The sequence below is a fragment of the Pongo pygmaeus genome, chromosome X, assembly GCF_028885625.2.
Source record: "Pongo pygmaeus isolate AG05252 chromosome X, NHGRI_mPonPyg2-v2.0_pri, whole genome shotgun sequence".
NCBI classification, from domain to species: Eukaryota; Metazoa; Chordata; class Mammalia; order Primates; family Hominidae; genus Pongo; species Pongo pygmaeus.
In genome coordinates this window covers 28,982,940-29,055,028 of record NC_072396.2, presented here as the reverse complement: position 1 = coordinate 29,055,028, position 72,089 = coordinate 28,982,940, and positions in this window count along the sequence as shown.

Here is a 72,089-nt window from a genome sequence, read left to right as displayed (position 1 = left end):
AGGGTGACTGACACACTGAGGATCCAAAGAAGGGGCATAAGGAAGTCTGGACATTAAAAGCAGAAACTGATGCCATACCTAGGCTGAAGGGACAAAGGGAAGGGCAGCATTATTGGAGACCAAGAGCTGATGGTGGAAGCTGGAACTATCATAGGTCAGCTTGGTGAAAAATGGGGCCATGAAGGAAAAGACTGGCTAGAGAGAGGTGGAAGCAAAGGAACTAATCTGCTGATGAAGACAAAGCCCAAAGCAGTGAGTGAGTAGAAAAACCTTAGCTTCTCTTCACCTTCCGCCCTCTAGACTTCCAACATTAGCTCCAATTACCTGAACTTACCATGAAGGAAGAGGGAAAGAGACAGGGAGAAATGTAGTTTCTTGTAGTCCAGAAAAGGGCAGAGAGAGGTTGGGGAGGGATCTGAGAGCAAAAATTCAGCATAGGACTCAGAAATAACTGCTGTTTTGATTTCGGGTCTCTTATATTTATAAAATCAATAAATGTTCACACTAAATGAATGATATATAAACATATATTTGGATTCTACAAGGCTGTTTCATAATTTACACATATTAATACAATTCCTTTATCTATTTCACACATACTATGAGCCTCTTTACATGTCTCCACTTGCAGATCATTTCTTTTTTTTTTGGATAATTTATATTTATTTTTTATGGAATGCCATGTTTATCTTTTTATATATGACATTTTCTGGTCAGTAGTAATACATATCCACTATTAAAATTGGAAAATAAAGAAAAATATTTTATTTACTGGTTAAAAAATTATTATCCTCATTCTTTTTTTTAAAAATTATACTTTAAGTTCTGGGGTACATGTGCAGAACGTGAAGGTTTGCTACATAGGTATACATGTGCCATGGTGGTTTGTTGCACCCATCAACCCATCATCTACATTAGGTATTTCTCCTAATGCTATCCCTCCCCTAGCCCCCCATCCCCATAGAGGCCCTGGTGTGTGATGTTCCCCTCCCTGTGTCCATGTGTTCTCATTGTTCATCTCCCACTTATGAGTGAGAACATGTGATATTTGGTTTTCTGTTCCTGTGTCAGTTTGCTGAGAATGATGGTTTCCAGCCGCATCCATGTCCCTGCAAAGGACATGAACTCATTCTTTTTATGGCTGCATAGTATTCCGTGGTGTATATGTGCCACATTTTCTTTATCCAGTATATCATTGATGGGCATTTGGGTTGGTTCCAAGTCTTTGCTATTGTGAACGGTGCTGCAATAAACATATATGCGCATGTGTCTTTATATTAGAATGATTTATAATACTTTGGGTATATACTCAGTAATGGGATTGCTGGGTCAAATGGTATTTCTGGTTCTAGATCCTTGAGCAGTCGCCACACTGTCTTCCACAATGGTTGAACTACTTTACACTCCCACCAACAGTGTAAAAGTGTTCCTATTGCTCCACATCCTCTCCAGCATCTGTTGTTTCCTGACTTTTTAATGATCGCCATTCTAACCGGCGTGAGATGGTATCTCATTGTGGTTTTGATTTGCATATCTCTAATGACCAGTAATGATACGCTTTTTTTCATATGTTTGTTGGCTGCATAAATGTCTTCTTTTGAGAAGTGTCTGTTCATATCCTTTGCCCACTTTTTGATGGGGTCGTTTGTTTTTGTCTTGTAAATTTGTTTAAGTTCCTTGTAGATTCTGGATATTGGCCCTTTGTCAGACAGATAGATTGCAAAAATTTTCTCCCATTCTGTTGGTTGCCTGTTCACTCTGATGATAGTTCCTTTAAGCTCTTTAGTTTAATTAGATCCCATTTGTCAATTCTGGCTTTTGTTGCCATTGCTTTTGGTGTTTTAGTCATGAAGTCTTTGCCCGTGCGTATGTCCTGAATGGGATTGCCTAGGTTTTCTTCTAGGATTTTTATGGTTTTAGGTCTTACGTTTAAGTCTTTAATCCATCTTGAGCTAATTTTTGTATAAGGTGTAAGGAAGGGGTCCAGTTTCAGTTTTCTGCATATGGCTAGCCAGTTTTCCCAGCACCATTTATTAAATGGGGAATCCTTTCCCCATTGTTTGTTTTGGTCAGGTTTGTCAAAGATCAGATGGTTGTAGATGTGTGGTGTTATTTCTGAGGCCTCTGTTATGTTCCATTGGTCTATATATCTCTTTTGGTACCAGTACCATGCTGTTTTGGTTACTGTAGGCTTGTAGTATAGTTTGAAGTCAGGTAACGTGATGCTTCCAGGTTTGTTCATTTTGCTTAGGATTGTCTTGCCTATACGAGCTCTTTTTTGGTTCCCTATGAAATTTAAAGTAGTTTTTTTCATCCCCATCAAGCTACCAATGACTTTCTTCACAGAATTGGAAAAAACTACTTTAAAGTTCATGTGGAACCAAAAAAGAGTCCACATAGCCAAGTCAATCCTAAGCCAAAAGAACAAAGCTGGAGGCATCACGCTACCTGACTTCAAACTATACTACAAGGCTACAGTAACCAAAACAGCATGGTACTGGTACCAAAACAGAGATATAAACCAGTGGAACAGAACAGAGCCCTCAGAAATAATACCACATATCTACAACCATCTGATCTTTGACAAACCTGACAAAAACAAGAAATGGGGAAAGGATTCCCTATTTAATAAATGGTACTGGGAAAACTGGCTAGCCATATGTAGAAAGCTGAAACTGGATCCCTTCCTTACACCTTATACAAAAATTAATTCAAGATGGATTAAAGACTTGAATGTTAGACCTAAAACCATAAAAACTCTAGAAGAAAACCTAGGCAATACCATTCAGGACATAGGCATGGGCAAGGACTTCATGTCTAAAACATCAAAAGCAATGGCAACAAAAGCCAAAATTGACAAATGGGATCTAATTAAACTAAAGAGCTTCTGCACAGCAAAAGAAACTACCATCAGAGTGAACAGGCAACCTACAGAATGGGAAAAAATTTTTGCAATCTACTCATCTGACAAAGGGCTAATATCCAGAATCTACAAGGAACTCCAACAAATTTACAAGAAAAAAAACAACCCCATCAAAAAGTGGGCGAAGGATATGAACAGATACTTCTCAAAAGAAGACATTTATGCAGCCAAAAAACACATGAAAAAATGCTCATCATCACTGGCCATCAGAGAAATGCAAATCGAAACCACAATGAGATACCATCTCACACCAGTTAGAATGGCAATCATTCAAAAGTCAGGAAACAACAGGTGCTGGAGAGGATGTGGAGAAATAGGATCATTTTTACACTGTTGGTGGAACTGTAAACTAGTTCAACCATTGTGGAAGACAGTGTGGCGATTCCTCAAGGATCTAGAACTAGAAATACCATTTGACCCAGCCATCCCATTACTGGGAATATACCCAAAGGATTATAAAACATGCTGCTATAAAGACACATGCACACGTATGTTTATTGCGGCACTATTCACAATAGCAAAGACTTGGAACCAACCCAAATGTCCATCGATGATAGACTGGATTAAGAAAATGTGGCACATATACACCATGGAATACTATGCAGCCATAAAAAAGGATGAGTTCATGTCCTTTGTAGGGACATGGATGAAGCTGGAAACCATTATTCTCAGCAAACTATCGCAAGGACAAAAAACCAAACACCGCATGTTCTCACTCATAGGTGGGAATTGAAAAATGAGAACACTTGGACACAGGAAGGGGAACATCACACACCGGGGCCTGTCATGGGGTGGGGTGAGGGGGGAGGGATAGCATTAGGAGGTGTACCTAATGTAAATGACGAGTTAATGGGTGCAGCACACCAACATGGCACATGTATACATATGTAACAAACCTGCACATTGTGCACATGTACCCTAGAACTTAAAGTATAATAATAGAAAAAGAAAGTCAATGGTAGCTTGATGGGGAGAGCATTGAATCTATAAATTACTTTGGGTATTATGGCCATTTTCACGATATTGATTCTTCCTATCCATGAGCAGGGAATGTTTTTCCATTTGTTTGTGTCCTCTCTTATTTCCTTGAGCAGTGGTTTGTAGTTCTCCTTGAAGAGGTCCTTCACATCCCTTGTGAGTTGTATTCCTAGGTATTTTATTCTCTTTGTAGCAATTGTGAATGGGAGTTCACTCATGATTTGGCTGGCTCGCTATTATTGGTGTATAGGAATGCTTGTGATTTTCACACATTGATTTTGTATCCTGAGAATTTGCTGAAGTTGCTTAACAGCTTAAGGAGATTTTGGGCTGAGACGAAGGGGTTTTCTAAATATACAATCATGTCATGTGCAAACAGAGACAATATGACTTCCTGTCTTCCTATTTGAATGCCCTTTCTTTCTTTCTCTAGCCTGGTTGCCCTGGCCAGAAATGCCAATACTATGTTGAATAGGAGTCGTGAGAGAAGCCATCCTTGTCTTGTGGCGGTTTTCAAAGAGAATGCTTCCAGCTTTTGCCCCTTCAGTATGATATTGGCTGTGGGTTTGTCATAAATAGCTCTTATTATTTTGAGATACACCCCATCAATATCTAGTTTATTGAGAGTTTTTAGCATGAAGGGGTGTTGAATTTTATCAAAGGCCTTTTCTGCATCTATTGAGATAATCATGTGGTTTTTGTCATTGGTTCTGTTCATGTGATGGGTTACATTTATTGATTTGTGTATGTTGAACCAGCCTTGCATCCCAGGGATGAAGCCGATTTGATCATGGTGGATAAGCTTTTTGATGTGCTGCTGGATTTGGTTTTCCAGTATTTTATTGAGGATTTTCACATCGATGTTCATCAGGGATATTGGCCTGAAATTTTCTTTTTTTGTTGTGTCTCTGCCAGGTTTTGGTATCAGGATGATGCTGGCCTCATAAAATGAGTTAGGGAGGAGTCCCTCTTTTTCTATTGCTTGGAATAGTTTCAGAAGGAATGCTACCAGCTCCTCTTTGTACCTCTGGTAGAATTAGACTGTGAATCTGTCTGGTCCTGGGCTTTTTTTGGTTGGTAGGCTATTAATTACTGCCTCAATTTCAGAACTTGTTATTTGTCTATTCAGGGATTCGACTTCTTCCTGGTTTAGTCTTGGGAGGGTGTATGTGTCAGGAGTTTGTCCATTTCTTCTTGATATTCTAGTTTAATTGGGTATAGGTATTTATAATATTCTCTGATGGTAGTTTGTATTTCTGTGGGACCAGTGGTGATATCCCCTTTGTCATTTTTTATTGTGTCTATTTAATTCTTCTCTCTTTTCTTATTAGTCCGGCTAGCGGTCTATGTATTTTGTTAATCTTTTCCAAAAACTACCTGCTGGATTCACTGATTTTTTGAAGGGTTTTTCGTGTCTATCTCCTTCAGTTCCATTCTGATCTTAGTTATTTCTTGTCTGTTGCTAGCTTTTGAATTTGTTTGCTCTTGCTTCTCTAGTTCTTTTAATTGTGATGTTAGGGTGTCGATTTTAGATCTTTCCCACTTTCTCCTGTGGACATTTAGTGCTATAAATTTCCCTCTAAACACTGCTTTGAATGTGTCCCAGAGATTCTGGTATGTTGTGTCTTTGTTCTCATTGGTTTCAAAGAACTTATTAATTTCTGCCTTAATTTCGTATGTACCCAGTAGTCATTCAGGAGCAGGTTGTTCAGTTTCCATGTAGTTGTGCGGTTTTGAGTGAGTTTCTTAATCCTGAGTCCTAATTTGATTGCACTGTGGTCTGAGAGACTGTTTGTTATGATTTCTGTTCTTTTGCATTTGCTGAGGAGTGTTTTACTTCCAATTATGTGGTCAATTTTAGAATAACTGCGATGTGGTGCTGAGAAGAATGTATATCTGTTGATTTGGGGTGGAGGGTTCTGTACATGTCTATTTGGTCCACTTGGTCCAGAGCTGAGTTCAAGTCCTGAATATCCTTGTTAATTTTCTGTCTCAATCTGTCTAATATTGACAGTGGGGTGTTAAAGTCTCCCACTGTTATTGTGTGGGTGTCTAAGTCTCTTTGTAGGTCTCTAAGAACTTGCTTTATGAATCCAGGTGCTCCTGTATTGGGTGCACATATATTTAAGATAGCTAGCTCTTCTTGTTGCATTGATCCCTTTACCATTATGTAATGCCCTTCTTTGTCTTTTTTTGTCTTTGTTGGTTTAAAGTCTGTTTTATCAGAGACTAGGATTGCAACCCCTGCTTTTTTTTTGCTTTCCATTTGCTTGGTAGATCTTCCTCCATCCCTTTATTTTGAGCCTGTGTGTGTCTTTGCACATGAGATGTGTCTCCAGAATACAGCACACTAATGGGTCTTGACTCGCTATCCAATTTGCCAGTCTGTGTCTTTTAACTGGGGCATTTAGCCCGTTTGCATTTAAGGTTACTATTGTTATGTGTGAATTTGATCCTGTCATTATGATGCTAGCTGGTTATTTTGCCCGTTAGTTGATGCAGTTTTTTCATAGTGTCGATGGTCTTTACAGTTTGGCATGTTTTTGCAGTGGCTGGTACCATTTTTTTTTTCATATGTAGTGCTTCCTTCAGGAGCTCTTGTAAGGCAGACCTGGTGGTGACAAAATCTCTCAGCATTTGCTTGTCTGTAAAAGATTTTATTTCTCCTTCACTTATGAAGCTTAGTTTGGCTGGATATGAAATTCTGGATTGAAAATTCTTTTCTTCAAGAATGTTGAATATTGGTCCCCACTCTCTTCTGGCTTGTAGGGTTTCTGCAGAGAGATCTGCTGTTAGTCTGATGGGCTTCCCTTTGTGGGTAACCTGACCTTTCTCTCTGGCTGCCCTTAACAATTTTTCCCTCCTTTCAACCTTCGTGAATCTGATGATTATGCGTCTTGGGGTTGCTCTTTTTGAGGAGTATCTTTGTGGTGTTCTCTGTGTTTCCTAAATTTGAATGTTGACCTGTCTTGCTAGGTTGGGGAAGTTCTCCTGGGTAATATCCTGAAGAGTGTTTTCCAACTTTGTTCCATTCTCCCCATCACTTTGAGGTACACCAATCAAACGTAGGTTTGGTCTTTTCACATAGTCCCATATTTCTTGGAGGCTTTTTTTGTTCCTTTTCATTCTTTTTTCTCTAATCTTTTCTTCACACTTTATTTCATTAAGTTGACCTTCAACCTCTGATATCCTTTCTTCCACTTGATTGATTCAGCTATTGATACTTGTGTATGCTTCACGAAGTTCTCATGCTGTGTTTTTCAGCTCCATCATGTCATTGATGTTCTTCTCTAAACTGATTATTCTAGTTAGCAGTTCCTCTAACCTTTTTTCAAGGTTCTTAGCTTCCTTGAATTGGGTTAGAACATGCCCCTCAAGCTCGGAGGAGTTTGTTATTACCCACGTTCTGAAGCCTATTTCTGTCAATTCGTCAAACTCATTCTCCATCTAGTTTTGCTCCCTTGCTGGTGAGGAGTTGTGATCCTTTGGAGGAGAAGAGGCATTCTGGTTTTGGGAATTTTCAGCCTTTTTGTGCTGTTTTTTCCTCATCTTCATGGATTTATCTACCTTTGGTCTTTAATGTTGGTGACCTTCAGATGGGGTTTCTGTGTGGACATCCTTTTTGTTGATGTTGTTTCTGTTCCTTTCTGTTTGTTAGTTTTCCTCCTAACAGTCAGGCCCCTCTGCTGCAGGTCTGCTGGAGTTTGCTGGAGGTCCACTCCAGACCCTGTTTGCCTGGGTATCACCAGCGGAGGCTGCAGAACAGCAAAGACTGCTGCCTGTTCCTTTCTCTGGAAATTTCGTCCCAGAGGGGCACCTGCCAGATGCCAGCCAGAGATCTCCTGTATGAGGTGTCTGTCGACCCCTGCTGGGAAGTGTCTCCCCATCAGTAGGCACAGGGGTCGGGGACCCACTTGAGGAGGCAGTCTGTCCCTTAGCAGAGCTTGAGCACTGTGCTGAGAGATCTGCTGCTCTCTTCAGAGCCACCAGGCAGAAACGTTTAAGTCTGCTTAAGCTGTGCCCACAGCCACCCCTTCCCCCAGGTGCTCTGTCCCAGGGAGATGGGAGATTTATCTATAAGTCACTGACTGGAGCTGCTGCCTTTCTTTCAGAGATGCCCTGCCCAGAGAGCCATTTCCTTTTAACAACTGCACAATATTTCATTGTATGGATGCACTTTAATGTATTTAGCCAGTTTCTCTTGAGGGTTGTTTTGGTCATTTTTTAGTTTTTATGATTGGAAATAATGTCAGATTTGAAGATGCTTGTACTTGTAAAAATGCTGACTTTTATTATTATTTTAATATGATTGATTTCTAAAAGTAGATTACTTGATGAAATATATGCACTTTTAAATTTTTGATAGATATTTCCACATGTCCGTTCTAATATTTGTAGTAATTTGTGTTCACATTAAGATTCTATGAAAGAGCTTGTTTACTCACCATTTCCCAAATATTATATATTGTCAATGTTTGTCAACCTGATGAGTACATAGATGTGTATGTGTATTGGTGTCTGTGTCTACTATATGTGTTTGTGTCTATGACAATGTCTATGGTTATAACTATATATCTATGGTTATGTGTATGAATATATCTATATCTATATGTCTATGACTATATCTGTGTCTACATAACTATATTAATACAATTTGTTTTTATTATTCATGGATTCTGTATTTGCAAATTTGCCCAGTTACTAAAATTTATTCGTATTCCCCAAATCAACACTTTTGGCACTGCTGTTTTCATTTGTGGGCATATTCAGAGTGGCAAAAAATTTGAGTCACCCAACATTAATGTTCCCAGCTGACGTTGAAGAAAGCGATGCTGTGCTTTCTTGTTTCAGCTCTCATCTCTCACACTAAGCAAGTGTCCTTTTCAAGGTCTATTAGATGCAATGTTTTTGTTTTTGTTTTTGCATTTTTGTGCTTTTTGTTGGTAATTTTGTTGTTTAAAATGGCCCTCAAGCACAGTTCTGAAGCTTTGCTTAGTATTCCTAAGTGCAAAAATGTTGTGACAAATATTATGGAGAAAATATGTGTGTTAGGTAATCTTCATTCTGGTATGAATGTGTGTTAGGTAATCTTCATTCAGGTATGAGTTATAGTGCTGTTAGTCAGAAGTTCAATGTTAATGAATCAACGATACATATTAAATAAGTTGTCTTTCAATAGAAATACACAGAAAACAAGATTATTGATTAAGCTGATGAAAATGTTTTGACCAGAGGCTTGCAAGAAGCCTGTGTTCTCTTAAAAGTAGTCATTCAGTATTCACTAATTCAATGTTCACAGAGAATTTATAGAGCATAACTGCTATGAGTAACAAGAATCAATTGTATCTACATCTATGGCACTATCTATGTGTCTTTCAATAGTTCTCTGTCTTTGATTCAATAAATATTTTTCAAGAGCCTCCTATGAATTAGACACAGGAAATGTTTTTTTTTAATTTTATTATTATCATACTTTAAGTTTTAGGGTACATGTGCACAACGTGCAGGTTTGTTACATATGTATACGTGTGCCATGTTGGTGTGCTGCACCCATTAACTCGTCATTTAGCATTAGGTATATCTCCTAATGCTATCCCTCCCCCCTCCCCCCACCCCACAACAGTCCCCGGTGTGTAATGTTCCCCTTCCTGAGACACAGGAAATGTTGAGCAGACACTCAAAACACAAAAAACTGAAGAAAAAATATCTAGATTGGACTACATCAACATTTAAAAATTTTGAGTTTTAAAGGACACTATCAACAGAGTGAAAAGGCAATCCACAGATGGCAGAAGATAAAGGATTAGTATCCAGTGTGTGTGTGTGTATGTATGTATATATATATATATATATATATATATATATATATATATGATTAGTATCCAGTATATATACGAAGAACTCCTACATATCAAGAAAAAATAATCAAACAATTCACTCAAAAAATGGGCAAAGGAATTTTGAATAGACACTCCTCCAAAGAGGGAGCCAACCATAATTCCTGAAAGGGAATAGACACTTCTCCAAAGAGGGAGAATTCGCTAGTTCCAAACACTGAATTAGTGATTACCGAATTGTTACTTTTAGGAGAACGCAGGGCTACGTTCTTACAAGCCTGAGGCCATAATCTCAAATGTTGAAATATTGAAGGGTTAAAACCTTTAAAGTCTAAAATCCCCACAATCACAATCCTGAAAGATAAAAATCCTGAAAATAGAATTCTGAAAAAGTAATTTAAGAAATAAATGTTTATTTACATTTTAAAAAGAGGATTTATTTAAGAAACATATAAAAACACGACAACACTTCATAGGCTACTTTACACAATTAATTAGGCAATAATAACATACACATTTTTGCAAACATAAACATATATACTAACAACAGTCACATGGGTATAACAGCTATGGTCAGATGAACCATATTTATAAAGAAATAGACAGGACAAAAGAAAAAAATGTATAAATGCATATCACTATGGTTGGTAACCGTGCACACTCAGCTTTATAATTGTGGTTATGAAATACCATGAGAAACATCCAGTCTTTTGACTAGACAAATGAAAAACCACCATTGGTTACCACCACATATGCAGTCACCCAAAGAGCCAAGATCTTGAGAAATTTTAACTTTGCAAATGCAGATATACAAATAGGACATCTCTTCATTTATTGAGGAAGTTTGGGCGTTTTTACATACATGTGCAATGCTTGCACACAAAGTCAATGTTGTGATAATGCACTTTTGTAGAGTCGAATTTGTAAAAATGCATAATACTTATTAGAACTCTCTAAAAATCTCCACAGGATTTATACCTTCAGTACTGGAAATGATGTGAAGATGAAATACATAGCATAGTGAATTGTAAAAAATAATGTAAAACCTATTTGAAATAGTGAAAAAACTAAAAACATTTTTAAAAACTAAAAAGAAAATTCAACATATGAAAAAACAAATTACAGGGATAGATTTTGGACAATTGTATGAAGGTAGTCCATAAGAACTGGCCAACTTTCATGATCATTAACTATATTGTGAAATCTTTCATCACAATGAATAGCTGCTTTTTTCATTTAGGGCATGGCTGACCTCAGAGAATATGTTCACATCCATTTTCTACATGGCACTGCTATTTTTGAAATTTATCTGTGATTCAATATACATTAAATCTTCCCATCTTCTATGCTGCCATGCTTCTATGTTGTTTTGGATACAGGAAAAGCCATGCTGCATGCACTCATATACAAATCACAAATATGGTGGAAACAATACTGGTGACTGAACAGCAACACCATTGCCTAAATGTCTTCTTATCCTATCATGCACATAATTATTTTAAAACCAGTCAGTAATTTGCTGGCTTCTTCAGCAAATGCAGCTTTAAGTCATTAAAAGCTCTAGGAATTTCATCAGCTGGAAGACATGCCAATTCAGACAAATGACACATTTGTAAACTGAATTTTTCATCATTGCCTTATAGCATGGCCAATCCGCTCTTCTGAATTTTCTGCCCAATGCAAATGAAGACAATAACAAGGTAATAGTTCCACCTTACATGATGCAACTAACACAGTGTAACTATCCTGTGCATAAGCAAAAATGCATTAATTCCTTCCCCAGAATTCAGCTTTCACAATTTCAGCATTTGGGATTTTAATCTTTTGTGATTCTGATTTTCAGGATTTTAGACATTGGGGATTTTAGACTTTCAGGATTTAGACTTCAGAGATTTTGGTCTACTGGGATTTCAACACTTGATTTTGTAGTGTTTGGGATTATTTCTTTTGGTATTATTATCCATACTCCTCCAAAGAAGACAGAGGAATAGCCAATAAGCACATGAAAAGATGCTTAACATCTCAAATGATCATGGAGGTGCAAATCATAACCACAGTGAGATATCATTTCACACCCATTAGGATGGCTATTATCAAAAAAAAAGAGAAAATAACAAGTGTTTGTGAGGATGTGCAGAAATTGGAATATCTGTGCATTGCTAGTGAGAATTTAAAATGGTGCAGCCACTACAAAAAATGGTATGGCAGTTCCTCAAAAAATTAAACACAGAATTAGCAAAGCAGAGGCTGAGGCAAGGTTTTTGCATGTATATTAGATGATCCTAGGGCTTAGATGGAAGGAAATGGAGGAGCAAAACAGGAAAGGATGATAAGGATGAAAAGCCAATGTAAGTGTGTCTTATTTAGGTAACTGCTTTGGGTAACCGGGCTCAATTCTACCAAGATCCACAAAACAAATAGAATGCTACCCCAAGTCGTCCACCAGAAGAGTCAGAGACTAGAGCATTTATCCACCAGCTCTCATCCACATTGCTGGCAGACCAAGTGAACTCCTGCAGCTGGAAATTATGTGCAGTAAAGGAGAAACTGAGTTTGTGAGAAGATGTTCACAGCAGCTGTGGCTGAAATCACTTGTGGGTATAGAAATGTGGCATGGGAAAACAGAGGCATCTGATACCTTTATTAATGACTGATTCATTTTATATCTAGGTCATCTGACTTTAGAGTCCATAACTCTGTGTCCTTGAAGTCTCAGAGTTTCAGATGTTAAGGCGAATATGAAATCCTTAAACCAGTTCTGCAAATGGCAGAAACGTGACTGAGAAAGACCAAGGTAGATATGAATATGGATCTCAAGAAGAATGGTACCAGATTCTTGAGAAGCAAGAGTTCACTCACATTCATATTCACATGCTGATATCTGAACTCCAATGATACTGAATATGTTGGTAGAATAATTTGCATTTTATAGAAAAAACAACATGAGTGCTAGGGAGATAATCAATTACTTTTTAATCAATTGCGACTAGATTCCATTTTCTTGTCTCTTATCTCAGATTATTTTCCCAAGGTTCTACTTCCTCCTGGTACTGCTGATACTGTTTTCCTTCCCTCCATGCCCTAGCTGCATCAAGGTTGTTTTTGTTGCCTTTTACATGATTATTTGACCCAGCCTATTTCACTCATACATTGTTCACTTCTTTGGGCCTCAGGCCACTCATCTTTAAGGAGTGGGACTCTGGTGTTTCTCAGTTTCCGTCAGCTCCAATACTCTATGCTCATTTGTCTGTGTGTGCTATACATGCTTTACATGTCCTGGTAAAGGGAACTTTGATGTGCATTTAAAACAAAAAACTATACATATGTAAGTTGCTTGCTATAGTTAGTACCTCTTCTTCTAGAGGAAAGCATACATTAGAGGGAAATTTTGAGTTGTCAAATCTGGAAATACACATTTGCAGAGTTTAAAAAGACATTTTAGCAACTTTTGAAAGTGAAAAAAAATCTTACTTTTTGGTAAAGCTGATTAATTTTGTCATACCAAGTTTATGTAGTTGAGAAAATACCAACCAGCACTAATAAAAAAAAGTGTGAAGGAATATTTGCTATACCATTTTTAACTTAAAAAACCAAAAGACAGCAGGCATTTGAGAATATGTGTATATATAAGTATATATATGAATTTAATATATAACATAAAATATAGAATATTTATAAATTATATATACTTGCTATTTTTCTATTTATAGTTCAAGAAATGTATTATGAGCACATCTCTATCCAAGCAACTGGAGAGAGAATACACAGATTTTGCCAAGAACACAGATACTGTGAAATTTATATTAAGTCACTTATCTGGTTTACTTGAATAATAATCTCTGAAACAAAATGAGCTATGAAATAATTGCATGCCTCAGTCTCTCAATCTGTAACAATAGAATAGCAATACCTTTTCTTACTCCTCCTCTCTGAGGAGTGTTTTACTGAAAAAAATAATTATCTCTCAAAAGGCTTTAAGCACATTAATAGAAGGAAGTTATTAACATTTAAGGTAGTGTTATTATGTTATTAGATAATGGAGAAAAAATTGGTCAGTTCTTACCACCTGCGGTAGATTCAACACACAAGGGAGTCTGAAGTTTTATGAATAGCAGAGTGAGCAAAACCTTGATTTTTAAAAATAGCTTCTTAAAACTGCCACTCAGGAATGCTTTGCTTCTGGTTGCTTAACTGAAAGGCTATTGTTAAGGCATGTTTTGGGATCTCTTTTACTCAGTGATGTTTTGCCTTTTTGTTTAGGAAGCTACACTTCTATCAATGTATTTTTATTAAATGCCTAAGAGTACTGTGCAGAGGACTATGCTTAGATATTCAAAGATCTATGAAAACTGGTTCCTAAGTGTAGCGAGCTCATGGACTTTTTGGAGGATTCCTTTCCGCTAACTGAAGAAAGAAAAATGTATAACACCAAATAAAAACTGTGATCAACTGTATTATAGATATGCACACATTAAAAACACGTGCTTGGGATCTGTATCAAGTTTCACCAGAAAACCCTTAAATGGGATTTGATGAGTTAGCATGAATCAAATCATGCGGTTTTATCATTGCCAAGTGATTCTAATAAACTGAATTTCTCAAAACGCAAACCAGAGGATCTCACACTGGAGCAGAGAGAGAATGTTCAGAAAATGACAGTCCGTCTAATCAAGATAACATTTTATCGATGGCAATGTAAGGGTAATAGACAATTTCCTTCTTTCCTTGTCCATGATACACAATGATAATCAATCATGAAGACCCACTATAACTTCAGAAACATTCTTAACTCAGTAATCAGGAACAGGGGTCAGCAAAATTTTTATTAAATTGTCAGTAAATATTTTATGCATGTGGATAACATAGTCTCTGTTGCAACTACTGACTCTGCTGTTGGAGCGCAATTTGCAGCAAAAAGCAGAAGCTATATAAACAAATGGGTGTGGCAGTGTTTCAATAAGATATTTACAAAAACAGGCAGCTGGCCTGTGGGCCATAGTTTGATCACCCCTGGTCTAGAGAGCCGTCATGATTCAATCAGCGTTAGCACATAAGAATTAACCTGCTTGCTATTCTTGGTTTTGATGCAGCATTAATACACTTGACCTTTTTCATGTTCAATTTAACCTCAAAACTCAAGCTAAATGGGTCCTCCGCCTTCCATTTCTGGTTCAGTACCTTGCTAATACTGTTTACCTCTGTCAGAGATTTTTTTGTTTTTTAACATTCTGAGCCTCAATTTCTCATCTGGTAAAGGAATATAGTAACAATGCAGGGTTGCTGCAAAAGTCAAATGAGAAAATATAGATGAAAGCATTTGTAAACCACAAGACACTAGAGTATTTGAATAAAACAACAATTGTACTTAATAGGTGAATGTGTTGCATAAAGTTTGGAAAACAGTTTTTTGACCAGATAAAACTCACAACACTTTTTTCATGAAAAACTACTTTTTCGTCTTTTTTGTTTGTTTAAAAGGAATTTTGTTGTAGCTAAAATGTAAGGGACCTAGCTAAAATTGCGTGGACAGCATTTTTGACTGCTTACTTATAGCTTCTTTTTTTAAGATACTCTTTTTTCTTTCCAACTTTTATTTTAGGTTCAGGGGGTACACGTGCAGGTTTGTTACATGGGTATATTGCATGTCACGGAGGTTAGGTGTACAGATTATTTCGTCACCTAGGTAATAAGCATAGTACCAGATAGGTAGTTTTTTTATCCTCACCCTCCTCCCATCTTCCACCCTGAAGTAGGCCCCAGTGTCTATTATTCCCTTCTTTGTGTCATGTGTACTCCACGTTTAGTTCCCATTTACAAGTAAGAACATGCAGTTTTTGGTTTTCTGTTTCTGAGTTAGTTTGCTAAGGATGATGGCCTCCAGCTGCATCCATGTTGCTGCAAAGGACATGTTCTCATTCTTTTTATGACTGCATAGTTAGTATGCCATGGTGTATACGTACATTTTCTTTATCCAGTCTACCATTGATGGGCATTTAGGTTGATTCCACGGCTTTGCTATTGTGAATAGTGCTACGATGAGCATACACATGCGTGTGTCTTTATGGTAGAATGATTTATATTCCTTTGGGTGTATACCCAGTAATGGGATTGCTGGGTTGAATGGTAATTCTATTTTAAGTTCTTTGAGAAACTGCCACACTGCTTTCCACAATGACTGAACTAATTTATATTCCTACCAGCAGTGTATAAACATTCCCTTTTTTCCCAATCTCACCAGTATCTGTTATTTTTTGACTTTTTAGTTATAGCCATTCTGACTGTTGTAAGATGGTATCTCATTGTGGTTTTGATTTGCATTTCTCTAACGATTAATAATGTTGGGCATTTTTTCACATGCTTGTTGGCCGCAGGTATGTCTTCTTTTGAAAAGTGGCTGTTCATGTCCTTTGTGCATTTTTTAATGGGACAGTTTGTTATTTGCTTCTTAATTTGTTTAATTTCTTTACAAATTCTGGATATTAGACCTTTGTTGAGTGCACAGTTTGCAAATATTTTCACCCATTCTGTAGGCTGTTTATTCTGTTAATAATTTCTTTTGCTGTGCAATAACTCCTTAGTTTAATTAGGTCCCACTTGCCAATTTTTGTTTTTGTTGCAATTGCTTTTGGAGAAATCTTTGCCAGGGCCTATGTCCGAAATGGTATTTCCTAGGTTAACTTCCAGGGTTTTTATTGTTTTAGGTTTTACATTTAAGTCTTTAATCTGTCTCGAGTTGATTTTTATCATGGTGTAAGGAAGACATCCAGTTTCGGTCTTCTGCATATAGCTAGCCAGTTATTCCAGCATCACTTATTACATGTACTCACTGGCAGGTGGTGGTATGGTAGGGTTCGTGTATGCACAGTGACTTACAGCTCTTATGGTATTTCCTCCTCTAGGAGTCTTAATCTAATGCCAAAGCATTTGGAAAAAAAAATTATTGTACCAAACTCTCCAGCTAGAAACCATGCATCTGAGTCCTAAGAAAATTAAAGTCAAGCAATAGTGTCCTACCAATAAGCTAAATAGCAATGTTTATTCTAGACTGTAATCTATGTTATCAGAATGGGAATACAAGTGCATACAAAATGTGAAAATGAAATTTCCACAAGAAAGCTGAAAAGTCAATTAAAGGAAATATCTGATATGAGAGGATTAGTGAATATTCACTTCTGATTGTGACACTACTCCCTAATCAATAGTTCCTAATCTTTGATAGATATGAATAATGTCAAAGTAAACAGTTGGCTAAAGATATTTGATATGATTATTAAATGAGATCCTTAACAATGATAATACATTTTTCTGGATGAAGGAAGGATAACCTTTTATATAACATTTTACATTCAAGTGGAAAATGTTTTTAATAAAGATCAACTTTCCATAATGAATATTACTTTGAACACAATTTGAGACTTTCCTGCCTCAGCCTCCTGAGTAGCTGGGACTACAGGTGCCCGCCACCAAACCTGGCTAAATTTTTTGTATTTTTAGTAGAGACGAGGTTTCACCATGTTAGCCAGGATGGTCTCGATCTCCTGACCTCATGATCTGCCCACCTCTGCCTCCCAAAGTGCTGGGATTACAGGCATGAGCCACCGCGCCCGGCCTGGCTTGATTCTTTAGAGACCATAAGAGACATACAGAGACTATACTCTTGAATACCTATCTGATTCACTTACTTTACGGGCAATTTTTCTGTAGAAAAGAGTTGAACCCCTATAGTCTTTGGAGAGTATAATTACATTTTTGAACCAAATTGGAAAATATTTTCCTCCCAAGCTACCTTTTCCTAGTAGAAAAAAGCATAGTTTTGTTTTTATTTTGTCTTTTAATTTTTCAGCAATATTTTGACTATTATCATTACAATAGCAATAATTCTTTGCTTCTTTTTTTTTTAAAAAGAACATATTCTTTTTATTTTTATTTTATGGGTCCATAGTGTATATATATATATATATATATACACACACATATATATATGGGGGTACATATATATATGGGGGTACATGAGATGTTTTGATACAGGCATGAAATACATAATAATCACATCATATAAAATAGAGTATCCATCCCCTCAAGCACTTATCCTTTGTGTTACAGACAATCCAATTATACTCTTTTAGTTATTTTTAAATGTACAATCAAATTATTACTGCCTATAGTCACCCTGTTGTGCTCTTAAATACTAGGTCTTACTCATTCATTCATTCTTTTTTTTTTGTACCCATTAACCATCCCCACCTCCCCCCATCATTCTCCTGCTACCCTTCCCAGCCTCTGATAACCATCCTTCTAGTATCTCCATGTGTTCAATTGTTTTTATTTTTATGTATGTATTTATTTATTTTTTGAAAGGGAGTCTTCCTCTGTTGCCCAGGCTGGAATGCAGTGGCATGATCTTGACTAACCACAACCTCTGCCTCCTGGGTTCAAGTGATTCTCCTGCCTCAGACTCCTAAGTAGCTGAGATGACAGGTGCCTACCACCACGCCTGGCTAACCTCTGCATTTTAGTAGAGATGCGGTTTCACCATGTTGGTCAGGGTGGTCTTGAACTCCTGACCTCAACTAATCTGCCCGCATCAGCCTCCCAAAGTGCTGGCGTGAGCCACTGTGCCCAGCCTGTTTTGATTTTTAGATCCCACAAATAAGTAAGAACATGTAACATTTGTCTTTCTGTGCCTGGCATATTTCACTTGTAATAATGATCTCTAGTTCCATCCATGTTGTTGCAAATGACAGGGTCTCATTCTTTTTAATGGATAAATAATACTCAATTGTGTATATGTACCACAGTTTCTTTATCCATTCATCTGTTGATGGATACTTAGGTTACTTCTAAATTTTGGCTATTGTGACTAGTGCTGCAACAAACATGGGGGTGCAGATATCTCTTTGATAGACTGATTTCTTTTCTTTTGGGCATATACCCAGCAGTAGGATTGCTGGATCATATGGTAGCTCTATTTTGAGTTTTCTGAGGAACCTCTGAACTGTTCAAGGAGAACAGACTCTGACTGCATCTCTGCAAATAATTATATTACCATGAAAATAAGAATACTCAATATGACTTTCCAAATTCTGGAAAGTCTAGGCAGGGATAAAAGGTAAATGTTTCATTCTGTTTACAAAAGCATACTCTATTAATGAGTTACAGATAGCTTCAGAGGAAAGAGAAAGGGGTTCCTTAAATCCAGCAACAATATTTCAAAGAAAAGCCATAACTATTCTTCATCAGTTCATTCCGTTTTATCTATTTAATTCTTGTTCTGCTTGATCTTAGTTGTATTAGTCTGCTCGGGCTGCCATAACAAAATGCCATAGACTGGGCAGTAGAAGCAACAAAACTTCTCACAGTTTGGAGACTGGAAATCCAAGATCGAGGTGCCAACATGATTGGTGTCTGGTGAGGGCTCTCCCCTTGGGTTGCAGATGGCCACTTTCTCACTGTGTGCTCACATGACCTCTTCTCCCAGACAGGGCGGCGGGGCAGAGGCACTCCTCACTTCCCAGACGGGGCGGCGGGGCAGAGGCGCTCCTCACTTCCTCCCAGACGGGGCGGCCGGGCAGAGGCGCTCCTCACCTCCCAGACGGGGCTACTGGGCAGAGGCGCTCCTCACATCCCAGACGGGGCGGCCGGGCAGAGGCACTCCTCACATCCCAGACGATGGGCGGCCGGGCAGAGACGCTCCTCACTTCCTATACGGGATGGCGGCCGGGCAGAGGCTCTCCTCACTTCCCAGACGGGGCGGCCGGGCAGAGGGGCTCCTCACATCCCAGAGTTGGGCGGCCAGGCAGAGACGCTCCTCACTTCCTAGACGGGGTGGCGGCGGGGCAGAGGCTGTAATCTTAGCACTTCAGGAGGCCAAGGCAGGCGGCTGGGAGGTGGAGGTTGTAGAGAGCCGAGATCACGCCACTGCCCTCCAGCCTGAGCAACATTGAGCACTGAGTGAGCGAGACTCCGTCTGCAATCCCAGCACCTCGGGAGCCCAAGGCGGGCAGATCACTCGAGGCCAGGAGCTGGAGCCCAGCCCCGTCAACACCGCGAAACCCCGTCTTCACCAAGAATACAAAGACCAGTCAGGCGTGGCTGCGTGCACCTGCAATCCCAGGCACTCGGCAGGCCGAGGCAGGAGAATCACAGGAGCCCGAGGCAGAGAGGTTGCAGCGAGCCGAGATCACGGCAGCACAGTCCAGCTTTGGCAACAGAGGTAGACCGAAAAAAGAAGGAGAGGGAGACCGAAGAAAGGGGGGAGGGGGAGGGGGAGGGAGAGGGACAGCTCTTTTTTGGTTTTAACTCAACTTGTGTTTTGTATTCTTTCCTTTGGAGAATAAGGATGGAGACTTTTTTTTTTTTTTTTTTTTTTTTTTTTCCGAGACGGAGTTTCGCTCTTGTTGCCCAGGCTGGAGTGTAGTGGCACAATCTCGGCTCCCTGCAACCTCCACCCCCCGGGCTCAAGCTATTCTCCTGCCTCAACCTCCCGAGTAGGTGGGATTACAGATGCCCACCACCACACCCTGCTAATTTTTTGTATTTTTAGTAGAGACGGGGTTTCACCATGTTGACCAGGCTGGTCTTGAACTTCTGACCTCAGGTGATCCACCCGCCTTGGCCTCCCAAAGTGTTGGGATTACAGGCGTGAGCCACCGCACCCAGCCCAAGGATAGAGACTTCTAATTTGCACAGTATCATGTCCTTTTTAAGGGGAAAGATTATCATGAGCAAAACTCAAAAGATACTGCCATGAATAACTGAAAGCAAGTTGTGTTTTTGCAAATAAAGGGAAACAATTAGACTTTGTGTCTTCTACTCTTCTCAGGGCTTGGTCTTCATTTTTCTTCTGATTACATCATGGTTCTGGAGGATGAGAGCTTCTAAACTTTTGAAATTCTGTTGAGCTTAACTTTAGTACTTAGAACAAGTTCTGCAGCAATTTAAATTGTGAAAAGAGCTGAAGACAAGATGAGTTTCTAATTGTAGAGATTTAGGTAGGTTTCTGAATGTCTTAAGGCCTCAATTTCAAAATCTTTCAAGAATAATACTACGATCGTGGTCTACCACACAAAGTCATTATATGCATGAAAAAACTCTGCAAGCTGTGAACACTATATCTTTACAGTATTTTAATTACTAATAAAGTAAAGTTGTGGGCACTGATAAAAATAACTTCCACATAAAGGTATTTTCTAATCTTTAAGAAGAATCTATTTAACACTGATAATGAAGGAGAGAGTTTAGTCAGCATGCAGTATATAGAAGAGAGTTCTTGACCAGAGTAGAGCAAGGAGAGCAGATTCATTTTATGTAGACGACCTACTTTGCCATTAATCCCTATGCATTTCAAAGTATTCCTCTGTGGTTCAGTTTTGTAGAGAATGCATGGCATCTTCAGGAATAGGGGACCAAGAAGAGGCAAAAGCACAATGGGATGAGTTAGGAAAAAAGGCGGAGCCCGGGAGAAAACTTTGAGGAAAGCCCAGCCTATTAAAACCCATCAGGTAAATCTTTGCAGTATATGAATCTATTTTAGTACTACAATGGAGCGGTCAGCAAACTGTGGTCTCTCGCTTATTTTATACATATGGTTCTGTTGGAACACAGCCCCACTCATTTGTTTCTATACAGTCTATGACTGCTTTTGTGCTGCAAGGGCAGAGTAGAGTAGTTACAACAGAAGCTGTATGATCCATAAAGTCTAAAAATATTTACATCTGGACCCTTTACAGAAAAGTTTGTTGAGCCCTGCTGTAAGATAAAAATATCTGTATGTGATGGGCTGAACATATAGGAAGCAATCTGCATCATTATTGAATGAATAAATGTTTTAACCTAAATTTTAAACATTTTTCTAAGAACCACTTTCTTCTCGTGTGTGTGTGTGTGTGTGTGTGTGTGTGTCAGAGAGAGAGGGCAGGAAGAGAGGAAGAGAGAGAAAGTATTTAAGATAGGTGATTGGTGGTTAGAAATGTTACACAGGCCAATGCCTCTTTATGAAAAGAGAATATAGTAAGCTCAAGATTCTAATATCAATTTGAGGTTTTGGTTGGAGTGAGCCTACTCTTAGCTATAGAACAAGCTCTATATACATACATTTATATACATACAGTAACATTTGTTCTGAGACTTACTTTCACCATTATATCTCATGGTATAGAAGTAGTAGGGGAGGGAACACATAGCTACTGAAGTTTAGTAGAGCACCCTGATGTTTCCTGAATGATCAAATTGATTTTGGTCTTTTAAAATGGGATATATCTGAGAAAGAGGTGAAAATGATGAGCAACTCTCCAATCATTAAGACTCTATATGCAGGAAAAAAATGCATATGAAAGTGAGGGTCATGAGTTTAGAGGACTAGCTTTCAGAGTTGCAGGAAAGACAGGTTAATTATAATTCAAGAAAATTACCATAATAGGCATACTACAATAACACCAGCACTGTTTCTCTCTGGTGGAAGAAAGGAGTAGTACAGCTTTCTTGTTACCTGCTCACAGAGACTTTGGAGAACGTTTCATTCAATATTTTTCTCCAGGTTCAAGCAATCTATTCTACCTATATATAATCTATAGGATAGCACTGATTTGAAAGAAGGACTCTATTCTCAGAGGATCTTAAGGTTGGAAAAGGAGAAATACATTTATTAATTACCTCAATAAGGCTTAGAAGCTCTACTAGCAGAAAGTTAATTTTGCTGTGAAAAAGTTTTTATTTTTTATTATTACTCTGCCTTCAATTTTTTTTAACTTTAAAATAATTTCAAGCTATCCAAAAGCTGTCACAACAGTACAAATAATTCTTATCTATCCATCACCTTCACCCAGGTTCACCAACTGTGAATAGTTTTCCACTTATGCTTTCATGATCTGTCTCTCTCTCTCTCTCCCCCACCCCCTTATAGTTTTTTTTTCTCTCTAAACTGTTTGTAAGTTATAGGAATCATTCTTCATTTCTCCTAAATGTTTCACATCTCATTGTGTGTTTTTTATGAACAAAAATATTCTCTTATATAATCAGTATAATTATTCAAAATCAGGATATTTAACACTGATACTGTAGTATCATCTAAATGGCATTTTAATTCAAATAACTTCAATTATTCCAATAATATCCTTTAAGCAACTATTTTTTTCTATATCGAATCCAATCTAGAATAAGACTTTGCATTCAGTTGTCGTATTTCTTCAGCTCCTTTAATTTGAAAAGTTCATGAGGATTGCTTTATCTTTCATGACATTAACATTTTGACGAGTTAAGACAAGCTATTTTTGTAGAATGTCCCTCAATTTTGAATTGTCTGAAATTCCCTTCTTATTAGATTTAGGTTATGCATTTTTGGCAGGAATACTACATATATGATGTCGCATTTTTATTAGTGCATCGTGTCAGGAGGTACAAGGTGTTGGTTTGTCTCGTTATTGTTGATGTTGACTGATCACTGAGATACAGTGGTTTCTGCCAGGTTTCTCCATGGTATGGTTACAATTTTCCCTTTTGTAGTTAATAAGTAATTTGAAGGGGCGGCCCTTTGAAGTTATTTTAATATCCTCTTCCCTTTCAACTTTTCATTCACTGATTCTAGCATCCATTAATGATTGTTACTTGTATAAATTTTAATTAAAATTCCTGAAAAATATTGAACTTTACTCTTTCTTCTGACATTTATTAGTTGATATTCTATATTAAGAAGGCATTGTATCTTTTTCTCTGCCTCTCTCTCTCTTCTATTATTATAGACCCATAAATTATTATTTTATTTAATAAGTTATGATTCATTAATGTTGTTGTCATCCTTATTATTATTAATATCAAAGTGTCTCAGATTTGGCCATTGGAAATTTACTCAAGTTAGCTTCTTTTTTTACCTTTCCTCATTCTTTGAGAATTTTCTTACTTTGTGACACAAAAAGGTGTTCTAGGTTTCTAGATGTGTGGGGTTTTTTGTTTTGTTTTGTTTTTGTTTTTGCTTCAGCCTCAGAATAAGGTGTTTCTTCAAGGAGGCCTGTGTAAAACGTGTTGATTATATTTCATCTATTTAGACTTATTTCTTCTAACGCTTCTCTTTCCTGTAGCCACTGCCTGTTCTTGTTAATATTTTATTCCCCTTCTCTGTAGTCAGGATTGATATTTTGTCCACCTTCATGCATAGATTGACAGTCGCTCTTTAACTCTACTTGGTTCCACTACATGATTGTGAGAGTGAGGGGTTGGTCCTGGGAGAACAGAGAGCAAAAGTAATTATTGTGTATAATTTAAGTAACATTTTATTTGCTTGCCATGGCAGGTGCGTTTTAGTTTTCTTTTTTCATATTTGAAGTTATTGCAGGGCTGAAAAAAATTTTATTCACTTTAGTAATTATATAGAGGGTGGATAATATAGAGAAAAGAACATGGAACTAGAATTCAGAAAATCTAATTTATAACATGGACTATATGTAGACCTTTGGCAAGCCAGTGTAGTTCTTTAATCCTCAGCTTTCTCATCTTTAAAACGAGAATGGCTTTCCTTTCCCAATGATCTCAGATAAGTACTGTTCACACAAAATTATTTTAATCCATGAAATACTATCTCTTTGCCTTGAATTTATTTATTTTTTGCCCCTTAAGAAATGTATTTTGTACTGGAAAATAAATTAGAATATTATTATGTCAATATATTATAATGTGATGACAGATGAAGTACTAATATATTTGTAGGTATTGAAGCAAACTTGAAGCAAAATAGAGGCATTGTTATTTTCTTCATAAATATATTTATAAAATTAAATGGAAAAATGATCATTGTCAAGTGTTTATTTGCTTTAATAGTCTTATAAAGTAATTTGTCATAAAGCTGACGTTTCATTGCTTTAGATAAGAGGAAGGTTTAGTGATTGTTCAGATGCTACCTTTCACATAATAGGGGATTATAACCATTGACTTTATTGAATGAAAGAAGAAATCATACGACAAAGGTATTACAATATTATTTTCACCAAAGTAAGAGCCAATTTATAACATTAAGTTTAAGTAATTTGAGACTTATGGCTGAGATTGAATATACAAAGGAACAAGGGCCAGACCATATATAAAAGTGGGACTCTGACTCACAACCTCTACATCAATCAGTCCAAGATGCCAAACCACAGCCTCTGCAGAAACTGGCCCCAAATGGTCAGAGCTTGGTTGATAGCTGCCAGTTTCCCTAATTTTTGTCTCCACTTACAATGTGGGACCAACTAAAGGAAGACAAATTTGCCCCCCTAACCAATAATATATGATGCCCCACTTCTAGTTAGCCTGCCTCCAGCTTCTCCATGCCAACACCCTCTAATCAGAGCATAACTGAAGCTTTCTGCCTTAGTCTATTTGTGATGCTACAAAGGAATAGCTGAGGCTGGGTATTTATAAAGAAAAGAGGTTTAGTTGGTTCAGGTTCTGCAGGTTGTGCAAGAAGCATAGCACTGGCATCTATACCAGGTGAGGACCTCAGGCTGCTTCCACACATGGTGGAAGGTGAAGGGGAGCTGGCTGTGCAGAGATCACACGGTGAGAGAGGAAGCAACAGAGAGGAGGGAGGTGCCAGGCTCTTTTTAAGCAACCAGCTCTTGCAGAACGAATAGAGTAAGAACTCACTCACTCATTCTCTCACCCAAGGGCATTAATATATTTATGAGGGTTCCACCTCCATGACCCCAAAGCCTCCCATTAGGCCCTACCTCCAACATTGAGGATCAAATTTCAACATGAGATTTGGAGAGGACAAACATCCAAACTATAGCACCCTCCCTTTATGTTGCTATAAAGCTTTCCCACTCCCCTGCTTGCCTTTGAGTTTATGCCAAATGCAAGTGATGGTGGCTGACTCTTTTGCTCCAGCAAGCTCTGAACAAATAGCTTTTTCTGCTTCGCATTTGGGTGGCCTTCGTTTATTTCTACATTACTATCTCTCTTTTATTTGACAGATATCTTGGTGATTTCCTACATGACCTACATTAAAAATGTCTACAAGAAATTTGAGTTTACCATTATATTGTCAAGTTCTTTTTATCTAGCCTTTTTATTGTATTCACTAATGAAAGGTTTGCCAAGCATCTGCCCTGTTTAAAAATATAACTAAGAGTAAATATAAAAGACAATTCACATCTTCTGGTCATTTAAAATCTGCGCTATGCTTTTCTATGAAAACAAGATATTTCTCCTGAAATGGTTGTAAAGGGGTCAGGGTCAAAATATGTGAATATAATCAATGAAACATAAAGCAACATTTTTACTCTTTTCTAACCTTGAAACCTAGTCATTTCCTAAACTCATATAATGCACTTTGACTAAGTTAGTGCATTTGGAAAGATGGTTGGCCAATTAAGCAATAAAACTCTGATATAAAATCATTTCTGGGCTCAGATATTGCTTTGTGCAGTTATTTTCTTTCAGAGAGACTTTGATTTGTCTAAGCACTGGTGGTCATGGCAATTATGGATGAATCCTCTTCTTTGGCTAGTGAGATCTGGTCGCCGGAAAACAAAAGACAAACAAACCAACCTGTAGTTCACACTTTCTATGAAATCACTAAGTATTTACAATCTTTCTAGATAGAGTTGTCAACAATTAGGAAGGTATCACCAGATTCATTATTCTTGTTCACTTTTCTATGATAACCTATTACCATGATCTATCTACTCCATCCATTCAAATGCTATCATCTTTAAAGATAAAAGTAAACTCTCATTTACTTAATGAAATATTACAGAATCCTCTTTGGGCTCAGTGACAGTTTTCTCTTTTCAAGTCTACGACACTTAAAACCTATGCCAAATAGCATTCTCACAATTGGACCAAATACTTCTTGAAGCCAGGGCCAATGTCTTGGTTTGTCTTTGGATCTCTCATGGATATTTTACCATATCTCCTTGCATTTGTGTTGCATTGAATGGAAATTTATTGGGTTTAATTCACTGCATTTAACTCTGGCTTATACTTTATGCCCCATAGTGCTTAGGGTGAATGCAGGGCAGATACTCACTAAAAGGTCTTTTGGCTAATCAGTAGTTAAGGCCCAATTTTCTTAGTCATAGCCTAAGGACTGAGAAAATTTGATGGTTAAAAGGTATCACAAAGTAATGTTAATACTAATTATGTAGGTGTATCTTTATGTATCTATGTAAATTCTGAGTCTCAGTTCATGGTCTTTACGCCTCACAGTCTATGATGGGACAAAGGAGAAAGAATCAAGTCAAATGTCCTGAGAACATGTTTGCTGACTCTCAGATCTTGCATTACAGGCTTTTTAAATAGATTTGTATTGCATGATTAAATATTGTCTTTGTATCTGTTCCTTAAGAGGCATAATTAATAACTTACAGATTGTTAAGGATATTTATATTTTCATTAAAGAACACTGGTAAAGGTCATGCACAGGTATATTCATTTATTTCTTCACTCTTTACTTTTTTAAGGGAAAAGTAGTCATTTCTTTTCAATTTATACCATTATCCTTTGTTTCAATATGGGAGATTCTTTTTTAAAAAATATCATTGGGAGCAAGGGTTGGTCATAAGGAACCAAAGAACCAACATTTATTGAATGCCTGATATGTACCAGTCGTTGGTAGAAATTTTCCTATCTCGCTGAATTCTTGTGAAAGTTTTGTGAGGTGGGATTTAACAACTACATTTTATAGTTGAAATCTGATACTTAGGGAGGTTAAACTACATGTAATTAGGTGTTTTCTTTCATTTACTATGCTTGGTTAGATTGCACTACATATTTCAATTAAGAAGATAATCAATTGTTATGAGTATGTTTGTGTTTAAATAAATGTGTGTACATGAAGTCTTAGAAATAAATGTGTTATACAGAGTTTCCCTTTTATAAGTTTTAATGTTCAATTCAAACAAATATGTGTCCCTTCCTAAATCTCTCAAACCTAGTGAAGAAAAACATAGAAAGCTATTTACCTGCTTTTCCATGAGGGCACTAGTAATCCCTTCTTCAGTGATAACTAACTCAACTTTTAACAGCACCACACAGATCATTAGATCACAGATATACACAGACACAGACACACACATACACACACTTCAAAATCAGGCTTTTAAGTAAGTTTTATGGCAAATAGAACTAGAAACATGACAAGTTATAACTTTACTAACATGGTAAGCACAATTTCTTGCCAAGTCTCTTTAGCAGGGCACTAAAAAGGATTTTAGCATTCAGTGGGGGCACTACCAAAAAACTCAAGAGATATATTGCTTATACATGCCAGAACAGGCAAGAAACATATTCTGGTGAAGAACTGCCTTACTTATGCAGGGTTGTGTTTTTCAAATCTAAAGAAATCCCAAACCATAAATGATTAAAGCAGAATAAAATAAAAATTCTTTGGGTTCTAATTAAATTCTTGAATTATTTCAGTGTTAGGTGTTGCTGTTTCAGTATCCTTTATTGTGTACATTATTTCTGTCTTATATCTGGTATCCTTATAACATCAACCAAAGGCGAGGTCTATCCATCAGTTGTTTTGCTTTCCATGCAGGAAAGTATTGGAGCAGTGGAGCAAACCAAAACTGAAGGAGAAATTATAGCTCATTCCCTTTAGAAGCTGATAACCATTAGGGGAAAGGCTTCCATCACTGTATAACATGATGAACAGATTTATTGCTGTGGAAGTCCAGAGGTAGGAAGGCATAATGTGAACTAGAAAGTGGAAAGGGGGTTGATAGGAGGCTTCGCAGGTGAAATATAATGTATTGATTGTAATTATAAGCTCTTCAACCAGAGAGACCCACCAATACTTGACCATTAAGTCTATCGTATATTAGTTGTGCCTCTGTGATCAAGTTCCTCAAGTTAGAGAATGCTTACTCTCCTCATATACAATGGAGATTCTAACAGTAATTATCTCATAATGTTAGGAAGATGAAATAAGACAATACATTAGAAATGCTTTATTTATGGCATATAGTAAGCTTTCAATAGGAGTTGAAATTTGTTTTGAAGTTGTCATTAGATGTACACTAGGTTTACATTAGATTTGATGGAAAGAAAAAGGCAGGCAACCATGGTTCCAAAGTAGATCAAGCCAGTGTTCATAGGAAACACCAAATGTGAAGGATGATTTAACATAATAACTTATCTTGATATAATACTTTATAGTTTGCAAAATAATTTTATTGAGAGAATGGTATTATAGTCATTTAAAAAATTATAAAGGAAGAACTATTATGTCCAGTTTAGAAATTGTAAAACTTAATCTCAGGGAAGCCAAATCCCATATGCACATCAAAACTGTGAATTCATATCCATGTCCAGAACTTATTCAGCTGACAAAATTTGCTCAATGAACAGTGTGGAGGTTGGTGTTTGGAGATAAAGGTCTGTATGCACATTATGATTTTGATTGCCAAGGATGAAGTATTTACATTTGCTTTAAAAAGTAATGTAGAGTTAAATGGAATTGGTAAGTGGAAAGGCAACATAAGGAAGATAGATGAAAACTTTTGTCATGTATACAAGAATAAAAACTATGAGAAACCATCAGAAGAGGGTCCTACTTCATGAGCTTTACTGCAGGATCTCCAGAGTAGGAGCTCAGAAATGTTTGTTAAGTAAAAGGGCATTTGATGCAAGGGAAACTGATAGTGGGTATTAATATGATTTGATGTGAAGCTGATAGGAAGGTACCATTCATTAGAAACAGAGACAAACAGAATTCAACTGAAATTTTATATGACAAACAAAAGGAGAAGACAAAGAGGATGCAGCAGTTATTAGATGATAAATAACAACTGAATACATCTTACAGATAGTTGTGTTTCCAATTTCCAAGTAATAAAGTGATATGGTTTGGCTCTGTGTCTCCACTCAAATCTCATCTTGGATTGTAATCCCCGTGTGTTGAGGCAGGTACCTGTATTCCCCACATGTTGAGGGAGGGAAGAGGTTGGGTCATGGGGCGCTTTCCCCATGCTGTTCTCGTGATAGTGAGTGAGTTCTCAGGAGACCTGATGGTTTTATAAGCATCTGGCATTTTCTCTGTTTGCACTCACTCCCTCCTGCCACCTTGTGAAGAAGGTTCCTGCTTCCCCTCTGCCTTCTGCCATGATTTTAGGTTTACTGAGTCCTTCCCAGCCATGCGGAACTGTGAGTCAATTAAACCTATTTCCTTTATAAATTACCCAGTCTCGGGCAGTTCTTTATAGCAGTGCAAAAACGGACTAATGCATAGAGTATCTACTTTTTACTTTGAGAGAATTAGATCATTGATTTGAGAAATGTATGCTCCAGAATGTGTTTTTCTTTGCTTCTGATTCTCTAGTGAAAGGAAATGAGTAGAGGTGAATCTTAAGCTGTTTCCCACCCCCACACACCCCTCCCCCGGGCAGCCAAAGAATATGGGCAAACTTTTAAAATTAATATAAAATATTTATACATTTTTATGGGGTACATGTAGTATTTTGTTACATTTAAGCTGGTTATCTTTGGGTAAAGTCGGGGGAATTCTCCCTTCACAGCACCATCAATTCACTTGGTGTTCAGGAACCCATTCATCCCCCACTCTCCCTTACACTCTGCTTATAGAAATGGCTTAAATGGGTTAAGGCAGAGGGGCAATGGGCCCAGACTCAGGAGCATAGATGAAGGGCAGGAAAGTGCCCTGACTCCTTAGCATCAAGAAAGAGGCGTGCCTGCTCAAGTAGAAATCCGGTGAGCCTAAAGGTGACTGGCTTAATTAGTGATCACTACTAATCTCCACGTGGATCCCAGATGCTAGTACAAATGGTACTCATTTGACAGGACGCCCAGTAGTCAGCAGACTGTGGCTCTGGTCGTGGTTTTTCAGATTGAGTCTCCTTTGTGGGGCCCATGAAACCCTCTTGAAATCCTTCCTCTTCTCTTCCTCTCTTTCCTTCCAATCTGCTCCCACAAGGACACTTTGAAAAACTTCCCTAATCTGGGAGGAAATTCTGGCTCTCATTCATCATGATTTTTATTATTTTAGGTCATTTATAACAGTCTGAATTAAATGTATTCTCTAGGAGTTCTCATTAAAAATTTTCTGAAAGGAGAATGCTTTCAAATGGGAAAAATGTCAGACTTATGATTATATATGGAATATTATACGTTTCCCACAACTGTTGGAAAAATATATAATCATAGAGGCCACTGTACTTTCTTATGAGAAATATAATTAAAATTATCTAGTGCAGTCATTGTCCTTTTCTGTGTGTAAAGGGGTTGCTGATTTGAAAATAAAACAGGTATCAAGCATTTCTCCATGCTTGCTTTATATAACACTGAGGTTTTAAATAATATATTACTTTCTTTAAAATCTATTTACATGGTAATTGCCACTGTATAATGTATGAAAGGTCACTTCGCTGAGTTTAAATCTGGTCTGCAATGTGGGCTGGACATATATTTTATTATTTTTAAAAAGCTTCTTAAATTACCCTTTGTGTATTTCTAAAATACAAGTAGCTATTTTTAGAAAAAAACTCATGAACTCTAGCTATTGTTAACCTGTTTTGTGATCCTTTGCTTTCTAGATTTGGTTTCCTTTCTGAAATGCCATTCTGCTTCTTTAAAAAGGTAGGCAGCAACAGGAGATTTTAATACCACTTAAGGGAATCTTATTTTTTAATATCCTATTTTGAATTTTTTACATGATACAGCAGACTTTTAAAAGTTCCATTTTTGGATATGTTATTATATAGGAAGAAAAATTGTTGTTCTGATGATTTTTTAACATCATTAATTATTTTCTCATTCATTACTGGGCCCTGGGTACCCACAAAAGGAGGGACCACTGATGGTTGCTCCCCAGTGCATTTATCTGTCTCCCCATGATTCTTTCTATTTATGCCCCTCACCTCTCACCTTGCTCCTTTAGTATTGAGTTCTTTTTCGATTATCTGTTACTATCACCAGTGCTAGCTATCAAATGTCCTGTGATCTTTACAGAGACCTTGGAAATAGTAAGGACTAAACGAATATTTGTTAAATAATTCACCACTATGATTGGCAGTCAGAAAGAGAGGATCCTATATTAAGAATAAAACTGAAAAAGGTATTTGTTATGGGGGGACCTAATGGTGAACTCAGCTCAGCTCATGATGATATCACCTTTTTGTGTAGGTGTTTTTAGATTGCTTCATTACACCCAAGAAGAAGCAGTCAATGGACTTCTTTTCACTGCTATCTGCACTCACATCTTAAGTGATCTTATCCAGATTCCTGGATTTAAATACCATTTATATGCAGATGATTCACAAATTTATATATATTCCCAGAGCACTCTCTGAACTTCAGTCTTATATGTTCAACAGCCCTCCTAGCATCTACATTTGAACATCTAAAAGGCACCAAAATAAAATTCATGACATAATGGAAATGATATGAATATAAAGACTATAATCTTATATGAAAACTTAACAGATGTAGAAAATAACACTGCAATTCAATGATAATTTTCTGGTGTAGGTGGAGTGATGGGAGTTAAAAAAATGTATTAATTAGATTGTGTTTGTCTGCAAATGGCAAAATATAAATTTACAATTGCTTAAAAATAAGAACTTTTATTAGCTTACATAAATGTAAATGCAGAAATTGGGTGGATTTGGACTTAGTACAGAAAACAAGAGTTCTAGATATGTTTCTCTACATGTTTTTTTTTTTTAAATGTATGCCTTTCACTATATATGGGCTTATGTTTGGTTCAGCTTCCTTTATGATGACAGGATGGCTGCCGGTACCCGCTGGGGTAATGTGCTTCCATGTTCATGTTCACCAGAAGAAAGGGAGAGAGAGCTTGACTCTCCATGGTTCTCTCCTAATAACGATGAAGTTTCTTTCCAGGAATGTTCAAGCAAGGTTTTTCTCATATGTAATTGGTCCGTACTATCTTAGCCCATCCTACATCTGAATTTTGTTTAGGCGTCAGCCCCTCCTATGTAACTCATGTCCCACTAGGTAAGCTAACTCTAACTCCATCTCCAGAGGTGGGTTCATATTTGTCTAACCCAGTGGGGCAACATCCATTCCTCTGCCAGTAAGTTGATTCTGAAATCCAGGCTTAAGGCAATCATCCTAGAGACTGGGGACATGGCATATTATTGCAAAAGAAAGAACTTATGTTCAGCACTATGCAGGAAGTGAACAAACCCTGGCAGTGAACACCTAGAAGTGAATGAGAAACATATCACCTGGTTGGCAGTAGCAAGCCATTTCGTGACCCAAAGGCAAGCTAGCCAGTGGGCAGAGCTGACTCCATCAGGAATGCACTGCTGAGAAATTCATTTTTAAGTTATGTCAGAGCCAAGCACTGATCCCTCTTTTCTGCGACCTAAATATTAAACAATTTAGTGTGGATCTTATCAAAAGGATGAATACAAAAATTTACATAAAAAATTAGGCGAAATTATTTTAAAAAAAAAACACGCAAGTGACTGCCTCTAAAGCTTAAGTTTTAAACTTCTCAGTGAATCCATCTCTGATGGCAACACTGCTGAAGGCCTTACCTTCCACCTCGCCAACTCTGAACTTCCAGCTAATTGAGTAAGCAAATTATGTATTAGTACCTAAAGGTGAAATCATCCTAACTGACGAAAAGATATGCATGTGAATAGAGTGTTCAAGGATGACTCATATCCACATTGTTTCCTTTCGTTGGAAAACAGTTGTATATTGGATCTATTATTCTTTTTCTAAATTATTTTTATTTTTGAGATGGAGTCTTGCTCTTGTCGCCCAGGCTGGAGTGCAGTGGTGCAATCTCAGCTCACTGCAACTTCTGCCTCCTGAGTTCAAGCGATTTCTCCTGCCTCAGCCTCCCAAGTAGCTGGGATTACAGGCCCGACACCATGCCCAGCTACTTTTTGTATTTTTAGTAGAGGCAGCATTTCCCCATGTTGGCTAGGCTGGTCTCGAACTCCTGATCGCAGGTGATCCACCCGCTTTGGCCTCCCAAAGTGCTGGGATTACAGGTATGAGCCACCGCGCCCGGCCAGGGACCTATTATTCTTAATTTGCTTTTTTTTTTAATAAATCTTTTAAACATATTCCTCCTATTTAACTGAAATTTTATATCCTTTGACCAATATTTCTCCAACCTACTCTCCCCCAGCCCCTGGTAGCTACCATGCTGCTCCCTACTTCTATGAGTTGGACTTTTTTAGATTTCATTTTGAAGTGAGAGTATGTGGTATTTATCTTTCCGTACTTGTCTTATTTTACTTAACATAATGTTCTCCAGGTTCACCTGTGTTGTTGAAAATGACAGAATTTCCTTCTTTATTAAGGTTGAATAGTATTCCTTTGTGTATGTATACCATATTTTCTTTATCTGTTCATCTGTTGTGAACACTTAGGTTGATTCCATAACTTGGCTATTGTGTATAACACTGCAATGAATGTGAGAGTGAAGATGTCATTTGGCATACTGAATTCATTTCTTTCGGATACCCATCCAGTAGTAGGATTGCTGAACCTATTCTTTTTATTTTCAAATTTGTGATTCATCATAATTAGAGAGATTGTATTTTTAGTATTATTTTAAATTGACATAATAATTATACATGTTTATGGGGTACAGTGTGATATTTTGATACACGTATACGATGTATAATGATCAAATCAGGATATTAGCATATCTATTACCTCAAACATTTATCATTTCTCTATGTTGGGAACATTTAAAATCTTCTTTTCTAGCTATTTGAAAATATACAATAAATTATTAACTATAGTTACCCTACAGTGCTATATAGAACTTATCCCTCTTATCTAGCTGTAATTTTGTATCCCTTAACCAACCTCTCCCTACATGCCTGTAATCCCAGCACTTGGGAGGCTGAGGCGGGTGGATCACCTGAGGTCAGAAGTTTGAGACCAGCCTGACCAACATGGAGAAACCCCATCTCTACTAAAAATACAAAATTAGCTGGGCGTGGTGGGGGCATGCCTGTAATCCCAGCTACTTGGGAGGCTGAGACAGGAGAATCAACTGAACCCGGGAGGCGGAGGTTGCAGTGAGCCGAGATCGCGTCATTGCACTCCAGTCTGGGCAACAAGAGCGAAACTCCGTCTCAAAAAAAAAAAAAGTGGGTAAGATAAAGTACACGAACAGACACTCTTCACAAGAAGACATACATGCGGTCAACAAGCATATTTTAAAAAGCTCAACAGTGATCATTAGAGAAATGCAAATCAAAGCCACAATGAGATACCATCTCATACCAGTAAGAATGGCTATTATTAAAAAGTCAAAGAATAACAGATGCTGGTGAGGTTGTGGAGAAAAAGGAACACTTTACACTGTTGGTGGGAGTGTAAATTAGTTAAACTTTTGTGGAAAGCAAAATGGCAATTCTTCAAAGAGCTAAAAACAGAACTACCATTCGACCCAGCAACCCCATTACTGCATATATACCCAGAAGAATATAAAATCATTCTACCATTAAGACAAATGCCTGCCTATGTTCATTGCAGCACTATTCACAATAGCAAAGACATGGAATCAACCTAAATGTCCATCAATAGTAGAATGGATAAAGAAAATGTGGTACATACACACAATGGAATACAATGCAACCATAAAAAGGAATGAGATCATATCTTTTGCAGGAACATGGATGAAGCTAGAGGCCATTATCCTTGGCAAACTAACGCAGGAACAGAAAACTAAATACCACATGTTCTCATTTGTAAGTGGGAGCTAAATGGTGAGAACTCATGAACACAAAAAGGGGAACAACAGACATTGGGGCCCACTTTAGAGTGGAGAGCAGGAGGAGGGAGAGGAGCAGAAAAAAATAACTACTGAGTACCAGATATAGTACCTGGGTGACGAAATAATCTGTACAACAAACCCCTGTGATATAACAAACTTGCCCAGGTACCCCTGAACCTAAACTAAAAGTTAAAACAAAAAAGAACAATAGTCGTAACAGTGGAATAACACCAAAAAAAGTAAAAATAAAAACTACTTAACTTTGATCCTATACTTTCCTCCAGTGGATTACATATCACTGCAATTCTATTAGTACATATTTATCCTTATCTCTAGACTTTATGTTAATTCCTTGTTCATTGTTCCCTTTCAGATTCACTCTTTGTTATAATTTCAAATTTTTACTTAGAAAAGTCAATGCATCCATATGCCAAAAGTAATGTTTAAGAAACAAAACAAAACTCCAAACACATATACATTTTAAATATGATGCCAGGAAATATCTAGGGCACTTCTATATCAATTTTCTGCCAAGAGATCTTATAATAGATTTTTGCACCCTTCGAAATCATAATTATCAATGTCCCTTTGATGACACCTTTGCAGGTTGAAAAAAAATTTGTATCTCTTTTTTTTCTCTCTTTACTCCCTATTCTGTTGGTTTCACGTCTCACTTTTGTCCATGTGGCTGAAATATAGCTCTTTGAGGAAGATGAAATACATTTTTATTATGAAGGGTGCTTTAGAGTTTTAAAAGTGTTTTCACATGAGGCACCATCTTTGATCCTAATGTCAATGCTATCATATAAATGAGTAAATATTTTTATATTTATCAATAAAGACATCCAATGTCCATGGAAGTTATCTAATCTACCCAAGAACATGCACTTAATAATATGTACTGAGATTCAAACCCACAGAAGCAAGAGATTTTGCCTGTTTGTGAATGAAAGTAATGTTTTACCAATAGAATAGTACCTGGTACATAGTAGCTGTTCAATAAATATTTGCTGAATGGAGTTGAATGGAGTCAGAGGTAATACAGGTTACAGTAGAAAATCCATAGGGAAGTATTGAATTCAATGAGATCTGGACATAATTGTTGGTAGTGTCATGGACTTGTTCTGTAACTTAAGTTATTTAATCTTTTTGATTATCATGTTCCTCAGTTACTTGCTATAGTAACCACATACCGCTATATGGATTAACCTTGATCACATATGTAAAATTTTTGCCAAGCAGGGACACCAAATAGATGTGCTATTTAATTTCTTTAAATGTGTTTTTATTTATTTTTGAGACAGGCTCTCACTCTGTTGTCCAGGCTGGAGTGCAGTGGTGCAATCATGGCTCACTGCAGCCTTGACCTCCTTGAGTCCAAGCGTTCCTCCCACCGCAGCCTCCTGAGTCACTGTGACTACAGGCACACATGACCATGCCAGGCTAATTTTTGTATTTTTTTGTAGAGACAGGGTTTCACGATGTTGCCCAGGCTAGTCTCAAACTCCTCACCCTTAGAAATCATAATTGTCAATGAGTATGATATTGCTGAAGCTATCCACCTGTCTCAGCCTCCCAAAGTGATGGAATTACAGATGTGAACCGCTGCGCTAGGCTGACTAGAAGCTAGGTTTCATATATGGTTATTAATGAATGGTTATTTCCATTGCATACAAAATCTTTTTTTTTTTCATTTATTAGAAGCTCACATTGAGGAAGAAAAAGCTCAAGTAGACATGTAATAGAATGGTGCTCATTATTGTTTGTAAAATTAAAAAAAATTTAACAAATCATAATATAAAATTATGAAATTAATTAGAACTAAAGATACGATAATTTGCCTCAGGGGCAGGATGATGATAATGTGAACCTTATCTGTATCTATAATCTAACTTCGACATAGGTGATATTAAATCTGAACAACAGCAATGATAATTTTTAAAGATTGTGCCAATCATCATGAGCTAAAATGAAATACACAACTCACTACTTCCAGAGTTAGCTTGTTCATAATGTTCCATCTTTATTTTTATTTTTTGAAGTTGGAGCTTTTATTTCTGAATTAATTCCTAAATTTGCTTCCTGGGTTGATATCCGGCACTCAGTAGATAAAGAAGAGGCGTGATGGGATGGTCTGTAAGAAAGCTGAAAGTATAGCTTTTTATAGATGAGTAATTTGAGGCAGAAAGAAGCAAAATGACTTACTTGCCTGAGATAAAACAATGACTCAGGTTCCTAGCAGGAATAGAACATGAGCTCTGGATTTAAGGCTGCTCAATTTTACTCCAAGAAATTATTCTTCTCCCTGTACTTTCTTTAGTAATGTGCAATATACACTGACACTTGAGTGAGAGAATTTATTTTTTGATTTTGTTCGTCTTGTGTATGCATTTCACTGCCTAATTATCATGTAAAGATTGCTCTTCAAGATTCTACTAACCTTCACTTCTGTCTATAAGCTGCTAATTTCTTAAGTTTGCTTTGACATATAAGAAGCTTTTGCCACATTTTTGCTGCAATAATATTTTTTGTCAGCTTTATGATCCTATATATAAATGAACATAAATATAAGCCATAAATGCATAAATGAGAGCTTTACATCCCCCCTTCATTTTGTCATTTATTGCTATTTTTAAAAATAATTTTATGTAAGTTCTAGGCATATTTGTGGTGTTACTGATCTTCTTTTCCATTTTCTTTCCCATTCACTTACACAACAACAATTATAGGTTTGGGGGACACAAAATGGTTGTTAAATAATTACATCTAGTCATTTACAAAATATTTCAAAACCTAGATTTTGAAGGGCATAAATATACATTATCGTGACTCATCAGAAACAATAGTGTTACATTAAGAGAAGTGTAAATAGAAAACACAATTTCTAAAATTATCACAACCAGAATAACTGTGTTTCTAAAAATGTGTTTTAAAAAAATTATCCAGGCAATTTTTATTTTGTTGATGAAAGGCAAAACACATACTTTAGACCAAAAACCTACAAAATCTCAAGTATAGGGAATGACAAAGCTGTAGCTCCATAATTGTTATTTCACAGTTTTCATGTGATGATCAAATTATGTCAAGTTCAAAATGATCCAATCAACACAGAGTACATTGTACAGAGTACATGTACTCTGATACATGTACATGTAGCCTCAAAATAAATAACTGTAATTTTCCCCTTTTCCATTTTTTGCATTTCTTCAGAAATGTTGTAAAGAAATTCACTTTTTCTGATTATAAAAGTAATACATAATTGGATTGCTTGTAGTACAAAGGATAAATGCTTGAGGTGATGAATACCCCATTTACTCTGATGTGACTATTATGCATTGCATTCCTGTATCAAAATATCTCATGTATCCCATAAATATATACATCTATTAGGTACCCACAAAAATCAAAATTAAAACTTTAACTTTTTTAAAAAAGTAATTTATGCTTACTGTATATACTTTGAGAAATCTACAGGAGTTTAAGAAACTATTGAAATTCATGTATTCCTACCAACTTGTGATAAAAACTTGAAAATAAACTTGATAAAAACTTTGGGTGCCTTTTCAAACTTTTATGCATGTATAAGTATTTTCATATTTTGCAATATTAATTTTTTTTCAGCTCTAAAATATATCATGTAAAAGTTTAAAGAATAAAGCATTATATTAATATCAAACTTCACAACAGAAATGCTAGGTGGAAGGAGACAATAAAAACTACAAGAAAGAATATGGGCCAAAGATTTCACATTCATTAAAATATCGCACAAACAAGAAAGTGTAAAACAATTATCAGGATTAAAATGCCTCATAACACTACTCAGGCACACTATTTCAAAGCACTCGTGGAGGAAACATTTCAATAAGAAAAGAAATGATCAATATGATTATAAATGACCAAATTAGTACGAATTATTGTTGTCTACAAAATAATGATTTGAAAAACTATATCCCAATAAATCTGCAACGAAAACTTTAACACAGCAGTTCTCAAACATTTTGGTCACAAGATCAATTTATTCTTAAAAATTGTTGAGAATGCCAAAGAACTTTTAAGTGGATTATGTCCATCAATATTTACCATATTGTGAATTATAAATTCAAACATAAATTTAAAAATATGTACTTATTAAAAATTATAATGTTAAACCCATTTTAGATTACATAAAGATGTGTCTTATGAATAAATATCCAAAGCAGAAAAATTTAAGGATTGGCACTGTTTCAGGGTTTTGCAAATATTTTAATTGTAGGAAACAGCTAGATTCTAATTACAGCCTGTTGTGATACATGTCGTGTAGCCTCCGGAAAAAATACACTATATACTCACGAATGAAGTAGAATGAAAACGGCAGATAAATACTTACTATCATTGTGCAACCAATTTGGACCTCGCATATACCTTGAAAGTGTCTTGGGCACCCCCAAAGGGCTGCAGACCGCAGTTTGAAAACTGCTGCTCTGAATGATGTTAATGATTTGAGAAAAGGTGCTTAGGTAGTAAAAGAGTACAGAGAGTAGAGGAGAGAGCCCTACATATTGGGAAACTTTCCAAATGGACTGGAAAAAAATAAACATCAATATCAACATTGGCAATTTAATGTAATCATCTGATGAACAAAAATATAATAGATAACCTTTGATCCAGAGAATTAAAAATTTGATGTGTCCATTGAAAGGTAAAAAAGGAGAATGCTATATATTACAAAATAATTTTTGAATTAAAACATGAAATAAAGGGCAGACATGAGGCCTAATATAACAGTACAAAAAATAGAAATAAAAATATTTTAAATTTATGTATAAACTGTCAGATTGGATTAAAAAGCAAGCAAGTAAGCACATAAGATAAAGATCCAGCTATTTATTCAAATAAAATGGAAGGGAAAAGCTGTATCAGATAAATATGAAGAGATTCAAGCTGAGTGGGGGGCAATTTTAATCTCAGACAAAATAGATTTTAAATTGGCGCACATTGTATGTTGGTAAGAAGAAAAATAGTTCAAAAAGATGTAACAGTCTTGAACACCTTTACATTAACAACAGCTTCAAAATTTATAGAGCTACAATAGACAGAACCAAGCAAAGAAATGCAGAAATCGACAATTGTAATTACAGATTTTATTATACTCTTTTTATTAGATACTGATAGATTAAGCAAGCAATAAAAGGCTAACTGAATAATAGTATTATTAAGTTTGAACTTTAATATTATAAATACAGAAAATGTTTCTTTTATTTATATAGATTCAGGGAGTACATGTGCAGGTTGGTCACATGTATATATTACATGATGGTGAACATTGTGAATTTTAAGTCATTATAACTAGGTTCAGACACATCTTTATTAATCAAAATAGGAAACATTACAATCAACATATTTTTGTCAATGAGAAATGTTTACTCCCGTAGCATAAAAATCCATGCTTTGGGATTCGACAAACTCTTGGAAAGCATTTTCTGCATCCTGCTGGTTGTGGAAGCATTTTCCCTGCAAAAAGTTGCTGAGATGCTTGAAGAAGTGGTAGTCGGTTGGTGAGAGGTCAGGTGAATATGGCAGATGAGACAAAACTTCATAGCACAATTCGTTCAACTTTTGAATTATTGGTTATGTGACATACGGTCAGGTGTTGTTGTGGAGAAGAATTGGGCCTTATCTCTCCACCAATGCCAGCTGCAGGCATTGCAGTTTTCAGTGCACCTTATCGATTTGCTGAGCATACTTCTCAGATGAAATGGTTTCTCTGGGATTCAGAAAGCTGTAGTGGATCAGACTGGCAACAGACCATCCAACAGTGACCATGACCTTTTTCTGGTGCATGTTTGGCTTTGGGAAGTACTTTGGAGCTTTTTCTCAGTCCAATCACTGAGCTGGTCGTCACCAGTTGTCATATAAAATCCACTTTTTCGTCACACAATCTGATCGAGAAACGGTTCATTGTTGTTGCGTAGCATAAGAGAAGATAACACTTCAAAACGATGATTTTTTAAATTTTTGCTCAGCTCATGAGGCACCCACTTATCGAGCTTTTTCACCTTTCCAATTTGCTTCAAATGTTGAATGACCGGGGCAGACGTTGAGTTCGTTGGCAACTTCTCGTGTAGTTGTAAAAGGATCAGCTTTGATGATTCCTCTCAATTGGTCATTGTCAACTTCTGATGGCCAGCTACTAGGCTCCTCATTTTCAAGGCTCTTGTCTCCTTTGCAAAACTTCTTGAACCGCCACTGCACTTTATGTTCCTTAGCAGTTCCTGGGCCAAATATGTTGATGTTGCAAGTTGTCTGTGCTGCTTTAAAACCCATTTTGAACTCGAATAAGAAAATCACTCGAATTTGCTTTTTGTCTAACATCATTTCCATAGTCAACAATAAACATAAAATAAACAGTAAGTAATAAGTCATTAGCAAAAAAAAAAAAAAGAGTGAGAAATGCCCATTAAAATGATGTATAACATAACCACATTTAAGAATGTATTCCAACATCAAACAGGAAATTCCAACAATGCAAAAACCACAATTATGTTTGCACCAACCAAAATTATCTATTGAACATTGTACTCAATAGGTGATTTTTCAACCCTCTCCCTCCTTCCACTCTCCCCTCTTTGGGATGGTCCCCAGTGTCTATTTTCTCCATCTATATGTTCCTGTGTACCTATTATATAGTTCCCATTTATAAGCGAGAACATGTGGTATTGATTTTCCATTTTTGAGTTATTTCACTTCGGATAGTGGCCTCCAGCACCATCCATGTTGCTGTAAGAGACATGATTTCATTATTTTTACAGTTCCACAGTATTCCATCATGTATATATACCATATTTTCACTATCCAATTATCCATTGATGGACACAGGTTGATTCCATATTTTTGCTATTGTGAATAGTGCTGCAGTAAACACACAAGTGCTGGTGGCTTTTTGATATAATGATTTCTTTTCCTTTGGGTAAATACTCAGTAGCGGGATTACTGGATCAAATAGTAGTTCTACTTTTAGTTCTTCAAGAAATCTCCATACTGTTTTCCATAGAAGCTGTACTAAGTAACATGCCCACCAACAGTACATAAATGTTCTCTTTTTTTCACATCCTTGCCAACATCTGTTATATTTTGAGTTTTTGGTAATAGCCATTCTGACTGGTGTGAGATGGTATCTCATTAATTGCAACAAACAGAATATATATTCTTTTCAAGCACACATGAATCGTTTACAAAATTCAAAATTCACCATGTGCTAGGTGTCAAAGAAAGCTTTGTTTAATCTCTAAGAATCAATATAGTCAGAGACAATATTTTCTGACTGTAATGCAATAACAAAAAATACGATATTATTATAACTTAAAGCAGCCTACACATTTATAATATTATAGAAAAACTACTACATAACTCAGTTAGTAAAGAAAAACCATATGATAAATTACAAAATACTTGTAGCTGAATGACAATGATGACAATAAAAACACATGTGAAAGTATGTGGAATTCAGTCTGTATAGGAAGTTTTGTATATTTAAAGATATTTATTAGAAAACAAAAGGATTTTAATGGATGTGCTAAGCATTCAACTCAAGAAGCTAGAAAAGGAATTAAACAGGAACATTAAGCAAAAGTAATAAAAATAAAGATATAAATGAATGAATTTCAGAAGCAACAACCAGTGAAACTGATTTAAGAAAACCGAAAAAGCTGGCCCTCTGAAAAGACTAATGAGAAAAACAAGTCTCAAGTCAGATTGATAAAAATAAATATGTAAATAACCAAAATACAGAAGACAAAATGAAAAATAACTACAGCTATAACAGGCATTAAAATAATACAAAGTTATAAACAACCATATGCAAATACATTTAATAATTTGAAGAAATGTGGAACATATGAGTCCTGAAAGAAATCAAATATTTATCTACATTTCCCTTCACGTTCACATATAACCACTCTTCCCAAAAGCCTCAGATCCAGATGACTTTATATGTGAGTTTCTGCAAACTTTCAAGGAATAAATAATCTTAACACAAAATACAAAGAAAGAATGCCGCCCAATATTGCGAAAAAGCATAGTATAAGAAAATTATTGATTAATTTCAATTATGGGCACATTTTTAAAATTCCTGAACAAAATGTTGGCATCTGAATCTAACAGTGGTTAAAAAAGGAACATATCTCATAATTAAGTAGGGATTGTATCTACACTAAAAGATCATTCAACATCAGAAAAACTCTCAAAGAAATTAAACACCTTGTGAACTAAAGGCTAAAAAGGTCATACAATTTTAAGTATATGCAGGCAAAGAATTTGAGAGATCCAAGATATATTTACTAAAAAAAGAAGACGATAATTCAAAGGGTAGTTCTTAACTAGATAGTAGTTAACGGACAATTACCCACCAAATCAACAGCTAATATCACACTCAAAGAACCAAGGTAAGATGCATCCTCCCTATGGTGGTTAAAGTTCATTATAATCTAGAGCTTCCGGCCAACTAAATGTGTCAAAAAAGATTTGAAGGAAAAAAATAGTGTTCTCACCTTTCTCAAATGATGTGAATAAAACAATTCCTGTAAAGCAGTAACATCCAATTAAAAATTTAATAAAACCTAGGATATATTAGAAACACAACCCAAAATGTAGCTAACGATTAATCTAACCAAGGATTCACAATACACATATAAAAAAAAACTGTAGATGTCTCCTAAATAGGGCATAAAAGCAGCTATGAATAAATGGAAAGATATGCTATATTAATGAATGACAAAACAGAATAATAAAAGCTGTATTACTACTTACGTTTCATGAAATGCCACTGAAAACTCCAGTTGAAATTTTGGGGGAATGTGACAAACTAATTCTAAGTTTTTATGAAAGCATGAAGGTTCATGATAAATCAAAGTAATTTTGAAAAAAGAATAGTAAAAAGATGAGATTTGCCTATTCAGAAATTAAGTCATGCTATGATTTGGATGTAGTTTGGTTGGCCCCATCAAGTCTGATGATATTTGATCACCAGTGTTGGAAGTGGGGCTTGGTGGGAGATGTTGGGTGGGTGGGGCACAGATCCCTCATAAATGGTTTGGTGCCATTCTCATGGGAGTGAGTGAGTTCTTACTCTGTTAGTTCCCTGAGAGAACTGATTGTTAGAAAGAGCCTAGCACCGCCTCCACCCTCTCTCTTGCTTCCTGTCTCACCATGTGTTCTCTGCACACTGCTACGCTTCACCTTCCACCATGAGTGGAAGCATTCTGAGGCCCTCCCCAGAAGCAGATGCTGGCGTCATGCTTGTTGCACAACCTACAGAACTATGAGCCAAATAAATCTCTTTTTAAATAAATTACCTAGCCCCAGGTACTCCTTTATAGCAACACAAAGTCATATTAAGTTATTGAGTCATAAACTATATTAATAAAAACTAACATAGGATTACTGGATTACTGCAAGAAACTCTACTTGGTCACAATATACAGGGTTTTTTTTACACATTGATTTATTCTACAGATTACTATTTCCATCACAATTTTAGCATTTACTTTCTATATTTGTTGTACATTTTTAGAAGATTCTGTTATCACAGTTATACAGCCTTAATAAATGGAATTTGAGAATTTTTCTAAGAATTGAAACTTCTTTAAAAACATTGAAATGATCTAGTTTTCAGAAGTTTAGAACTCATTTGTAAAATAAACTTGTTCTGAGGTTCTTTTTAATGGTAGATTTTAACTAATATTTCTAATTATGTTACTAGTAATAGGCCTATTTTAGTTTTTGACATGTTTAGTTAGGAATCATGTAATTCCTCTAGATTTTCAAATGTGGTGCCATAGAATTACATGTGTTATAAAATTACAAGTATTTTAATCCTTTACCTACATTAAGTTGTGTCACTATTCTTATTCTTAATTTTACATACAATGATTTTCTATTTTTTTCTTGTTCCAACTTGTAAGCCTTAAAAAATCTTTTTAAAGATTCTGTTTACTTTAGTTTGTGTTGGTGTTTTAATCTAATTCATTTAGGTACTTGACTATATTTTATCTATACAAACTTTCTTTTTCTAGGGTTGCTTCCTTTGTGTTTTTAATTTCTTTCCATGACGGTTGTATTATTTACTTTTCTTCCTTTTTCAATAGTAATGAAAACATATAAGATATGTATTTTTTTCTGAGTGTAACTTTTGATGACTCCCATTTACTTTTGCATGGAGTATTTTCCTGGTGTCTGCTTTTTAGGTAGATAGATTTTTAATTTCCGTTTTTTCTTTCCTTTTTAAAATATTCCAAGTATATATTCTGGTCATCTTTTGATTTATTTTAACTTTATTGGATCATAAACTGTGAGTATTTATACTATAAGGCTTTCTGTGGAAGTCTTATAGATTTTTAATAATGTTTACTTATTCATTAATTCATTCAACAAATAATATGAAGTAATGAGCCTTATAATAAGACTCAGTTGGGGTAGAAATAGGGAGGGGAGACCTAGTTGGATGCAGAGGGGATTTCACTTAGATGGATTAGTACAGTCATGCATCTCTTAACAATGAGAATATGTTCCGAGAAATGCATCATTAGGTTATTCTGTCATTGTACAAACATCATAGAATGTACTTGCACAAACCTAGACAGTACAGCCTACCACACGCTGAGGCCATATGGTATAACCTATTACTCTTGGGCTACAAACCTGTATAGCATGTGACTTTACTGAATACTGTAGGCAACTGTAATACAATTGTAAGTGTGTATCTAAACATATGTTTAGAAAACATAGAAAAGGTAAAGGAAAACATGATTTTATAATTGTATATTACCACTGTTGCATATGTGGCCCATCATTGACCAAAATATTATTAATGAGGTACATGACTGCGTGCACCAAAGTGAAAAGTGTGAAAGAATACCTCATGTTCAGGACCTGGAAGTAGAGAGGAATTTTTGGAGAATAAAGTGAGAAAGAGGAAAAGTTAGGCAAGATGAGGCTACCTAGAAAACAATTACTTTTTGAAACGATCTCTCTTCCAATTCCCATGTCTTAGAGCTTCACACGCTTTGTTTTCGGATCCTAGAAGGCATACTAAGGTGCTTGGAGTAGAGGTACCCAAGTCCTCCTTTTTAGCATAGGAAGCTGTTTTATTTTCCTAGGGGTGCCATAATAAAGTACTACAAATGGTGTGGCTTGGAACAGCAGCAATTTATCATCTCATTGTTCTAGAGACTAGAAGTCTGAAATCAAGGTGCCAAAAGGGCCATTCTGCCCCTGAAACCAGCAGGGGATGATACTTCCTTGCCTCTCCTTAGCTTCCAGTGGTTTGCTGGCAATCCTTGGCATTCCTTCCTTTGCAGGTGAGTAACTCCAATCTCTGCCTTTGTTGTCACATACAATTCTCCATATATGTCTATGTCTTCACGTGGCTATTTGTTTTTAAGAACCCCAATTATATCGGATTAGGAGCCACCCTACTCCAGTATAACCTCATCTTCACTGATTACATCTGCGATAACCCTATTTCCAAATAAGATTAGTTCTGAAGTACTGGGTATCAAATAATTCAACATCTCTTCCTGTAGGGGGACACAATTCAGCCCCAAACAAAGGCACGATTCTATTTTTAGCCTTTGCAAAGAAATACACTGATCTTCTAAATATTATTGGGCAATTAACTCAATTTTGACAGAAATCTGTAACAACATCTAGCCCACTGTGCATCTACAAGTCCATCAACCCAGCCTTTATTTTTGTCACATTCCTTTAGAAGTCCTATCCTTGGCTCATGAGAAAAATTAGTTCTGCTCTTATTTGTTAGGTATATACCACTCTCATGCTCAGATTTTGAGAATTCAGAGTTAAAAATAAAACAAAAAGTAAGGCTGTGCGTGGTGGCTCATGCCTGTAATCCCAGCACTTTGGGAGGCCAAGGCGGGTGGATCACCTGAGGTCGGGAGTTTGAGACCAGCCTGACCAACATGGAGAAACCCCATCTCTACTAAAAATACAAAATTAGCCGGGCATGGTGGTGCATGTCTATAATCCCAGCTACTCGGGAGGCTGAGGCAGGAGAATCGCTTGAACCAGGAGGCGAAGGTTGCAGTGAGCCGAGATGGCGCCATTGCACTCCAGCCTGGGCAACAAGAACAAAACTCCGTCTCAAAAAGAAAAAAAAAGTAACGTCTGTTGAGCTCGGCATCCCATCTAGTGCTTCATCATCCACTGTAGCAGTTGTTTCTGACCTTTTTGATTGTGCAGATTTTGTTCTTATTATCAAAGTTGTTCATTGCTCCCTACTTTATATAGGGGTGATGTTAGGATTCAATTATTGAAGAAATCATTCAAGGCCATCCAGGATTACATAGTCTAAATGTTGGAAACCACTAGCATAACCTTCAAAATGCTCCAAATAGCTTTATCTCCCTAAAAATTTGTCTCCTCAGCAGGAGATGTGTATTCAAGTGGCTAAAATTCGATGTCACCGAGATTCCTACTGAAATAACTCTTCTCTAGACACTTGCAGATAGTTATATTTATTCCCTTCCCTTCCCCCAATATTTTTCTCCTATATTTTTTGCTTCCTCCTTCCTGGGCCTACCTTTATTCCTACTGCGTATCTGGTATCTGAATTCTCCAATCAGGTCACAGAAGTGGTGCTTGTAAGTCTCTCCAATAGATAATAGCATGGCCTAGAATGTTCCATTCTGCTTTCTTTTCTGGATCCAAACCCAGTCATGGAGCCAGGCACAAGTGGATCTTCCCTCATGCTGTCCATACAATGCATGTGTTAGAAACTGAGTTTGTCCCGTCATAGCTCATATGGTGAAATTCTAATCCCCAAAGTGATGGTGTTTAGAGGTGAGGCCTTCGGTAGGTGATTAGGTAATGATGGTGGAGCCCTCATGAAGGGGATTACTGCCCTTACAAAAGAGGCCCTAAAGAGCTGCCTCGCTCCTTCTGCCATGTGAGGATGCAGTGAGAAGATTGTTGTCTATAAGCCAGAAAGTGGGCCCTCACTAGACACTGAATCTGCTAGTACCTTGCTCTTGGACTTTGCAGCCACAGAACTGTGAGAAATAAATTTCTGCTGTTTATGAGCCACCCAGTTTATGGGTTATAGCATCCTGAATGGACTGATGCAGCATGGACATTTCTCCATTCTGATATCACAACTTTTTGATTGGTTTCTGGGATTTTGAAATTAGCTAATCTGAGCAGTGTACCTTTGTGAAAGTAGTAAGTCATGTCTGTGATTCCAAGGGGTAATATGTGAATGTCACCAAGTTCTCCTGGAGATGGTGCTCAATTAAATGACTAGCAATTGGTGCTTCAGATGAGGCAAAATGAGAGATATTTTCGGAGGCACAATGTGTCTTTTGGCATCTTTCCATCTTATCTACTCACATGTAAGGCCTGCTGTGGACCAAAATTGTGATATTTACATATTGATGTTCAAGTAGACATTACTGAATAGTAGGTGAGAGAAGTGGTGGGTAAGAAACTTGATACTTATATTTAGAATCCGGTGAATAATATATTTCTCAGCAAATATTTATGTATCTGATTTTAAAGTTTAATTATTATTATTATTTTTTGAGATGGAGTTTTGCTCTTGTTGCCCAGGCTGGAGTGCAGTGGCGCAATCTCGGCTCACTGCAACCTCAGCTCACTGCAACCCCCGCCTCCCCGCTTCAAGTGATTCTCCTGCCTCTGCCTCCTGAGTAGCTGGGATTACAGGCGCGTACCACCACGCCCAGCTAATTTTTTTTGTGTGTATTTTTAGTAGAGATGGGGTTTCATCATGTTGGCCAGGCTGGTCTCGAACTCCTGACCTCAGGTGATCACCCACCTCGGCCTCCCAAAGTGCAGGGATTACAGGCGTGAGCCACCGCACCCAGCCATTATTTTTTAAAAGAACAATTTTTTCTTTTCAAAATTGTGCTTTTTTTTCTTTCTTTTTTTTCTTTTTTTTTTTGAGACAGAGTCTCAACTCACTCTGTTGCCTAGGCTAGAGTGCAGTGGTGCAATCTCAGCTCACTGCCAGCTCCGCCTCCCGGGTTCACGCCATTCTCCTGCCTCAGCCTCCCGAGTAACTGGGACTATAGGCGCCTGCCGCGACGCCCGGCTAATGTTTTTTGTTTTTTTTTTTTTCTAGTAGAGACGGGGTTTCACCGTGTTAGCCAGGATGGTCTCGAACTCCTGACCTCATGACCCACCCACCTCGGCCTCCCAAAGTGCTGGGATTACAGGCGCGAGCCCCCGTGCATGGCCAAAACTGTGTTTTAAAGAGTAACCAACTTAAAGTTACTCTAATATGTAAGTTGTTCCAAAATGACATATAGTTGTGACTGTTAGTTAATACCCAAATCTCTGAACCAGTCTCTTCCTAGTTGGCACCTATATAGTACAGCTCAGTCTGGTGATTGCAGGTACTACTAAAATTAAAAGACAGCTTTGATATAAGACAACCACTTAAAATTTGCTCAAAGATGGGTTATTCATCTTTTAAGGCTCATTAGTAATACAAAACTAATGGTGAGGTTGGTCAGCGTTCTTTTTAGTGAGTTGACAAGTTCTTGAAGTGAAATTAAATCTGCCATATGATTCAAACTCTTTTTGTGCTTTCCTCTTGGATGAAATCACGGGAGCACTGGGAAACCAAGAAAACAATACAGGAACAGAAAATCCATGCATTCATTTACCTTTGCTTAGGGTTTTCTTGGGCAGCTATTGTGACTCAAATAAATAAGCATCTGAGAGTACTCCTCCATTCAACATTTTTACACAAAGAGAGAACTGAGGAGAGCAGAGATTCCTTAGTCTCAAAGCTGAGGTGTGGTGACAATTTATAAGCCCAGTTTTTGAAGTATTAGCGTTACAACAAAGAAATTTTTATTCTGTTTCATTTCACTTTTTCAAATTCAATAAAAATATAGAATGATGTTTTGGAATGTACCAAACAGGGTTTTTAGAAGACAATAAAGGGGCATTTGTCCTTGAAATTCCCGTGATTTTTTAGAATCCACTCAATCTAAGTGGTAGAATATGATGAAGAATATGATGTCTCTTGAAAACTCATTTAATAAAATGTGAAGCCCCTTCAGCTTGACTGATTCCCTATTCATTCGAGAGCTTTTGAACTTGCTTTACACTGCTCATATCCTTTCTTGGGCAGACAAAATTTGGTTTTTGAGGATGAAGTTGTAGTAATCAAGATAAATTTATAGTATTTTAAAAAATGCATTCTAAAGAAATTTGAAGATTGTATTTGTCTTTACATTGTAAACATAAGCTGTAGGGTCTTCTGTTCCAATGAAATCATTGTGCATTGGTTGAACATATAGTTTTTTTTTGTTTGTTTGTTTGTTGTTTTTTTTTTTTTTGAGACTGAGTCTCACTCTGTTGCCCAGGCTGGAGTGCAGTGGCGCAATCTCGGCTCACTGCAAGCTCTGCCTCGTGGGTTCTGCCATTCTCCTGCCTCAGCCTCCCGAGTAGCTGGGACTACAGGTGCCCACCACCACGCCCAGCTAATTTTTTGTATTTTTAGTAGAGACGGGGTTTCACTGTGTTAGCCATGATGGTCTTGATCTCCTGACCTCGTGATCCGCCCGCCTTGGCCTCCCAAAGTGCTGGGATTACAGGTGTGAGCCACCACGCTCTGCTGGTTGAACATACAGTTAATTTGCATCCAAAAATGAATTGATCTCAAACTTTTTGATGAAAATACTACCTTATAATACTTCATTTTGACTAATAGAATTTGAATTTATTTCAGTATAATATCTTTTAGAAAAAAATGTACAATTGATTTTTATCATGATTGTGGTAATGGTACGGCAAGTTTTTAAAAACCTGATGTTTTTTCTATGGAAGTAATATGTCATCTTCCACTTTTGAGTTATCCAAAGTCTTGTCTTTGAAAGAGGCACAGAGTCAGGTTTAAATCCAATAAAATAGTTCTTTATTTTTAGAATGTCTATACTCACTGATATCTACTGATTTCATTCTCACATATTCCTCTCTTTAAAAACATGAATAAAACCTATGCTCAATTTATACTTATCGCCATTGATTTAACAAATATTTACTGAGCACCTACTCTGTGCCTGGTTCTGTTCTATATCTGTGTAATCTGCACTGAACAAGACAAATAAAATCCCTGCTTTCATAGGACTTAAATTCTAGTAGGGCTTGGGTTGTAGTGATGGGTGTAGTTTGAGAAGGCAGAAAATAAAAATTAATTGAAATAGAAATTAATTAAAAAATAATCAAGAAAAGGGAGATTAGGGGAGATTAGGTGTTTTTGAAGACAAAAATCCAGGTGATAGACTAGCTACCTTGCTTTATATAAGATAATCAGAGAATTATAGTAACAGTTAACATTTATTGGACACTTATGCATCAAATACTTCTCTGTTTCCCATATGCATTGATTAGGCTATTTCAACAACTTAGGATGTTGGCATTATTGTCATCTTAATTTTACATATGCAGATACTCAGTCCAGATTGTTTACTTAGCTCTTTTAAGATCACACTATTAGGAAATGATGGAGATGAGATTTTAACCTATATAGTTTGACACACAGGCAGTGTTCTTAACAACTGTGATATTTTTGAGGAAATTATACTTGGCCCCATAGCAGAAAGATGAAGCACAAAGTATGGAAAAGGGCCAACTAGGTACAGAGGGACCAGTGAGTGCAAAGGCCTTAAGGCAAGAGAAATCATGATGTGTTTGCAAAACAGGAAATAGTAAGGTTGGAGGATAGTGAGTAATTGAAAGTGTCATATGAAAATTGCTTTAGGAAGCACCCTGGGATAGATCACATAGGGCCTTTAAAAATCATAGTAAGGAGTTTGTATTTTAAGAGCAATGCAAAGCAATTAGAGGACATTAAAACAAAGGAGAAACTTGGTATGGTTTACATTAACAAAAGTCTGCTTATGGTATGCAGAATGGAGAAGAAAGGGATATAAAAGCAAGGAGACCAGTGGAAAGGCTATTGCAGCAGACAAGGAATACAATCAAAGCAACTTGAATTAGGAAAGAGATAGTGGAAATGAAGAAAAAGGGATACATTCAGGATATATTTTCGATAGGATGTCAATAATACTTGATAGATTAGCTGTGCAGAATTGAGGAAAGGTAAGACATCAAATTCCATTTTGAATATGTTCCTTTTAAGATGCTTTGACATCTAAATGGCAATATCAAATAGGCAAACAGGGAAAGATCCTAGCTGGTGATATCTATTTGGAATCAACAGCATATAATTGGTACTTACAACTATGGGCCTGAATATTTTCTGAGGCAGTGTTCCTCAATCCTGACTGCATTTTGGAATCGTCTAAAAAGCTTCTTAAACGTACAGATGTCATGCCCTGTTCCAGGTCAATTAAATTTAAAATGTTGAGAGGATATTCTCTGTATTTACATATTTAAAGAACCCTCTAAGTGATTTGAGACAGCGTCTGGGCTTGAGAACCACTGGTCTAGGAAGAGAGCATAGGAAGGACTGTGCCCTGGATCATTCCATCATGTGGAAGTGGAGAAGAGGTGAAACCAGCAAAGGAGGCCGAGGAGTCAATGATGAGATAAACCTGGGAATGTGGAATCCAGAGAAGGAAATGTTTCATGAAGACTAGACATATTTCAAGAAGGTCAATAGACTTAAGGGATACAAAGAAGTTGAGTAAGATGAGAATGTTTGGATAAGGCACTATGGAAGTTTGTTAGAAGCTTTGACAAATCGATTTAATAGGCTGTTTGGATGGGTGCTGACAAAGCAAAGGTGTCCAAAACCACAATGAATTTGAAAAGTTTTTATGTGAGGAAGAGCAGTTAAAAAGAGTGTTGGCTGGAGGACGATATTAAGGTGGGAATTCTTTCTTTTATGAGAAGGGAGTTGCCAAAGTGTGTTTTCTGTGGATAAGATGAAAAAATAGAAATGGGGGAATTGCCCTTGAGAAGGCAGAAGGGATGCCACTCCGTGCTAAATTGGGGGTGATAGCTTTTGATGGGAGTAGAGGTACTGTTACCTCATAAAAAGGGCAAAGGTTCTGGAAAATTGGTCGACAAGGAAGCTGGCAGAGATGCTCTTTGCTTCTATTCATGAAGTAGGAGGCAACCTTAGCAGCTGAGATTGGATTGGGGTATCAGAGTAGGAGCTTAAATAGAGAGACGGATCTATAAACTGACTGTTTTGAAAAGTGGGAAAATAAATATCCTAGGAAAATGTATTAGGCTTTAGTGCCCTTTCTCTGATAGTTGCTATGAATTTAAAGTGGGAATGGTCAGCAAAGTTGTGTGGATTTTATTTTTCCCAGAAATTTTCTGCTTCTTGGGTGAAAATAGTCGAAGGGTTGAGATTTACCAACTGGGAGTAATTAAGGGAGGAAGAGAGTGCAAAGGAGTTCAGAGCATTTTAAAAGGAAGTGATTGTAATAATGAGCATAGAAACCATGATGGGTAAGGAGAAATGTTTGGATAGGACCTGCCCTTCCTTTTATTCTTTTTGGAACAGTAATTATATTTTGTCATTATCAGAATACACAGAAGGTCATATAAAGGTATAAAAAATACTTTCTCATTTCTGAGAATGGGATTGAAGAGGGAGAAGCCAGCACTAGGTTGGGTCCATGATTAATAGGAATAAGAAATATATTATCCTTTCTGAGAAAAGCTGAAGGCTCGAGAACTAAAGATGCCTAAGGGAGAATGTACCTGGGAATAGCATATCCAGTAGTAAATGGCAGAAATGCCCCAGCATGCCATGATTCCATGATCTACATTTTTCCCCCATCACTTTCTGAGCTGTCAATTTTCATAAAATGCAGTACCTGCCAATAATGAGTTCAAAAGACATATTGGTGTTTACTGATGGGAAAGAAAAATAAAAGGCCACAAATGACCCAAGATATACTGAGACATAAGCGTTGATAGCACTGGAGTGAGTTTGAGTATATTGATTTAAAATTTTGCATAGTTCTACAAAAGAAACTTATGTTTTATTTTTAAATTTTGTTTTTTGTTATTTTATTTTATTATTATTATACTTTAAGTTTTAGGGTACATGTGCACAATGTGCAGGTTAGTTACGTATGTATACATGTGCAATATTGGTCTGCTGCACCCATTAACTCGTCCTTTAGCATTAGATATATCTCCTAATGCTATCCCTCCCCCCTCCCCCCACCTCACAACAGTCCCCAGAGTGTGATGTTCCCCTTCCTGTGTCCATGTGTTCTCACTGTTCAATTCCCACCTATGAGTGAGAATATGCGGTGTTTGGTTTTTTGTCCTTGGCGATAGTTTACTGAGAATGATGATTTCCAATTTCATCCATGTCCCTACAAAGGACATGAACTCATCCTTTTTTATGGCTGCATAGTATTCCATGGTGTATATGTGCCACATTTTCTTAATCCAGTCTATCATTGTTGGAAATTTGGGTTGGTTCCAAGTCTTTGCTATTGTGAATAGTGCCGCAATAAACATACGTGTGCATGTGTCTTTATAGCAGCATGATTTATAGTCCTTTGGGTATATACCCAGTAATGGGATGGCTGGGTCAAATGGTATTTCTAGTTCTAGATCCCTGAGGAATCGCCACACTGTCTTCTACAATGGTTGAACTAGTTTACAGTCTGACCAACAGTGTAAAAGTGTTCCTATTTCTCCACATCCTCTCCAGCACCTGTTGTTTCCTGACTTTTTAATGATTGCCATTCTAACTGGTGTGAGATGGTATCTCATTGTGGTTTGATTTGCATTTCTCTGATGGCCAGTGATGGTGAGCATTTTTTCATGTGTTTTTTGGCTGCCTAAGTGTCTTCTTTTGAGAAGTGTCTGTTCATGTCCTTTGCCCACTTTTTGATGGGGTTGTTTGTTTTTTTCTTGTAAATTTGTTGGAGTTCATTGTAGATTCTGGATATTAGCCCTTTGTCAGATAAGTAGGTTGCGAAAATTTTCTCCCATTTTGTAGGTTGCCTGTTCACTCTGATGGTAATTTCTTTTGCTGTGCAGAAGCTCTTTAGTTTAATTAGATCCCATTTGTCAATTTTGGCTTTTGTTGCCATTGCTTTTGGTGTTTTAGACATGAAGTCCTTGCCCATGCCCATGTCCTGAATGGTAATGCCTAGGTTTTCTTCTAGAGTTTTTATGGTTTTAGGTCTAACACTTAAGTCTTTAATCCATCTTGAATTAATTTTTGTATAAGGTGTAAGGAAGGGATCCAGTTTCAGCTTTCTACATATAGCTAGCCAGTTTTCCCAGCACCATTTATTAAATAGGGAATCCTTTCCCCATTGCTTGTTTTTCTCAGGTTTGTCAAAGATCAGATAGTTGTAGATATGTGGCATTATTTCTGACGGCTCTGTTCTGTTCCATTGATCTATATCTCTGTTTTGGTACCAGTACCATGCTGTTTTGGTTACTGTAGCCTTGTAGTATAGTTTGAAGTCAGGTAGCATGATGCCTCCAGCTTTGTTCTTTTGGCTTAGGATTGACTTGGCGATGCGGGCTCTTTTTTGGTTCCGTATGAACTTTAAAGTAGTTTTTTTCAATTCTGTGAAGAAAGTCATTGGTAGCTTGATGGGGATGGCATTGAATCTATAAATTACCTTGGGCAGTATGGCCATTTTCACGATATTGATTCTTCCTATCCATGAGCATGGAATGTTCTTCCATCTGTTTGTATCCTCTTTTATTTCCTTGAGCAGTGGTTTGTAGTTCTCCTTGAAGAGGTCCTTCACGTCCCTTGTAAGTTGGATTCCTAGGTATTTTCTTCTCTTTGAAGCAATTGTGAATGGGAGTTCACTCATGATTTGGCTCTCTGTTTGTCTGTTATTGGTGTATAAGAATGTTTGTGATTTTTGTACATTGATTTTGTATCCTGAGACTTTGCTGAAGTTGCTTATCAGCTTAAGGAGATTTTGGGCTGAGACAATGGGGTTTTCTAGATATACTATCATGTCATCTGCAAACAGGGACAATTTGACTTCCTCTTTTCCTAATTGAATACCCTTGATTTCCTTCTCCTGCCTGATTGCCCTGGCCAGAACTTCCAACACTATGTTGAATATAGGAGTGGTGAGAGAGGGCATCCCTGTCTTGTGCCAGTTTTCAAAGGGAATGCTTCCAGTTTTTGCCCATTCAGTATGATATTGGCTGTGGGTTTGTCACAGATAGCTCTTATTATTTTGAGATACAGCCCATCAATACCTAATTTATTGAGAGTTTTTAGCATGAAGGGTTGTTGAATTTTGTCAAAGGCCTTTTCTGCATCTATTGAGATAATCATGTGGTTTTTGTCTTTGGTTCTGTTTACATGCTGGATTACATTTATTGATTTGCATATATTGAACCAGCCTTGCATCCCAGGGATGAAGTCCACTTGATCATGGTGGATAAGCTTTTTGATGTGCTGCTGGATTTGGTTTGCCAGTATTTTATTGAGGGTTTTTGCATCAGTGTTCATCAAGGATATTGGTCTAAAATTCTCTTTTTTGGTTGTGTCTCTGCCCGGCTTTGGTATCAGGATGATGCCAGCCTCATAAAATGAGTTAGGGAGGATTCCCTCTTTTTCTATTGATTGGAATAGTTTCAGAAGGAATGGTACCAGTTCCTCCTTGTACCTCTGGTAGAATTCGGCTGTGAATCCATCTGGTCCTGAACTCTTTTTGGTTGGTAAGCTATTGATTATTGCCACAATTTCAGAGCCTGTTATTAGTCTATTCAGAGATTCAACTTCTTCCTGGTTTAGTCTTGGGAGGGTGTATGTGTCCAGGAATTTATCCATTTCTTCTAGATTTTCTAGTTTATTTGCGTAGAGGTGTTTGTAGTATTCTCTGATGGTAGTTTGCATTTCTGTGGGATCAGTGGTGATATCCCCTTTATCATTTTTTATTGTGTCTATTTGGTTCTTCTCTCTTTTCTTCTTTATTAGTCTTGCTAGTGGTCTATCAATTTTGTTGATCCTTTCAAAAAACCAGCTCCTGGATTCATTAATTTTTTGAAGGGTTTTTTGTGTCTCTATTTCCTTCAGTTCTGTTCTGATTTTAGTTATTTCTTGCCTTCTGCTAGCTTTTGAATGTGTTTGCTCTTGCTTTTCTTGCTCTTTAAATTGTGATGTTAGGGTGCCAATTTTGGATCTTTCCTGCTTTCTCTTGTGGGCATTTAGTGCTATAAATTTCCCTCTACACACTGCTTTGAATGTGTCCCAGAGATTCTGGTATGTTGTGTCTTTGTTCTCATTGGTTTCAAAGAACATCTTTATTTCTGCCTTCATTTCGTTATGTACCCAGTGGTCATTCAGGAGCAGGTTGTTCAGTTTCCATGTAGTTGAGCGGTTCTGAGTGAGTTTCTTAATCCTGAATTCTAGTTTGATTGCACTGTGGTCTGAGAGACAGTTTGTTATAATTTCTTTTCTTTTACATTTGCTGAGGAGACCTTTACTTCCAACTATGTGGTCAATTTTGGAATAGGTGTGGTGTGGTGCTGAAAAAAATGTCTATTCTGTTGATTTGGGGTGGAGAGTTCTGCAGATGTCTATTAGGTCCGCTTCGTGCAGAGCTGAGTTCAATTCCTGGGTATCCTTGTTCACTTTCTGTCTCGTTGATCTGTCTAATGTTGACAGTGGGGTGTTAAAGTCTCCCATTATTATTGTATGGGAGTCTAAGGCTCTTTGTAGGTCACTCAGGACTTGCTTTATGAATCTGGGTGCTCCTGTATTGGGTGCATATATATTTAGGATAGTTAGCTCTTCTTGTTGAATTGATCCCTTTGCCATTATGTAATGGCCTTCTTTGTCTCTTTTGATCTTTGTTGGTTTAAAATCTGTTTTATCAGAGACTAGGATTGCAACCCCTGCCTTTTTTTGTTTTCCATTTGCTTGGTAGATCTTCCTTCATCCTTTTATTTTGAGCCTATGTGTGTCTCTGCACGTGAGATGGGTTTCCTGAATACAGCACACTGATGGGTCTTGACTCTTTATCCAATTTGCCAGTCTGTGTCTTTTAATTGGAGCATTTAGTCCATTTACATTTAAAGTTAACATTGTTATGTGTGAATTTGATCCTGTCATTATGATGTTAGCTGGTTATTTTGCTCGTTAATTGCTGCAGTTTCTTCCTAGCCTCGATGGTCTTTACAATTTGGCATGATTTTGCAGTGGCTGGTACTGGTTGTTCCTTTCCATGTTTAGTGCTTCCTTCAGGAGCTCTTTTAGGGCAGGCCTGGTGGTGACAAAATCTCTCAGCATTTGCTTGTCTGTAAAGTATTTTATTTCTCCTTCACTTATGAAGCTTAGTTTGGCTGGATATGAAATTCTGGGTTGAAAATTCTTTTCTTTAAGAATGTTGAATATTGGCCCCCACTCTCTTCTGGCTTGTAGAGTTTCTGCCAAGAGATCAGCTGTTAGTCTGATGGGCTTCCCTTTGTGGGTAACCCGACCTTTCTCTCTGGGTGCCCTTAACATTTTTTCCTTCATTTCAACTTTGGTGAATCCGACAATTATGTGTCTTGGAGTTGCTGTTCTCGAGGATTATCTTTGTGGTGTTCTCTGTATTTCCTGAATCTGAATGTTGGCCTGCCTTGCTAGATTGGGGAAGTTCTCCTGGATAATATCCTGCAGAGTGTTTTCCAACTTGGTTCCATTCTGCCCATCACTTTCAGGTACACCAGTCAGACATAGATTTGGTCTTTTCACATAGTCCCATATTTTTTGGAGGCTTTGTTCATTTCTTTTTATTCTTTTTTCTCTAAACTTCCCTTCTCGCTTCATTTCATTCATTTCATCTTCCATCACTGATACCCTTTCTTCCAGTTGATCGCATCGGCTCCTGAAGCTTCTGTATTCTTCACGTAGTTCTCGAGCCTTGGCTTTCAGCTCCATCAGCTCCTTTAAGCACTTCTTTTTTTTTATTTTATTTTATTTTTTTTCTTTTTATTATTATTATTATTATTATTATTATTATTATTATGATACTTTAGGCTCTATGGTACATGTGCGCAACGTGCAGGTAAGTTACATATGTATACATGTGCCATGCTGGTGCGCTGCACCCACCAGCTCGTCATATAGCATTAGGTATATCTCCCAATGCTATCCCTCCCCCCTTCCCCCACCCCACAACAGTCCCCGAAGTGTGATGTTCTCCTTCCTGTGTCCATGTGTTCTCATTGTTCAATTCCCACCTATGAGTGAGAATATGCGGTGTTTGGTTTTTTGTTCTTGCGATAGTTTACTGAGAATGATGATTTCCAATTTCATCCATGTCCCTACAAAGGATATGAACTCATCATTTTTTATGGCTGCATAGTATTCCATGGTGTATATGTGCCACATTTTCTTAATCCAGTCTATCATTGTTGGACATTTGGGTTGGTTCCAAGTCTTTGCTATTGTGAATAATGCTGCAATAAACATACGTGTGCATGTGTCTTTATAGCAGCATGATTTATAGTCCTTTGGGTATATACCCAGTAATGGGATGGCTGGGTCAAATGGAATTTCTAGTTCTAGATCACTGAGGAATCGCCACACTGACTTCCACAAGGGTTGAACTAGTTTACAGTCCCACCAATAGTGTAAAAGTGTTCCTATTTCTCCACATCCTCTCCAGCACCTGTTGTTTCCTGACTTTTTAATGATTGCCATTCTAACTGGTGTGAGATGGTATCTCATTGTGGTTTTGATTTGCATTTCTCTGATGGCCAGTGATGATGAGCATTTTTTCATGTGTTTTTTGGCTGCATAACATTGATGCAAAAATCCTTAATAAAATACTGGCAAACAGAATCCAGCAGCACATCAAAAAGTTTATCCACCATGATCAAGTGGGCTTCATCCCTGGGATGCAAGGCTGGTTCAATATACGCAAATCAATAAATGTAATCCAGCATATAAACAGAACCAAAGACAAAAACCACATGATTATCTCAATAGATGCAGAAAAGGCCTTTGACAAAATTCAACAACCCTTCATGCTAAAAACTCTCAATAAATTAGGTATTGATGGGACGTATCTCAAAATAATAAGAGCTATTTATGACAAACCCACAGCCAATATCATACTGAATGGGCAAAAACTGGAAGCATTCCCTTTGAAAACTGGCACAAGACAGGGATGCCCTCTCTCACCACTTCTATTCAACATAGTGTTGGAAGTTCTGGCCAGGGCAATTAGGCAAGAGAAGGAAATCAAGGGTATTCAATTAGGAAAAGAGGAAGTCAAATTGTCCCTGTTTGCAGATGACATGATAGTATATCTAGAAAACCCCATTGTCTCAGCCCAAAATCTCCTTAAGCTGATAAGCAACTTCAGCAAAGTCTCAGGATACAAAATCAATGTACAAAAATCACAAGCATTCTTATACATCAATAACAGACAGAGAGCCAAATCATGAGTGAACTCCCATTCACAATTGTCTCAAAGAGAATAAAATACCTAGGAATCCAACTTACAAGGGATGTGAAGGACCTCTTCAAGTAGAACTACAAACCACTGCTCAAGGAAATAAAAGAGGATACAAACAAATGGAAGAACATTCCATGCTCATGGGTAGGAAGAATCAATATCATGAAAATGGCCATCCTTCCCAAGGTAATTTACAGATTCAATGCCATCCCCATCAAGTTACCAATGACTTTCTTCACAGAATTGGAAAAAACTACTTTAAAGTTCATATGGAACCAAAAAAGAGCCCACATCGCCAAGTCAATCCTAAGCCAAAAGAACAAAGCTGGAGGCATCACACTACCTGACTTCAAACTATACTACAAGGCTACAGTAATCAAAACAGCATGGTACTGGTACCAAAACAGAGATATAGATCAATGGAACAGAACAGAGCCGTCAGAAATAATGCCACATATCTACAAGTATCTGATCTTTGACAAACCTGACAAAAACAAGAAATGGGGAAAGGATTCCCTATTTAATAAATGGTGCTGGGAAAACTGGCTAGCCATATGTAGAAAGCTGAAACTGGATCCCTTCCTTACACCTTATACAAAAATCAATTCAAGATGGATTAAAGACTTAAATGTTAGACCTAAAACCATAAAAACCCTAGAAGAAAACCTAGGCATTACCATTCAGGACATAGGCATGGGCAAGGACTTCATGTGTAAAACACCAAAAGCAATGGCAACAAAAGCCAAAATTGACAAATGGGATCTAATTAAACTAAAGAGCTTCTGCACAGCAAAGGAAACTACCATCAGAGTGAACAGGCAACCTACAAAATGGGAGAAAATTTTCGCAACCTACTCATCTGACAAAGGGCTAATATCCAGAATCTACAATGAACTCCAACAAATTTACAAGAAAAAAACAAACAACCCCATCAAAAAGTGGGCAAAGGACATGAACAGACACTTCTTTAAGCACTTCTCTGTATTGGTTATTCTAGTTATACATTCGTCTAAATTTTTTTCAAAGTTTTTAACTTCTTTGCCTTTGGTTTGAATTTCCTCCTGTAGCTCGGAGTAGTTTGATCGTCTGAAGCCTTCTTCTCTCAACTCATCGAAGTCATTCTCCATCCAGCTTTGTTCCATTGCTGGTGAGGAACTGCGTTCCTTTGGAGGAGGAGAGGCGCTCTGCTTTTTAGAGTTTCCAGTTTTTCTGCTCTTTTTTTTTCAAGGTGATTCTTTTCTCTGACTAAAAGCAGAAACTTGAGAATGAGGACTTCCATAAATACCCTCTCATGGGGAAGTTCTTTGAACATGAGAAAGATGGAAAGTTGACACCAAGATGGACCTGCACAAACAAATCTTACTCCACTAATTTCCCCCAGAAGCCTAAACTTCCTACAATTTGATGCTCTTGGAAGCTGATATGGTTTGGCTGTATGTCCCCACCCAAATCACATGTGGAACTGTAACCCTCAATGATGGAAGAAGGGTCTGGTTGGAGGTGATTGGATTGTGGGGGCAGACTTCTCCCTTGCTGTTCTTGCGATAGTGAGTGAGTTCTCATGAGATCTGGTTGTTTAAAATGTGTAGCATCTCCTCTTTTGTTCTCTGTCTCCTGCTCCACCATGTGAAGATGTACCTGCTTCCCCATTCACCTTCTGCCATGACTGTAAGTTTCCTGAGGCCTCCCCAGCCATGCTTCCTGTACAGCCTGCAAAACTGTGAGCCAATTAAACCTCTTTTCTTCATGAATTACCCAGTTTCGGGTAGTTTTCACAGCAATGTGAGAATGGACTAATACAGAAGCCTAAATCCTTTTTCTTTGTCTGTCACTTCTCCACATTATTGTTCTTTTGTTAAGATTTTACATAACTCCAAGTTTTAACCACTTGTTTGAGTTACGCATCACTGAGTGCTCCTTTGTGTATGGATGATGCAAGCATTAATAAGTGTCTGTTTAGGCTGGGCGTGGTGGCTCATGCCTGTAATCCCAGCACTTTGGGAGGCCGAGGTGGGCAGATCATCTGAGGTCAGGAATTCGAGACCAGCTTGGCTAACATGGTGAAACCCCATCTTCACTAAAAATACAAAAATTAGCCAGCCATGGTGGCAGGCACCTGTAATCCCAGCTACTTGAGAGGCTGAGGCAGGAGAATCACTTGAACCTGGGCGGCAGAGGTTGCAGTGAGCCTAGATTGCGCCATTGCACTCCAGCCTGGGGGACAAGAGCAAGACTTTGTCTCAAAAAAAAAAAAAAGTGTCTGTTTATATTTCTTTTGTTAGTCTGCCTTTTGCCAGTCTAATTTGTAGGGCCCCAGGGAGGGAACCTAGGAAAATAGAGGGAAAATTATTTCTTTCCTCTTCTACGATGATTTCTATTATAATAGCAGCCCATAATGTATGAGAAGAGAGGAAGCCATTAGAACATTCCTTGATTGGGTGAAAAGATTTTGTTCTATCCCTATACGTAAGCACTGAAGCATCACACATGCACAAGATCTCAAATAGTATAAAATCATTAAGAGAAACCATTGTGACTGGCTGTGAGAATGGGGAGTGGTAGGACTTGTGCTGTTCATATGCCACTCTTTTGATATAGTATTTAAACAATTTTTAAATTTTTCAGGAGAATCATTTGGTCAAATAAGAACTTCTCTTATGGATTTTATAATACTTATGTCCTTAGTTTTCTTTACAATTTTATTTTATATGCATACATTTATAAACAAAATATTTTTACCTGTTTTGGAAACTATATAAATGAAATCACTTTCAATGGATTATTTTATGTCATGTTTTTGCTCAATATTGTATTCATAAGAGTAATCTTTGTGTTAGACTTGCTAAGGAATTTTCACAACTTTTGAAAGTATTTCCCATTTTATAATAGTTTAATAAGTAACATTATAGAGGATTAGAGTCCACTACTGAATATATCATTTTGGCATTTCATTCTAACTCCAATAAGTGGGGAACGATATATAAGTCCAGTAAGAAAATTATCAAAAACAAACAGAATCAGGAAGTTACTGTAGGAAAACTGTAATGTGTCAGTGGAAAACTATGCATTGTCTATAGAACATATTTCTGGATTATCTGATTCTAACCTTTGTCCTTACCTTTGAGCTATTGTACAACCTTGTAAACTGTAGATAACTGATACACAAATAAATTCTGCACTCTAATAGAGATTTAATTAACATCCCCTACACACACACACACACACACACACACACGTCCTTACATTCCTACTCCTAAAAAAGCCAGTTTTGCTTCTACTTTCAATTCAATTCCTCCACTCCATAAAAATTTGTGCTTTTTGACTTTTCTTTTGAGCTAGTTACAAGTGTCTGATTTCCTTATCTGAGTGAGAACATCTTTACCACATGTTTATTTTTATATCTGTATGAGAGTCATGATTTTACCTTTTTCTGAACATTATCTTTTGACATTACCAAACAAAAGGCATAACTTTAACATTATGAGGAGGAGATAATTTTATAATGTACTCTCACTTTTCACAAGATTTAAGAAACTTTTGTCTTTGTTTAAGGACTACCACTTTAAGGAATATAATTGATTTCTAAGGAGCAGAGACTTAGGAAATGTTCAAATCTCACACTTTGCAGAGTTGTATCTTCCATTCAGATGAAATGAATGGAGCACTGTTAATATTCTTGAATTATTGCATGCTAGATACAGAGTTTTATTATCAAAGCTACAATTTAACCAATTAGTGTAGATAAAATATTGCCCTGTTACATGCTGGCAAGATTCTCTTTCATCATCACAAACAAGAATTGGCACACAATATTATTTAATCGTTTTAATGGCCTATTAGGAACAGTGTTCCATGGCACATTTTTATAATCTTCATGTAGACCTGTGATAGCCAAAGACAAGGAAAATACACACACACACACACACACACACAAACACACACACACAATTCCAACGTTTCAATATGACAAAAACGAGATTGATATTCTTAGTCTGCTGAATTTAGAAAGACTCAGCATGTTATCTTAAAGTCACTTCAGTGAAAGAAGGCTTTACAAAGTTGTTAATTTATCTAGAGCTGGCACCCTTTGGGAAGAATACCAGAAAATTGGAACAAAAAAGAGGTGCAGCTTACCTCACAGCAGGAAAGAAGCAGCCTTTTAATTGGATTAAATCTCATCACCACAAAATTTATGGATCCTGGCCACTGTGCCAAAGAGGTGAGAAAATTTTAAATTAACTCACTAGGCTTGTTGAGAGAGGTAAAACTCACCATTCACTCAGAAATTTCAAAGTTGAGGATTTATTAATGTAAAGGCATGAACAGAAGCAATGAAAAAGAAAAGTTCTGGGAATTTTGTGTCTTACCCCAGGATGTCTCTTATGCCTTGAAACCACACATTTAGGCTAGGTGGAATCTCTAAGAACATTTTAAGGGAAATAGTTCTCATAGAAGCACAAAGATAAAGTATCACCTTATTTCATATTCTCTTCCAAAACAGCAAGTTTTAATATGGCTACAAAATAAGTACTGTACTTAAAACATTTTTTAATTTCATTTTAATTGTATTTTAAATGTACAATTCTTAATTGTATTTTAAATTGTAATTTAATTGTATTTTAAAAATTAAAAGAAAATTCACATGACTCTTACATTTCATTAATTGTTAAAAATGTTGAAAGGGTTTTTTGTTGTTGTTGTTGTTATTGTTTACTTTTAGAGACGGAGTTTCGTTCTTGTTGCCCAAGCTGGAGTACAATGGCATGATCTTGGCTCACTGCAACCTCTGCCTCCCGGGTTCAAGCGATTCTCCTGCCTCAGCCTTCCAAGTAGCTGGGATTACAGGCGCACGCCACCACACCCGGCTAATTTTTTGTATTTTTAGTAGAAACAGGATTTGACTATGTTAGCCAGGCCGGTCTGAAACTCCTGACCTCAGGTGATCCACCCACCTGGGCCTCCGAAAGTGCTGGGATTACAAGCGTGAGCCACCGCACCTGGCCATTGAAAGGTTTTTAACGACCACTACAAAAAACTATGGAGCTTACTATTAATTTTATAATAATTTAAAACATATAATATATATTTATATTAGAGATAATAAAACATTATAAATTCCTAATTTCCCTATCCAGAGCATATCTTGGTAAACCTAATAAATGAATAAATAATTATTAAATGGAATTTTGTGCAATCAATGAATTACAAATGGAATTATTTAACGTAGAATCCATTAGATAAATTGTAGCTGAAACCAAGCCTGATTTTTCTTTCTTTTTTTGATAAACTACATTTATTAATTTTTCTCCACATTCAATGGGATAAGCTTATTCTACATAACAAATATAATATAAACAGAGATGGTGGTTTCTCTTAATACCCTTTTTTTACTATTATACTTTAAGTTCTAGGGTACATGTGCACCATGTGCAGGTTTGTTACATATGTATACATGTGCCATGTTGGTTTGCTGCACCCATTAACTTGTCATTTACATTAGGTATATCTCCTAATGCTATCCCTCCCCCCTCCCCCCACCCCACAACAGGCCCCAGTGTGTGATGTTCCCCACCCTGTGTCCAAGTGTTCTCATTGTTCAATTCCCACCTATGAGTGACAACATGCGGTGTTTGGTTTTCTGTCCTTGCGATAGTTTGCTGAGAATGATGGTTTCCAGCTTCATCCATGTCCCTACAAAGGACATGAACTCATCCTTTTTTAGGGCTGCATAGTATTCCGTGGTGTATATGTGCCACATTTTCTTAATCCAGTCTATCATTGATAGACATTTGGGTTGGTTCCAAGTCTTTGCTATTGTGAATAGTGCCACAATAAACATACGTGTGCATGTGTCTTTATAGCAGCATGATTTATAGTCCTTTGGGTATATACCCAGTAATGGGATGGCTGGGTCAAATGGTGTTTCTAGTTCTAGATCCCTGAGGAATCACCAGTGTCTTCCACAATGGTTGAACTACTTTACGGTCCCACCAACAGTGTAAAAGTGTTCCTATTTCTCCACATCCTCTCCAGCACCTGTTGTTTCCTGACTTTTTAATGATTGCCATTCTAACTGGTGTGAGATGGTATCTCATTGTGGTTTTCATTTGCATTTCTCTGATGGCCAGTGATGATGAGCATTTTTTCATGTGTCTGTTGGCTGCATACATGTCTTCTTTTGACAAGTGTCTGTTCATATCCTTTGCCCACTTTTTGATGGGGTTGTTTGACTTTTTCTTGTAAATTTAAGTTCTTTGTAGATTCTGGATATTAGCCCTTTGTCAGATGGGTAGATTGTAAAAATTTTCTCCCATTCTGTAGGTTGTCTGTTCACTCTGATGGTAGTTTCTTTTGCTGTTCAGAAGCTCTTTAGTTTAATTAGATCCCATTTGTCAATTTTGGCTTTTGTTGCCATTGTTATTGGTGTTTTAGTCATGAAGTCCTTGCCCATGCCTATGTCCTCAATGGTATTGCCTAGGTTTTCCTCTAGGGTTTTTATGGTTTTAGGTTTAACATTTTTTAATCCATCTTGAATTAATTTTTGTATAAGGAGTAAGGAAGGGATCCAGTTTCAGCTTTCTACGTATGGTTAGCCAGTTTTCCCAGTACCATTTATTAAATAAGGAATCGTTTCCCCATTTCTTGTTTTTGTCAGGTTTGTCAAAGATCAGATGGTTGTAGATGTGTGGTATTATTTCTGAGGGCTCTGTTCTGTTCCATCGGTCTATATCTCTGTTTTAGTACCAGTACCATGCTGTTTTGGTTACTGTAGCCTTGTAGTAAAGTTTGAAGTCAGGTAGCGTGATGCCTCAAGCTTTGTTCTTTTGGCTTAGGATTGTCTTGGCAATGTGGGCTCTTTTTTGGTTCCATATTAACTTTAAAGTAGTTGTTTCCAATTCTGTGAAGAAAGTCATTGGTAGCTTGATGGGGATGGCATTGAATCTATAAATTATCTTGGGCAGTATGGCCATTTTCACGATACTGATTCTTCCTATCCATGAGCATGGGATGTTCTTCCATTTGTTTGTGTCCTCTTTTATTTTGTTGAGCAGTGGTTTGTAATTCTCCTTGATGAGGTCCTTCACATTGCTTGTAAGTTGGATTCCTAGGTATTTTCTTCTCTTTGAAGCAATTGTGAATGGGAGTTCACTCATGATTTGGCTCTCTGTTATTGGTGTATAGGAATGCTTGTGACTTTTGCACATTGATTTTGTATCCTGAGACTTTGCTGAAGTTGCTTATCAGCTTAAGGAGATTTTGGGCTGAGATGATGGGGTTTTCTAAATATACAATCATGTCATCTGCAAACAGGGACAATTTGACTTCCTCTTTTCCTAATTGAATACCCTTTATTTCTTTCTCCTGCCTGATTGCCCTGGCCAGAACTTCCAACACTATGTTGAATAGGAGTGGTGAGAGAGGGCATCCCTGTCTTATGCCAGTTTTCAAAGGGAATGCTTCCAGTTTTTGCCCATTCAGTATGATATTGGCTGTGGGTTTGTCATAGATAGCTCCTATTATTTTGAGATATGTCCTATCAAGACCTAGTTTATTGAGAGTTTTTAGCATGAAGGAATGTTGAATTTTATCAAAGGCCTTTTCTGCATCTATTGAGATAATCATGTGGTTTTTGTCTTTGGTTCTGTTTATATGCTGGATTACGTTTATTGATTTTCGTATGTTGAACCAGCCTTGCATCCCAGGGATGAAGCCCACTTGATCATGGTGGATAAGCTTTTTGATGTGCTGCTGATTCGGTTTGCCAGCATTTTATTGTGGATTATTGCATCGATGTTCATCAGGGATATTGGTCTAAAATTCTCTTTTTTTGTGTGTGTCTCTGCCACGCCAAGCCTGATTTTTCTTAGGAACTATTGAACTATTAATAGTTGGAGAGTTGAAAAACAATTTAAGAGTTTCAGTTATACATATCCTATTTCTTCAAGAACTGACAATTTACATTTTAAATTTCCTAGACCCTCTACTTTCTTACTTTTTATCAGTCTCCCTTATTTTCCCATATAAAGAAAAATTATCAAATCAATCATTTTGAAATAAATTAACTCAATTAATCTTAATTATGTATGTATAAGTATAAAACATGTGGGTCCTCCAGTAATTTTCTCCCTAGGCCAAATGGTGTCCTGTAATTTGGAACAAGTAAAAGTTGCAAATCAAAAAAAAAATAACAACTGAGCGTTGGGCTCTTAGGGCAGAGAAGCATTTTATATTAGGTGATTCTATAAGATCCATGCAATGGGCAAAAATGCTCTTCTTGGGGAGCAGATAAATTATAAAGTAATTAGGCTAAACAAGATATTTGCTAGTTGTTTAGTATGATATTAGTACTGCCCTCGGGGTGGTGGGAGAAAGAGATACCATATATGGATTTCTGACGTGCCAACTTCTGTCTTAAGATTTTATTGAATGACTCCCTACTATGAAACAATAACCTTGCTTTTTCTTTGCCATAAAAACAAAAGTTTTCTAGCATTATATCTACATATTGTTTCTAGCAACAACAACAAAAAAAATCAACCATCCACATTATGAAATTGTAATCTGGATATTTGTCAAAGTAGATCAGAATCTGTGAATAATGAAATGGAAAGAAAAGAGTTTAACACATGTGTAAGCTAATAGTATTTTTAAAACTTATACCACATGCATGTCATGGTATTAAGGGATTTATGGTTTAACACTAGATAGTACCTTCTCAGTCTGACAGGTACTCTGTCCCACAGTAGGACAGAGTAACCTTCAGTGATAATGACAAGTGAAATTACAAGTCAAAAGTAATCTATATCTGTATGACTTCATTTTAATAGGTTACAGAGATTTAATGTGATAATGTTGAACTTAATGATGTGCTCCCGAAAAGCAATAACTGTAAAATCCCCCAACACTTACTGAGAACTTGCTAATTCCAAAGAACCATCCTCCTCTTGAATATCTGATAAAGATCCACCCCACCCTTACTCAGTGACTCAGATAAGACAGATCACTATCCTTCCTCATGAGACCCATGACTCACTGATAACTCTATTATTTGTTTCCACAAACCCAAGGTTTCCTTTTTTATTGGACATGTGTCTCATTAACAAATGTGCTCCCTAATGCAATAGCCTAAATAAAATAATTTCCTTTATTGTCTGGTTCACTTTGTCTTTCATAGTGTAGTACCTTGACTTGGATGAGATTAAACTTTGCCTTCAGATCCCCATATACTCCATCCAAGTAAAAAGGCCTCTCAGAGCCTTTGTATTCTTTTCCTGACGGGTGATCTGAAACTCAGCAATATGTTTGACTCCTATTCCTGTGCCTGAAACTCTTGTCCACAGTAGGGATTTGATTTTTATTCTTTTTGAGTACTGGCTTGGTTTCTGGCACTAAATTCTTTTGGTTTCATGGTCTGATCATTTGATGATTTCTGTAAGAGGATTAATGGTTTATAGAGATCTTGTCTCTGTTAGGTAAAAGATGAAAGAAAATCTGTTCTTTAGTCTTTCCTGTTTGTCTATTTGTCTATTTTGAGTCCAAATTAATGAAGAATTTTATGTCCACTGGGATGGATACCTAGTGGTTTGTATTTTTGTGTTTATGCTTGACCCAGGGCTGAAATTTTAGAATTGAAGCTATAAGTTTTCCCTCTGTGTCTGTTTATATGTTTATGTTTGTAGTTTATATAATTTACCTATCATTGTGTTAGTGTGCAATAGGTTTCTATCTCTAGATGGCATTAATGTTAATAAATAAATAAAACTATGAAAATCTCTTAAAAGAGCTCTATTCTGAATGACTTATAGAGATTTTAAAAACTGACTTATATAAATAGAAAATTCCTAAAATTTCCAGAAAATAGGAGATTTATCTACCAAAACTTTCGATATGCTGAATTTAAAATGTATTTTTACAGAAACCAACTTGGAAATGTGTTAAGAATTCAAATTAACATAATTTAGGTAAATTTTAGCACATTCTACTAGCTTAACACTTTTGGTTTTATCTTCTCTGATTTATCAGTGTTAAGTATACTATATTTATAAATTTTTATTCTACTAGGAAATTATTTTCCTAAAATTATACAGGTTTACTGATGGAATATACTGGCATTGCTTTTACTAAATGTTTAAGATTATTAAAAAAAGTTTGTGTTTAAACAAGTCGAATCACTGTTTTGAAAAACTTTATTCCAACAGAAATTATATCCTTTAGTGTGTCATATTCAAGAATGAAACTCATATAATCAAACATGACTGAATATTTTTGATGAACTAAGGTTGACTTTATAGAGTCCATACTCACAAAACCTTATTGGGAAAACTTGTCTGGTACTTCTCTCACAGGGTTCTCAGCCTCATAGGTGAGTAAGGAGGGTCACTTCCTGGCAGGCCCTGGAAACTTAGGATATTTTAGGGAACTCAAGGAGACAGAGATTCATCTAAGTATACTTGGATGAGATTCATCCAAGTTACTGCAAGTGAAATCTTTTAGTGAGTCCTTGGCTTGGCTTCTTTGCCTCATAAAGCTTTCTTTAAAAAGCCTAATCTGAGAGTCTTTAGGCAGACTACTGGGAGAGGAAAAAAAAACAAAAAAACACTTAAGGTGGTTTATATGGTAAATTACCATTGTTGCTGCATCTATGTAAATAATTATAGCAAATCTAATGAGAACACTTTTGTGATCAAGAATAATTGTTCTTTGAGATTATTTTTGAACAGAATGGTGAAGATTATAAAGATAAATTTTGTATTTCTCTGGAAAACTGTGCATTATCTATAGCATATCATTTTGAATCATCATTCTAGTCTATTTATTGTCTTTGAGCTATTTTGCACCTCTTTGTAAATTGCAGGTGACTAGGGGATACTCAAAGTGTTTTGCATGGAGGAGATTGTGACTTTTCACACTGTGGAAAATCTAGTTTTGGTATCTATCTGCAAACTGGACGGGATTCTGTTATCTTCTTCAAAGTGTGAAACCTTACCAAATTTTTGGTTCTTCATGTTTCTTTCAATATCTGATTACAATTCTTCAAACTAACATTTCCAAATTTTTTCTTTCCCACATGACTTGGACTCACTGAGAACTAAAACCTGTCTACCCGGATCCTTCACGGGATCTAGGTTGCCTTGCAGCTGACCCTTTCCCCCAAAATCTGAAGAAGCTCTGTCAGCTGAAGCCCAATAACTTGCTATAAACTTTGAAAGACTCATCACCACAACAGTCTATGCATGGGCTGAAAT